This window comes from Ursus arctos, unplaced genomic scaffold (assembly GCF_023065955.2).
Source record: "Ursus arctos isolate Adak ecotype North America unplaced genomic scaffold, UrsArc2.0 scaffold_28, whole genome shotgun sequence".
Lineage (NCBI taxonomy): Eukaryota > Metazoa > Chordata > Mammalia > Carnivora > Ursidae > Ursus > Ursus arctos.
This window is the reverse complement of record NW_026622963.1, coordinates 4,825,540-4,895,984: the sequence shown is the minus strand read 5'-3', so window position 1 is coordinate 4,895,984 and position 70,445 is coordinate 4,825,540. Positions and strand designations below refer to the sequence as shown.

General features: G+C 48.4%; 1 protein-coding gene, 1 long non-coding RNA gene and 1 other non-coding gene across 5 annotated transcripts; 2 read left to right on the top strand and 1 right to left on the bottom strand.

Annotated features, from left to right (window-relative positions):
- Positions 1-9,210: 9,210 nt before the first annotated feature.
- On the top strand, positions 9,211-9,317 carry LOC113241039 (U6 spliceosomal RNA). Its single transcript, XR_003311397.1, has one exon. It is a non-coding gene; the product is annotated as a U6 spliceosomal RNA (small nuclear RNA).
- A 22,189-nt stretch (positions 9,318-31,506) lies between these two features.
- On the top strand, positions 31,507-67,837 carry ANP32A (acidic nuclear phosphoprotein 32 family member A). 3 transcript variants are annotated; one of them, XM_026478396.4, is made up of 7 exons: positions 31,507-31,733; positions 61,157-61,306; positions 61,500-61,622; positions 63,602-63,800; positions 65,066-65,163; positions 67,246-67,309; positions 67,577-67,837. In XM_026478396.4, exons 1-7 carry the CDS (start codon positions 31,680-31,682, stop codon positions 67,636-67,638), a joined length of 750 nt encoding a protein of 249 aa, XP_026334181.1. In that variant the 5' UTR covers positions 31,507-31,679; the 3' UTR covers positions 67,639-67,837. The 3 variants fall into 3 exon arrangements, with proteins under 3 accessions (XP_026334181.1, XP_057159695.1, XP_057159694.1); XM_057303711.1 differs by lacking the exon at positions 31,507-31,733 and adding an exon at positions 32,718-32,870; XM_057303712.1 differs by having other exon boundaries at positions 31,532-31,733; positions 65,066-67,837.
- Positions 56,883-66,237, bottom strand: LOC123002231 (uncharacterized). Its single transcript, XR_006411931.3, has 4 exons — positions 66,113-66,237; positions 65,813-65,935; positions 60,516-65,272; positions 56,883-60,405 (listed from the first exon to the last, which is right to left on the bottom strand). It is a non-coding gene; the product is annotated as an uncharacterized LOC123002231 (long non-coding RNA).
- Positions 67,838-70,445: the final 2,608 nt, after the last annotated feature.

Genomic DNA, 70,445 nt, shown 5'->3' with positions numbered 1-70,445 from the left:
CCCAAAAAACAAATAATCAAGTCAAAAAATGGGCAGAAGATATGAACAGACACTTTTCCAAAGAAGACATACGAATGGCTAACAGACACATGAAAAAATGTTCAACATCTTTAGCCATGAGGGAAATTCAAATCAAAACCACGTTGAGATACCACCTTACACCGGTTAGAATGGCAAAAATTGACAAGGCAAGAAGCAACAAATGTTGGAGAGGATGTGGAGAAAGGGGAACCCTCTTACACTGTTGGTGGGAATGCAAGGTGGTACAGCCACTCTGGAAAACAGTGTGGAGGTTCCTCAAAAAGTTAAAAATAGAGCTACTCTATGACCTAGTAATTGTGCTACTGGGTATTTACCCTGAAGATACAGATGTAGTGAAGAGAAGGGCCATATGCACCCCAATTATCATGGCAGCAATGTCCACAATAGCCAAACTGTGGAAGGAGCCAAGATGCCCTTCAACAGATGACTGGATTAAGAAGATGTGGTCCATATATACAATGGAATATTACTCAGCCATCAGAAAGAACGATTACTCAACATTTGCAGCAACATGGACGGGACTGGAGGAGATTATGCTAAGTGAAATTATCATATAGTTTCACTTATTGTAGAACGTAAGGAATAGCAGGGAGGACATTAGAAGGAGGAAGAGAAAAATGAAGGGGGGGAATCAGAGGGGGAGATAAACCGTGAGAGACTATGGACTCCGGGAAACAAACTGAGGGTTTTAGAGGGGAGGGGGTGGGGGAATGGGTTAGCATGGTGATGGGTATTAAGGAGGGCACATATTGCACGGAGCACTGGGTGTTATACGCAAACAATCATGGAACGCTACATCAAAAACTAATGATGTGCTGTATGGTGACTAACATAACATAGTAAAAAAATTTTTTTAAAGGATGAATAAATCCCAGAGATCTGGTGTATAATATCATGCCTATAACAATACTGTATTATACTCTCAAAAATGTGTTAAGAGAGTAGATCTTATGTTAAATGTTCTCACCGCAATAAAACAAACAAGAAGTCATTACCATCAACAATAACAACATAGCTACAGTAAAAAGGTTGTACTGAGAAGCATGGACTACTAATAATAAAAGAATCTAGTACTCTGGGGAAAGAAAACCACTATAGATAAGAAATTCTAATGTTCCTCAATGCACGAAAATCAATCATACGTTGATATGCTAGCAACAAACATGGGCAAAACAAAATTTAAAACACAATACCATTTATAATCACTCCAAAACAAATGAAATCTAGATTCATACCTAGATAGGACTCAAACAAAATACGTGTAGGATCTGTATCTGGTTATGCATCTTTTTGCAGGAATATCATGTGATGTTGTGCTCTTATTGAATCTTCTTGGGTGTCTTAGGGCTTCAGTCAGTCCCATTATTGATGATTTTCACTTTGATTGATTAAGGTGTTGTCTTTCAGTCTTTTCCACTGTAAAGTTACTCCTTTTGAAATTTTTTAAATTTGAAAAAAAATAAAAATTGTTAAATTGCACACAGTAAAATTCACCTCTTTTTGGTGCACAGTTCCATGAGTTTTGACAAATACATAGAATCATGCAACCACCACCACAGTCTAGATACAGAATAATTCTAACACTCCAGAAAACACTGCTTTATGTTGCCCCTTTTGGGTCTTGCCCTCCCTCCTCTCCGAACACTTGGCAACCACTGATCTGTTCTCTCTCCTGTAGTTTTGCCCTTTCCGTAATGTCAGAAAAATGGAATCATACAGTATGTAGTTAAAGTTACTCTATTGTCCTTTGTAGTTAATATTTGTGGGGAAGTCATTTTAACCTGTATAATATCCTGCTCTTCATCATACTTTCTGTTTCTTTATTTACATATTTATATCAGTATGAACTCATGGTTCCCTGACTGATTAAATGGTCATAATCCATTATTATCACTATATGTTTTGATGCTCAAATTGTTCCTGATTTGACTAATGAGTCCTTTCAAGTTGGCATCTATCTCTCTCTGACATATCTCTATCATTTTTTAGTACCTTCTGGCTTTCCAGCACAAAATATCCCAGGCTTACAGGTGCCCATCACTGGGGATGTGACTTTTTGCAGGTCCTTTCAGTAGAAAGATTAAGAGAATATATACACACGTATGTATGTACATACGTGTGTATATGGTACACACATACACATATATTTCCACCCATATTTATTTTTTAAAGATTTTATTTATTTATTTGAGAGAGAAAGAGCGCGAGTGGGGGAGGAGCAGAGGGACAAGCAGATTCCTTGCCGAGCAGGGAGCTTGATGCGGGGCTCAATCCCAAGACCCTGAGATCATGACCTGAGCCGAAGTCAAACACTTAACCAACTGAATCACCCAGGCACCCCTCCCCATATTTATCTCAATCTGTGTCATATATATATGTAAAGCTATAAGCTCACACCAATACCTTGAATTCCAGTCTAACATTACAGTACAGGGTTCAATCAAGTTTTACCCTGTTCCATATTTGCAACTCTCTTCTCTGATGGTGAGAAACATGGCTCCAATCATCCTTAATGTGTTTAGTTAGTAAGTATATAACCAATTTTGCATCACTGCCACTAACCCCTCACCCATGCAAAATTCCTGTTCAGGTTCCAGCTTCTCACATTGGACCAGCCCACTGCATAAGCACCCCTCCTTACCCTGCTTGGGATCCAACATCCATGCCAGGCTGGCCTTCTAGATGGATGCCCTCTTTTCCCTTGCACAGGCTCTGAAACCCCCTTAGGGCCTCCCCAGCACGTCCATGTGAATGCCTTCTCTATCCTGCTCAGGATCTGACACCCCACAACAGCCCTGGCTGGGATCTTCACTCCCTCTCTACAGGGATATCCTCCTCACCTTGCTTGGACTTTGAGTCCCCAGCATGGGCCACCCCCACTTGTGAATGCACTTCCTATGCCAGCCTGCCCCTCCCCTGCCACATGGATATCCTTCTCACTCTGCGCCGGGCAGCTCTGCTATGCCACACCCTTCTTATGGTGTTCTGGCTCCTACACTGTGCCTTGAGCCACCCTCCTGCATGGATGCCCTCCTCATGCTGGCAGATAGATTAAGACAGATCATCTCGGCTGAATTGAAGCTGGTCTATGTCCAGTTTGCCTTTACCCCTAGAGCAATGCCCATCCACGAGTCTCAGTGGGAGGGCCTGGGTTTTACCTTGGTGGATTTTAAACTCCCACATTTGTCTCTACATACATGCGAGATTGCCAAAATCTCTGCTTAGCTTTTTAGCCCCCTAGCAACTTTCTGTTCATTTTCTTGGAAGCTCATGAGCTCCACTTAGGTGTCAACAAATGTCTTGAGAAGGGATTATAAATAGAATTTCAGGCTCACTTCTTTGTGTTTCCCTTTTTTTTTTTTTTTTTCTGGGATCTCCACTCCTCAAATCCTGGTTATGAAAGGTAGCTCTAAATTCCAATTTCTGCCTCCATAGCCCCATAAGCTTGTGGCAGCTTCTCTGCTCCTGCTTTCCATTCTATTGCCAGGACCGTGAATTGGCAACCACTATGAGGGGGCAAATTACTGAAAATATAATTCATAATCCGTGTGCTTCTCTTGGCTTTAGAAAGCGATATTGGTCCTTCAAGTCCCAGCTGTCTAGCTTACTCTCTAATGCAGTCAAAAAGCAGCTTTTTAATATCTAGTTTTTGGGGTGCCCGGGTGGTTCAGTTGGTTAAGTGTCCGCCTTTGGCTCAGGTCATGATCTCAGGGTCCAGGGATTTAGCCCCGCATCAGGCTCCCTGCTCCCTCTCCTTCCTCCCCTCCCCGTGCTTGTGCGCGCGCTCTCTCTCTCTCTCTCCCCCTTAAATAAATAAAATCTTGAAAAAAATAAAATAAAACCTAGTTTTCATAGTGGTTCTTAGCAGGAGAATAAATCCGATACCACCTACTCTGTCCTAGCTAGAAGCAGACGTCTACCTGTAGTTTTTGTTTTTCCTTTGTGTGAAATGTTGCTTTGAGTTGGGAAGCCAGTAGGTTCCCTGTGCGATTTCAGGGGAAGGGGGAGGATTCGGGTGTGTGCAGACCACCATCCTTCTAGAGTAACTGCCTATTTAGGTGCTAGAGGAAATTAGGTGTATTCTGTTGCTCTCTAGAAAGAACATGAAACCAGCCATCCTATCAGATTAGGGTTCTCTGTACCCTGAAGGGCTCACATGTGACTGGAAACTGCTGTTCTTAGCAGACAGCCCTTTTCTTCCTTTTATCGAGTCTGTATTACAAGATATAGACATTTCAAACCAGAGTTATAAAAATCAAAGCATGTTTTACATGTTCATATGTAATGAACGTGCTCTTGTAAAAATACAAAACATGCGATTGTTTACATTTTGCTAGTTACTAGACATCTAGCAGAATTGTAAGGCTATTAATTAACAATGCACTAGCAGCACCGGTGCCCAGTAAAGGGCCGTAAGTTTAAAATTGTAAGAAAAACAACTTTTCTTCCATTCTTCTGAGTGTACCTTGTAAGTAGAGATATGATCTCAGTGTGACATAACGTCCACGTTCTGAATGTGAATGCTGTTCTGGGAAACGGGAGTCCCTGACCATGACAAGCTCTGACTGGGAGAACTATCCCAGAGAAGGGGACATTAAGCAGAAGGACCTAACTGTGGACTTGCCCCTAGGCAGAAACACTGAAAGAAAAGGATGAAGTATAAACAAACAAACAAATTACCAGCTTTAAAAGTGTTTTACTAGATTAGGGGCAACTGGGTGGACAGTTAAGCATCCAACTCTTGATTTGGGCTCAGGTCGTGATCTGGGGGTGGTGGGATCCAGTTCCCTGCTGGGCCCTGGGCTTAGCTCAGAGTCAGCTTGGTGTTCTCTCTCCCTCTCCCCTTCCCCCCACGCATGCGCACGTGCACACACATGCTCTCTCAAATATATACACACATATATACATAAAATCTTTAAATGCAGTTGAAATAAAAAGTGTTTTATAGATCGTCTTCACACCAGAATGCATGAAGGTAGTTATAGTAGCTTCTGTGTCTCATTTTGAGCCAAGAGAGTGCAGCCTGGTGGGCAGGGCATGGACTCTGGGTTGGGTCTAAATCCCAGCTGCACCCTCCACTAGTTGTTTAACCTCTATGGGGTTGTTTCCCCCAAAGTCACGAGAAATTGATATCCGTCTTACAGGGTTGCAAGAATGAGATGAGACAATGGTACATGAAAGCACTTGGTAAAGAGTAGTGACTAATTTTAGAGACTATTTTCAAAGATGGTTTAAGATGGTTTAGGACTGCCATGATCGCTAAGCTGTGTGAACACAGCCTCTCGATTCTCTGCTCCACGTACAGGATACTCTCCATTTCCACAATGGCTGGCAAAAATTTAAATTTAGTGGTCCCATTGGACAAGAATGGCTGTACATAATATATATATGTGAATATATATATATGTTTTTTTTCACATTTCATGAGTGTGAAATGATAAAGATCTAGAAGATTCTTTAGCATTATCCTGGCTGGAGCTTTTCATTTTGTAGAGGAGGAAACTGAGGCCCAGGAGGTGAAGGGCCTTGCCCTAGGTATCCTCCTTGATGACTGGCAGAGCCAGACTGGCATATGGGAGACCAGACACCTGACTCGTCTCTCCTCCCACTGTGTCCACACTGATCATGGTTACTTGAAGGACTAGGGTCCTCACGGGCACTTTGTCTCTTCTGCCTCATTCTAATGGCCAAGGCGGGTCACCCAGCCAGCCCAGGTTCAAGGCTGGGGAAATGGGGCCTACCTCCTGGTAGGAGGAGCTCCAATGCCACATTGCACCAGGCATGGATACAGAACAGGGAGAAGAACAAAGAAGAACACAAAAGGCAAATGTCTTCCATGGCCCTGATTTTTGCTCTGTTCAAAAGTAGCCAATGAGCGTCACACCTACTTTTCTTAAGTGTGAAATTATGCATGTCTTTGGATTTTGTAGGCATCTGTACACTGTGGAGAAGCCTTGGGAAAGCAGTTCTGTACCTGATTGCCCGCTGCAGCCCCACACAGTGTGTTGAGGCGAGTATGAGGCAGCAATCTGCAGGACTCAGTGATCTGGGCCTATAGGCTCACAAGCAAGGTAAGATACCCACGGGGACAATCACAAGATAGCAAATGGCAGTGGACAGCGACTCAGTGCAGGCACAAGGGGTGAGACTAGCTTGCTGACAGTCAGGACAGCAAAGCTTCCTTGAAAGACATGAAATGTATACAAGGCAGGGAGAGGTGGCTAGCCCTTAACTAGCCAGATAGAGGGAGGGGAGAAGGTCTTACCGGAGGGCAGTAACGTGGTAGAAAGTGCGACATCAGGGGTGAGCCTGCGTCACTGAGGGAAGGTGGATGGCATTCAAGGTGGAAAGACAGGGTTAAGCCAGATAATAGAAACCTTCCATCCAGGATGGCTGGGACCCAATGAGGGGGAGGAGCTGCACCTACAGGTCTGTGAGGCAGGGCAGGAACAACTTCCGGAGAGAGGAAACAGGGAGAAACTTCTATCAGCCCACAAGCTAGTGCTGGTGCCTTAAGGCCTGGGTAGTGGAAACCTAAAAGGAAAAAAGCTAAGGCTGGTCTGAAGGGAGAATTTGGAACATTTATGTCCCTTGCATTCAGACACTCATGGCAAACTGCATTATAAGCTAACTTAGTGTTTAATGATTTTGAATGGCTATGTGTCAAATGGGAGGTTCTTTTTACCCCAATGGTTATTTCCACTCTATTACCCTAAATGCAAACATGTTAGTCACGTGGTAGGGAAGCAATTTTTTTTCAGCTTGTTTTTTTCATCCCTGAAAAAAATTCTAGTGCAAAAGCAACTCAAATGTAGATATTAGGAAAGTTTGTTTTTGAAAACTTTGTATTGGATACCACTCATTTGTAGCACTTAAAACCAATTCTAAATTTACACTCAGTATTTCAGTATTTATTACTTTAGACCTGCACTGTCCAGCATATAAGCCACGAGTAAGTATATGAAATGTGCCCAGGCCAAAGTGAAATGTACTAGAAGTGTAAATTATATTCCAGATTTCAAAAACCGTACAATTAAAGAATGTAAAATGCCTTTTTAATAATTTTTATATTGATGACTTACTGAAATGATGATTTAATATATTGTGTTAAATAAATATATTGTTAAAATTAATTTCACCTATTTCTTTTTACTTTTTTAACATGACTATTAAAAAATGTAAAATTATATATGGGTTCACATGTATGGCTCACATTATATTTCTATTGGGCAGTGCTATTTTAAAAGCTTCATTTGTCTAGAAATATTATGTTATGGAGTGGCCCATACTGCAGTTAATGACATTAACAGGTAGAAGGGGTTTGCATGCCCTGCGAAATGAAAAATTGTTCCATACGTTTCTATTTTCTTCCAGGCTGAATCTGTGATTTAGTGATAAATCATACAACTATCTTGAAGCAATGCCATAGTGCACGCTTTCAAGGATAGCCATTTCTGTGATTATGATTTCTTTTCCCATAGGGAGGGGATACGAAAGAGGTTTGTAATAAAAATTTCCATTCATTAACAAGTTTAAATAATAAATATTTTAGGTTATCACTAAAGCGTGATAAGTAATGTGCCTGCATAATTTTAGCACCAGTTTACGAAATCTACATGCAGCCAGCAGTAGACCCTTACTGAACAGGTGTGATGTTTTGTTCTCGTTGCTGTTGTTTAATTAGGTCTCTCAAGTGTCTTTTAATCTACAGTAGTCCCTTGCTGCTGTTGCTGGTTTCCCTTTTTCTGTGGCCCTGACTTTTTGAAGATTTGAGGTCAAGTGCCTTGTAGAATATTCTCCATGGTATCCTTCAACTTGTCCCACACTCCCCTGAATTCCTGGAAAACGAAGATCGGGTCTAGAGAAGCCCGATTACGTTCAGGCCACACATTTTAGTAAGAATAATAGTTGATATTGTGTACTTACTATTGCATCATATTAGGAAGCACATATGTCAAGTTTTTCTAGGATTCGTGATGTTCAACTGATCACGTGTTTAAAGTAGCAATTGCCAGGGGCACCTGGCTGGCTCAGTCGGTGGAGCGAGCGACTCTTGATCTCGGAGTTGAGTTTGAGCCCTGTGTTGGGTACAGAGATTACTCAAACTAATTAACTAATTAATTTTTAAAAAGTAGTCATTGCCAGATTTCTCCATTGCAAAGGTATATGTTTCCATTTGCAATTAACAGTAATCTGGGAGATGATACCCGTTTCGTAATAACTCTTCACTTAATGGTTGTAGCGTCTATTACCAAATCCTTGCTTGAACCAATTAGTTCATCAGGTGTTGCAAAATGGTGATTTCTAAATTCTTCAGTTCCTTTTACATCTATTAGCTGCAGCTAAAGACAGATTTTCTTTCTCTCCTTTGTATTACCATGAATTCATGGATTGTTATTTATACAATATTTTACAATCAAGTATAGTCATTACTCATTTTGATGCTCAAGTTATCTCAAATTTGGCCAATGTCCTTTAGACATACCCCATCATTGTTTGAGCACTGCCTTGCTTTCTGGTACAATGAAATGTCCCAGGCTCACCTGGTACTTTCTCCACCCCAAATTGGGTTTCTTTTAGGGAAGAAAGCTGTTTTGAAGCCAAGATTTGGACATTAGGTATGCTCAGTACACAAGGGTTTCTCAATGAACAGTTGTTAAAATTGGGGTATAATTCACATACCATAAAATTCACCCTTTTGTGAATAATTAGCGGCGCCTGGACTGCTCAGTCAGTTAAGCGTCTGCCTTCGGCTCAGGTTATGATCTCAGGGTCCTGGGATCAAGCCCTGCATCAGGCTCCCTGCTGGACGGGGAGCCTGCTTCTCCCTCTCCCTCTGCCTACCACTCCCCCTGCTTGTGCTCTCTCCCTCTCTGTCAAATAAATAAATAAAATCTTAAAAAATAATAAAATTTTAAAAAGTGAATAATTCAAAATGCAAACCGAAACCACGATGAGGGGGTGGCTGGGTGGCTCAGTTTGGTTAAGGTTAAGGGTCTGCCTTCGGCTTGGGTCATGATCTCAGGGTCCTGGGATCAAGCCCTGCATCAGGCTTTCTGCTCAGCCGTGAGTGTGCTTCTCCCTCTGCCTCTGTGATCGCTTTCACTCTGTCTCAAATAAATAAGTAAAATATTTTTTAAAAAGAGAAAAAGAAAGAAACCACAATGAGTGCTCCCTTCAGCAGCCTATATACTGCAATTGGAACAATACAGAGAATATTAGTATGGCTTCTGCGCAAGGATGACATGCAAATTTGTGAAGTGTAAAAAAAAAAAATCCACAAGGAGATACCGTTTAACAAACATTAAGATGGCTATCATAAGAAATGTAATTTAAACAGAGAATAACAAATGTAAGTGAGGATGTGGAAAAACTAGAACCTTGTGCATTGCTGGTGAGGACATCAAATGGTGTAGCCAAGATGGAAAACAGCATGGCAGTTCCTCAAAAATTCAAAATAAAATTTCCATATGACCCAGCAATTCCACTCTCACGTATATAGCCCAAAGTACTGAAAGCAGGGTCTCAAAAAAAAAGGTATTTGAACACCCATGTTCATAGCAGCATAATTCACAATAGCCAAAAAGTACAAGAAACCTAAGTGTTTGTCGACAGATGAATGGATAAACAACATGTGATAAATATATAGAATTTATCTGTAAATGTTTATGTATATTGAGTATCTACATCTATAGACTATTATCTTGGCTGGAAATGGAAGGAAATTTTGCACATGCGCCAGCATGGATGAAACCTGAGGACACTTTGCTCAGTGAAATAAACCAGCCACAAAAGGATGAAGACAGTATAAGTCTTCATGAGAAGCCTAGAGAAGTCAAATTCAGAACTGGGAGAGGAGGGAACGGAGAGTTATTATTGAATGGGACATAGAGTTTCGGTTTTGCAAAATGAAGAGTTCTGGAAACGGATGGTAGCGATGGTGGCTCAATAATGGGAATGTACTTAACGCCACCGAACCACACACTGAAATAGTTTTAAAATGATACATTTTATGTTATGTATATTTCACCACAAGTTTTTAAAATTCAATGATTTTTAGTGTGTTCATAGAGTCATACAGCCATTACTACTTCTAATTCTAGAACATTCTCATCACTCCCACAAGAAATCCGGTATTAGCAATTGCTAGCAATTACTGCCAGCAATCACTCCCCAGTCCCCGTTTCTCCTTAGCCCCAAATCTACTTTCTATCTCTATACATTTGCCTGTTCTGGACATTTTATATGCATGAAATAATAAAGTATGTAGCCTTTGTGTCTGTCACTTCGCATAATATTTTCAAAGTCCATTCATGTTTAGCATAATATTTTCAAAGTTCATTCATGTTGTGATATGTATGAGTATTTTCATTTCTTTTCATGGCCAAATAATATTCCATTGTATGGATATCTCACATTTATTTATTCATTGGTTAGTTGGTGGATACTTGGACTGTTTCCATTTTGGGCTTGTAAGAATACTGCTGCCGTGAATATTAGTGTACAAGTTGTTGTGTAAGCATATTTTTCTTGGATATATACCTAGGAGGGGAATTGCTGCATTATATGGTCACTCTATGCTTAGCTTTTCTAAAGCCTTTTTTAAATCTTTATTTTTAAGTAATTGCTACACCAAAAGTGGGACTGAACCTACAACCCTGAGATCATAAGTCATGTGCTCTGCCGACTGAACCAGCCAGGTGCCCCTCTATTTAATAAAAGAAAAAAAATTTTTAAATTTTTAACTAACATGCTTAACTTTTTGAGGAACTGCCAGACTGTTTTCCCCAGCAACTGCAGCATTTTACATTCCTACCAGTTTATGAGTTTCCAATAGTTTTTTTTGAGTATTATTAAAGTCATTTTGTAATCTTTCTAAAAAGGATCTATGAATTGGCTTAAATCATACAGCTCTGTGCTTTGTTTTGTTTTGCAAATTTGAAATAAAATAAGCAGGAAATGCCTCACGTGAAAAAATGAGCTATTTTAATAATAAAATATATACTGCAACATCTGTTATCTCTAATCCAGAATATTTTTCTTTTTCTTTTTTTTCTCAGAATATTTTTCTATTGGGCCCTAACACCTGTGGCCTCCTGACTGCTTGCCGGACCCGGACAGGTAAGTAGAGGGACGAGTCTCCGACTGGGCCAGTCCTGCTGGAGAGGCTTGCTGAGCCCTCAGCATCCCATCTACCCCCTTTTCCGCAATGCAGAGCGGCCCCGAACTACATTTCCCAGAATGCTCCCAAATGGAGGTTGGAGTTTGCATGAAAGCAATTCGGGGGAAATTTGCAAGGTAGACGCGAAAGAAACTCTGTTATTCTCCAGGGGTGGTGACAGCCAGAAGTGAGAGTCGCCCAGGCTGCCCAGCGAGCTCTCCGGAGCCCCGGCTTCAGGCTGAGACCATCAGCGCCCACTCGCGCCTTCGCAGCTGCTGCCCCAGCTCCGCTCCCTACCTGCTCGTCCAACAACCGTGTAAGCTCCTACCGCTGTATTAGACCCTAGACCCAGAAGACGTAGAGTGGCTTGTGTTTTCCTAAGCAAACCCTGAATAATACATGTGTGTATGGGGGAGAGGTACCATTTAACATTTAATATATTCAAAATACAATGGGGGGGGGCGGGGAATGTGGTGTGTCTAGAGACTTTTTGCACCTGTGGGAAATTTCTGTTTCGGAAGCAAACTGGAGTCAGCCTTGCTAGTCTTAATTTACCATGAACATTAAAAAAAAAAAAAAAAAAAGCATTAAAAAAGTCTCGTTAAAAACTCATTGTAAGCTCCATTTAATGGTCGAATAATAATCCATCAAACAGATATCCTATGATTTAATGAACTAATCCCATAATGTTGGCATTTAAACTATTGTTTAAAATTGTTTGGCAATTATGAATAATCCTGAAAAGAGCGGCTCTTATGATTACTTTCTTCAGACAGATTCCAAAAAGTGATTATTTCGGGTTCAAAGAATATAAACATATTAAAGATTTTGAATACACATTGTTAGATTGGTTTCCAGAAATGTAGCAATTTACACTCTTACAAGTAGTGACCAAGAATTTGTCTTGCCTGTCAGGACAGTCTATGACTGCCATCAAATGCTAGAATGTAGCAGTCATGTTTGCTAATTTGCTTGGTAAAATTTCAGGTTTAATTTTTATTCACTTGATTAGCCAAGTTTGTGTTCTCTCTCTCTCCCTTCCCTTCCTAACTTCCGTCCCTCCCCTCCCCCTCTGTTTCCCTTTCTCCTCCCCTGCCTTTTTCCCTTTCCCCTCCCTTCTCTTCCTCCTCCCTCCCTTCTCTCCCCTCTTCTTTCCTTTCCCTCTTTTTTTCTTTCTTTCCTTCTTTTTTCCTCCTTCCCTCGCTCCTTCTTTCCCTGTATTCTTCCTTCCTTTCTAGAATTCACATGCTTCGCCTATAAATCTGTCAAATACCAGGTTTTTAGAAATTCCCCCAACTTCCTGTTGCATTTAATTTTGTTTGCATATAATTTTATTATATATCTTAATATTTTTATGTAGCAAAAATCTATTCCTTTAGAATTCCTAACATTGCTTTCAATATTAGTTTATTTGCCATTTGGAAATCAGATAAATACTAAACTCTATTTTCTGTTATTTATGGCTTGATTTAAAATTATGGCTTGATTTTATACATTACCTCTTCGACTTACCTGAACTTTTTTGGGGGGGAGCATATATTAAAAGAAGATCTAACTTAACTTTCCCCTGAAACAACTAGTTGCTTGAGCACCCTTTGGACAAATCCTACCCTTCTGTAATATTATTTTTAGATTCTAAATGTGGCTCTTTTAAATAATTAAGACATGCATGTTGAAGAAAGTTCAAACACCTCAGAAATACATAATGTGGGAAATGAAAGAATCCCACCCCTTAAAGGTAATCACTGCTGATGATTTAGTGAATTATTTAAATTTTAGCTTTTTATTTAATTTATTTTTTAAAGGTTTATTTATTTATTTATTTATTTATTATTTGAGAGAGAGAGAGCATGTATGTGCTTGCACATCCAAGCATGGTGGAGAGGGGCAGAGGGAGAGGGAGAGAGAGAACCTCAAGCAGACTCCATAGTGTGCACTGAGCTTGGAGCCCCATGCTGGGCTGGATCCTAGGATCCTGAGACCATGACTTGAGCTGAAATCAAGAGTCTGGCACTTAACCGACTGAGCCATCCAAGCGCCCCTAAAATTTAGCTTTTTAAATTGAGGTATAGTTTACAAAAATAACATGCATAGATTTTAAATGTACAGTTTGGTGAGTTTTGACAAATATATATGCCCATATAACCATCAGCCAGTCAAGCTACAAAACATTTCCGCACCTAAAAGTTTCTCTCTTGCCCCTTTTCAGTCAGTCCCCATTTCCAACTATTCCCAAAGCAACAACTATTCCAATTTCAATCTCTTTGGTCTTGTTCTGACTGTTCTTAAACTTCATGTAAATGGAATCATGAGTATAAGCTCATTCATGTCTGGCTTCTTTCACTCAACAGAATTCTCTTGAGAGTCATCCATGTTGTTCTGTGCGTTAGCCCTTCTGCTTTACTGCTGAATAGTTCTCCAGCGCATGGGTAAATCACAGTTTATTTATCTGTTCATGTATTGATGGACATAGGCGTTCTGTCCAGTTTGAGGCTGTGTCAAATAAATCTGCTAAGAACATTCCAGTACAAGACTTTTTGTCAGCATTTCTGAAGTGGAATTACTGGGGCAGAGGGTAGGCGTAACTCTAATTTTATAAGAAACGGACATGTGGTTTTTCAAAGTGGGTATACCATTTAACCCTCCACCAGCAGTGTGGAACAGCTGCTTCACATTCTCACCAAAACTTGATATTATCTTTTGTGTGTGATTCTATTTTTAATATATTTTGTTAACATTTTAGCACAGTCACACAAGATGCAAGTACAATACAAAGAACATTTTCCTTCCCCATTTTATTTTATTTATTTTTTTTAAAGATTTTTATTTATTTAATTGACAGAGATAGAGACAGCCAGCGAGAGAGGGAACACAAGCAGGGGGAGTGGGAGAGGAAGAAGCAGGCTCATAGCAGAGGAGCCTGATGTGGGGCTCGATCCCAGAACGCTGGGATCACGCCCTGAGCCGAAGGCAGACGCTTAACAGCTGTGCCACCCAGGCGCCCAGATTTCCTTCCCCATTTTAGAATAAGTTGCCAACCTAATGCTCCAGCCCCCCTAATTCTTGAGTGTGTATTTTATACAATCAAGGACATTCTCCTACATAACAATCAAAATTAGGAACTTAATCTGGGTGCATGACAAACATCTAATCCTCAGACACTATTTACTATTCAATTTAATGATTGTCCTAATAATGTTCTTTCTAGTAAGAGGATCCTGTTCAAAAAGTCTATGTTGCACTTAGTTGTCAAAGGTCTTTAGTCTCCATCAAACTGGAATTTTCCTCAGGTTGCCTTTTTTATTTCTATTTTTAAAATTTAATTAATTAATTAATTAATTAATTTATATTTCTTGAGAAAGAAAGTGTAAGCAGGAAGGGGCAGAGGGAGAAGGAGAGAGAGAATCCTAAGCAGGCTCCAAGTTGAGTGCAGAGCCCAATGTGGGGCTCGATCTCATGACTCTAAGATTATGACTTGAGCCAAAACCAAGAGTCGGACGCTTACCTGACTGAGCCAGCCAGGTGCCCCAACAGGTTGCCTTTTTTAAAGTTTCCAAGCCAATTATATTGTAGAATGGCCTCAAATTTGGTGCCGTTTGATGTTTCTTCATAATCGTATCCATGTCACACATCTTTGGCAGGATTATCGTAGCAGGTACACGACTTTAATTTGTCCCCTTACTGATCATATTCACTTTGATCATTTGAATAAGGTGGTGTCTGCGTGGTTTCTCCAATGTACTCTTTTCTCTTTGTAGCTAATATTTTTGTAGGGAAGTATTCTGATGTTAGGTAACTAATTGCTTCCAACACTTCTAGTTTGTTCATTTATTAATTTATATCTCTAGGGACTTGTGGTTTCCTATGTTGTTCTGTGGGCAATCATCTATTACTGTCATTTATTTTGATACTCAAATTGTGCCATATTTGGCCCTATAAGCTGGCTTCTCTGTCCTTTTGAAATGTTCCTATCATTCTTAGAATAATTCTCTGCTTTCTGGCACAAGAACATTCATTATTGCCTTGAACTCAGAGTGAGCCATTCTCCAAGGAGACTTAGTTTCTTTTAATGGAGGATGGTATTTAGAAACCAAGATTTAGGCACTTGGTGTGCTCATTGTTATTAGCATAACACTGCTCCTAGTGCCTATCTCAGGAGAAAATTAGGGAATATGTGGATGGATACACACAAATACACATACACACACACACACACACACACACACACACACCCCAAATGCACACATTTACATCTGTTTATTTCTTTCCTTTTTTTGAGAGAGAGAAGGTGCACACGCACACAGGGGTGGGGAGTGAGGGGAGGGGCAGAGGGAAAGGAGAGAGAGAGAATCTTAAGCAGGTTCCACAATCCTGAGATCATGACTTGGGCCAAAATCAAGAGTCAGACTCTCGACAGACTGAGCTACCCAGGCACCCCTATCTATGCTTATTTCTATGCCTCTTTACATTTATTGAAAACCATAAGTCCACACCAATACTTCCAATTCCAACCGAACTCATATGATTCACTTTAGTTTTCCCCCTTTCCATATTTGTAACTCTTTTCTCTGACATGTATTATCCTTATCATATTTATTTGATCAATACACTGAATATATCTAATCTCCCATGTCCACTGCTATCTCCTCCCCAGTGTGGTCACCCTCCTCACTATACTTACTCTCTGATACTCCACTCCAGATTACTCTTCTACCAGGACACCCTTCTCTCCTTGCTCAGGTTCTGAGATCCTGCTTTGGGCCTCCTGTTCAAGCAGATGACTTCCTTAGACCACTTAGGCTCTGACTCTCTAGGCCACCCTCACATGGACACCTTCTCACTCAGCTCAGACTCTAATTCCCCACGTTGGGATATCTCCCATATGGACTCTCTGCTCTTTCTATTCAGGTTCTGACATCTACCACTGGGCTTTCCTCTGTGTGAGCACCTGTCTTACATTGCTTATGCTCTAATATGCCATATTGGACTGTCCCTAAACATGTTTGCTCCCCTCACTCTGCTAGAGTTCTGATACACTGTTCTAACCCATTGTGACTGCCCCTTCCCCCAGATCTCCATCATGTGGCCCCTACTTGGCTCTGCTCCACATAATGGCTTTAGGACTGAATCGTTTGGGAAGCAAAGGGAAAGAGGAAGGGGTATGGGCCTATTGTCATTCCTTTAAATTTTCGTTATTCCAAAGGGTTTGACATAGTGTCTCACTATGTTTTTAGAATGCATATCTTTGATGAATAATGATGTAGAACTTCTTTTATGTGCTTATTGGCCATTTGTACATCTTTTTGTCAAGTGTCTACTTGAGGGTTTTTTTTTCCCCTCTGCCTTATTGATTTCTAAGAATTCTTCACATATTCTGGATTCAAGTCCTTTTTAAATGTGTATATTGAGAATGTATTTAACAACTCTGTGGCTTGCCTTTCTGTTATCTTAATAATGAAATTTTTACTTTTTATGAAGTCCAACTTATGAAATTTGATTTTATGGCTAGTGTTTTTGTGTTCCATCCGAAATATCTACCTACTTCAACTTCATGAAGATCTTCTTCTGTGTCTTCTTTTAAAAGCTTTAAAGTTTAGACTTTATGATTAGGTCTCTGATCCATCTTAAATTAATTTTTGTTTATGCTGTGAGAACAAGGCCAAGGTTATTTTTTTCCATGCAGATATCCAGTCGTACCAATACCTTTTGTTAAAAAAAGATTTTCATTTTCTGATGAATGACCTTGGATCTTTTGTCAAAAATCAAGTATTGTACACATGTGGATTTATTTCTGTATTCTCTCTACTGTTACATTGATCTGTAGTCTACTAATACACCGAAACCCCCAACGTACTTGATTATTGTACCATTATAATCAGGTAGTGTAAGTCCTCCACTTTTTAAAAAAGATTTTATTTATTTATTTGACACAGAGAGAGCACAAGCAGATGGAGCAGCAGGCAGAGGGAGAGGGAGAAGCAGATTCCCAATGAGCAGAGAGCCTGACATGGGGCTCAATCCCAGGACCCTAGGATCGTGATCTGAGCCGAAGGCAGACGCTTAGCCAGCTGAGCCACCCAGGCGCCCCAAAAGTCCTCCACTTTTGTTCCTCTTTTTCAAGATTGTTTCTGCTAGATCCTTTGGGTTTCCTTACAAATTTTAGAATTAGCTTGTTGATTGGCTACAAAAAATGTTGCCTGGGAATTTGATTAGGACGATGTTAAATCTATAGGTCAGACTAGGTAAAGTTGCCATCTTAATAATATTGGGGTTTTTACTAAATGAACATTATATATTTCCATTTGTTTAGGTCTTTCCTAAATTTTTTTCACCATGTTTATCATTTGCAGTATACAGGCATACCAGAGAAGGGATGGGTTTCGTTCCAGACCACCACAATAAAGTGACTAAAACGATAAAGAGTCAAATGAATTTTTTGGTTTCCCAGTGTGTAGAAAAGTGATGCTTACACAATGGTCTATCAAGTGTGCAACAGCGTTATGTCTAAACAACAGTGTACATACCTTAAGTAAAAAATATTTTATTGCTAAAAAATGCTAACCATCATCTGAGCTTTTAGCGAGTCATCTTTTTGCTGGTGGAGGGTGTTGTTTGCTGTCGATGGCTGCCGACAGATCTGGGTGGTGATTGCTGAAGCTTGGGGATGGCTGTGGCAATTTCTTAAAATAAGACAACGATGAACTTTGCTGCACGGACGGACTCTTCCGTTCACGAACTATTTCTCTGTAGCGTGCAGTGCTGCTTGATAGCATTTTCCCCACAGTCCTTCAGAACCGGAGTCAGTCCTCTCAAAGCCTGCTGCTGCACTGTCAACTAACTTCATGTCATATTCTGAATCCTTTGTTGTCACTGCAACAGTCTGCACAGCATCTTCCCCAGAGTAGATTCCATCTCAAGCCACCACCTTCTTTGCTCATCCATTAGAAGCAACTCCTCATCTGTTCAAGTTTGATCCTGAGGTTGTAGCAGTTCAGCCCCATCTGCAGGCTCTCCTTGTGATTCCAGGTCTCTTGCTGTTCCCACCACATCTGCGGTTACTTCCTCCGCTGAAGTCTTGAACCTCTCAGAGTCCTCCATGTGGACTGGAATCTACTTCCTCCAAACTCCCGTTAACGTTGGTATTCCATGGTCCTCAATCCCAGGATGTGAGCTTTCTGGGGTCTCCATTCATGCCTCTGTACCTATGAGAGTTTATACATTCTACATTAGGCTGGGCCCAAGCTCTCCTGTCTTCCACTATTGTGCAGCCTCTGGAATCTGTTCAGCTCTCAGCCTCCCAGAAACTTCCCTATGGGATCTCCTGGAGTCTTGCCCTGCTCATGCACATCTTAACAGTGGGCCAAGTACCCAAGGGAAGTTTTTATGCAATTTTAGAGGGTTCCTTCTCTGCAGCTGCCTCCTCTAAGTCATCTTGCCCTTCAAACCCAGCTGTGTTAGCAGGCCTACGCTCTAAGCTCTGTTTCCTCTGCCCGGAGACATTGCTGCCCTCTGCTTGGGTTCCATAGCCCTGCGATGAATGCAAGGGTGACCTCATGTGCTTCCCTTTTCTGAAGGTTAATAACCCTGCCTTGGTTTCTGTTCAATGCCTGCAATTGTTGTGTGTTCAAATGCCTGTGTCTGTCTAGCTTTTATTGTTGTTTACAGCAGGAAGGTGAGTCCAATGTCAGGCACTCAATCTTAACTAGAGCTGGAAGTCAAGAGGTTCATCTTTTAAAAGGAATTAATTTAAAGAACCATGATGTTTTTCTCATCTCTAGCTGTAGTGCAAGGCTAAATATACAGAGCCTCTTACCAAATACTCTTGGTCATATTCAAATCCCAAATTGAAAGTCCTATATTTTTATAGGGTTCTGTCCTTTCTTTTCACACCTTCCATTAAAACAGTGGAGAGCTTAATAAGATATATTCATCCCAATCTTTGCTAAATTTCCTATTCATGTAATTGGAGGAAGCCTAAAACATGTGCATATTGATTTTTATAGACCATTAGAGGCAAAAGTTAGATTTCTTTGGTCAAAGATAGAACATGGAAGTACAAGTGCTCAGATTTCCTTCAGTTGTTAAAGGAGAGTAAAATAGATGAGCTTTGTCACCTCATTCCTTCTTTATATTTTTATGTATTTTTATTTTTTATTTTATTTTATTTTATTTTTTTTTAAGATTTTATTTATTTATTTGACAGAGAGAGAGAGACAGCCAGTGAGAGAGGGAACACGAGCAGGGGGAGTGGGAGAGGAAGAAGCAGGCTCCCAGTAGAGGAGCCTGATGTGGGGCTTGATCCCAGAACGCTGGGATTACACCCTGAGCCGAAGGCAGATGCTTAACGACTGAGCCGCCCAGGCGCCCCTATGTATTTTTATTTTTTAAAAAGATTTATTTATTTGTTTTAGAGATAGAGAGCACATGAGCAGGGGGAGGGGGAGAGGGAGAGAGAGAATCTCAAGCAGACTCCCCATTGAGTGTGGGAGTTGGGGCTTGATCCCATGACCCCGAAATCATGACCTGAGCTGAAAGCAAGAGTCTCACACTTAACCTACCAAGCCACCCAGGTGCCCCTCATTCCTTATTTTTTAAAAAATTAAAAAAATAGGGGTGCTCAAAGAAAAAGGGGGGCACTCAGTGGGGAGTCTGCTTGAAGATTCCCTCCCTCTGCCCCCTCCCCCCCAGCTCACACTTACACACACACATTCTCTCTCTCTAAAATAAATAAATCTTTTAAAAATCTAAAAAAATAAATAAAATAAGCAATCTAAAACTTTTTCCAGTTGTATTGAGATAGAGTTAACATATAACATTGTATTAGTTTTAGTAACACGATGATTTGATATATGTACATATTGCAAAATGACTACCACAGTTTCGTTAACGTCCATCACCACAAATAGTTATAATTTATGTGTGTGCGTGTGATGAGAACTTTCAAGATCGACTCTCTTAGCAACTTTTAAATATAGGCTACAGTAGTAACGATAGTCACCATGGTGTACATTACACCCCAGAACTTATTTACCTGATAACTGGACGTTTGTACCATATGACCTTCGCACATTTTGTCCAGCCCCCTACTTCCCTGCTTCTGACAACCTCGGTACCTATGAGTTTGGTTTTTTAAGATTCCACATATAAATGAGATCATAGAATATTTCTTTCTCTGTCTGACTTATTTCATTTAGCATAAGTTAGCATATCCTCAAGTTCTGTCCATGTTGTTGCAAACAGCAGAATTTCCTACTTTTTTTTATGACTGAGTCATCGGTACATAAACAGATAGATTGGTCTCACATTTTTCTCTATCTGTTCATCCACTGACATATACTTAGGCTGTTTCCGTGTCTCGGCTATCGTAAATAATGCTGCAATGAACATGGGGGTACAGATATCTTTTCAAGAGAGTGATTTCATTTCGTTCAGACATATTCCCAGAAGTGGAATGGCTCCATTTTTAATTTTTTGAGGAAACTCCATACTGTTTTTCATAGTGGCTGCACCAATTTACATTTCCAACAGTGTGCAAGGGCTCCCCTTCCTCCACATCCTCACCAACACTTGTTATCTCTTGTCTTTTTCTTGACAAGCATTCTAACAGGTGTGAGGTGATATCTCCTTGTTGTTTTGATTTGCATTTCCCTGATGATTAGTGATGTTGAGTACCTTCTCATGTACCTATTGGTCTTTTGTATGTCCTCTTTGGAAAATGTCTATTCAGATCCTCTGCCTATTTTGTTTGTTTTGTTTTAAAGATTTTATTTTTAAGTAATCCCTACACCCAGTGTGGGGCTTGAACCTCCAACCCTGAGATCAAGAGTCACATGCTCCACCAACTGACCCAAGCAGGCAACCCACTCGCCCATTTTGTCATTGGATTGTTTGTTATTGAGTTGTATGCGCTCTTTATATATTTTGGATATTATTCCCTTCTCAGATATAAGATTTACAAATATTTTCTCCTGTTTTGTAGATGGCTTTTCCTTTTGTTGATGGTTTCCTTTGCTGTGCAGAAGCTTTTTAGTTTGATGTAGTCCCACTTGTTTACTTTTGCTTTTGTTACCTTTGCTTTTGGTGTCAAATCCAAAAAATCATTGCCAAGACCAATGTCAAGGAGTTTATGCCCTGTGTTTTCTTCTAGGAGTTTTATGGTTTCAGGTCTTTGAGCTTTGTCATCTCATTTTTTCTTGCTTTTTGATGAATGCAAAACCCAAAGGAACAAAAGTTGTGTACCCTCTCTAAAATTGGCATAGACACAAAATTAGAGTTAGTGAGCTCTGTAATTCCCATGTCTTTTACAAATTGCCTGTAAGACAATTCAATCCTTGGTAGAAACCTAAAAGAAAAGACAAGACAATTCTGGGGTAGAAGTCTAAAATAAAATTTTTATAGTAGGAAAGCTTCTATGTTATGGTCATAGAAACAAGGATTTATTTTTGTTTCCCTCATGCTGGAAAGAACAAAGAAGTTACTTAGCAATCCCTGTCTCCCCAATATCCTATTGCTATTTACTTGACACTGAAGATTTAAGTTATTTAAATGTGTCAAAGGGACTTTTTAAAAATAGGGTGCCCACTATGTTCAAAACATTTATTTAGTCATTAAATATATATTGAATATTTAATGTTCAAACAAGGCAGGGGTAACAAAAACATGTTATATATTATTCCTATCTTCAAGGATTTATTATGGGAGGGGTAAAAAAACAGCACCTGGAAACATTGGCCCCTTGTTGCCCTTTATAGTGTTACGGAAGTTCAAGGAGAGGTAAGATCTTGTTTGGGTGGGTGGGTCATAAAAGTTTTCATGAAAGCAGTGCCATCAAGTTTGGTCTTTAATTTTAGGTAGAATTTTTGGGGGGGAAAAAAGAAAAGAACACATAACATATAGTCAAAGGTAGAAAAGAAGGGAAGAGCGGAAGATCCAATTTCTGGAAAGTAGAGATAGCAATGGGAAGGTAGTGTGGGGTCTCCTTGCTGGGAGTTTAAATGCCAGGCTGGGGGGTGTAGGCCACCAGGAACTGAGAGGCTGTTATTGATCATAGGAGCACTGTGACTGGAGCTCAGAAGCATTCATCTGGCCAGAAAAGGATATCAGGACCTCTAGGCAAGTGCTGGTTCACAGAAGAGTTTCCAACTACTTGAGTAGAAAGTCTTGGACACTGTAGTGAGTTTGCATAAAATTAAATATACGTAATATAAATGACTCCCCTGTATTCTGAATTTGAGTCCTCCCTACATTACCATTTTTTAAAAGATTCTATTTATTTATTTGAGAGAGAGAGCAAGCGAGCCTGAGCAGGGAGAGGGGCAGAGGGAGAAGGACAAGCAGACTCTGCTGAGCGGGGAGCCTGACATGGGGCTCAATCCCAGGACCCTGAGATCATGACCTGAGCCGAAGGTCCATTTCATTGCATCATTATTTACATTAGCTGAGACATGGAAACAACTTAAGTGTCCATCAATGGTGAATGGATAAAGAAAATGTGATCTCTCTCTCTATATATATATATATAAATACACACACACACACACACACACACACACACATATATATATATAATCTGGCAAAAGTAAAAACTGGTGATCCTACATTGGTCCTTAAAACATTTTTTTTTTAATGTTATTGGTGAAAAAACCAGAAGCCTAAGGACTGCTGTCACATTGGGTCAATGTGGACATGAGGGAGATTGGAGCAGAGGAAGTGGGCTGGAAGGAGCAGAGACATTTGGGAAATAAAACTTAGAAGATGAGGCAACTGTTTGGCTATGTGAGTCAACAGAGGACAATTCCAAGGGTGCCACTGATAAAAACAGGAGGGTGGGGAGCACGATGGTATTTTGGTGGAGGCAGGGCAGGCAGAGGCTGACAGGGAAGATTAGTTTGGGGAATGTTCTGTGCAGGTTCCTGAGGAGAGCTGTTTGGAACTGTCTCATGGGCAGTGGAAATGTCAGTCTGGAGCTTGGGAGGGAGGCTCATTTATTGATGAGATGATAGACATTTATTATGCACCTACTATGAACCAAGCACTAAATGTGGGGGAAAGAGATATATTTGTGGGTCATTTATACAGACTCTCTTACAATTATCTTTTCTTCATTAAGTCCTTGTTACTTAATATAATTCTTTTATGTCTGTCTTATGGTGCTTCTTTTTTTTTTTTAATAATGATTTTTTATTATATTATGTTAGTCACCATACAGTACATCCCCGGTTTTCGATGTAAGGCTCGATGTGTCTTATGGTGCTTCTGAGAACCCGCCATTCAAAGATATACTGCAAATACAATAATAAATATTTGAAATTTACAAGTCATCTACAAAATCATAAATGGATAGAAAACTAAGACTTAAAAAACAACTTTATTAGTGTATTCGTTGGCACAGGCTGCGGTAATAAATAGATCAGAAAGGTAATGGCACAGCACCGTCGAAGTTTTTATCTTGGTCCCTGTTTATCTCTTGATTAGCAAGCGAATAGCTTGGTAGCCAGGTTCTCCTTAGAGACCCAAGCGGAGGCGGGTTCCACCCTGAGAACAGCACGTGGCTTCTAGGTACTCTGTCGCCTTCATCGCAGTCCGCGGATGCACTGGAGACTTAAGGCCTCACAAACGTCACTTCTAGGAGCACTTCAAGGCCTAAAACTCTGGCAGATGGCTGGAACTAACTACAGGGGCAGGTGGGAAGCACAGTCCAGTTTTGTGTCCAGCAAGAAGAGGAAATAGATTTTGTTGAGTAATTAGTATTCTGCCACGATTTGCATTAAATCACCTGAGCAAAAGTTAATTTAAACAACTAAAACAGGGGCACCTGGGTGGCTCAGTTGGTTGGGCATCTGCCTTCCGCCCGGGTTGTGGGCCCAAGGTCCTGGGATCGACCCCTGTGTCAGGCTCCCTGCTTGGTGGGGAGTCTGCTTCTCCCTCTGCCCCACCCCCTGCTTGTGCTCTCTCTCCCTCTTTCTCTCTCAAATAAATAAATAAATAAAAATATTTTAAATAAATTAATATATTAATAAATTAAAAAAACAGTTGGTCATGAAGAGCCTGCAGAATGTGTCAATGAACAGAATCCTTAGCACCGCATCTCTGGAGAGAAGTTATTGCCATTTGTAAGGAACTTCTATTCATGTAACAGTTAAGCTAGGCTTCAATAGTTATAAAAATCAAACTTGGAAACAGTTGAATTCCTATTAACATTGTTCAGAGTGCCCGCAAGGATATCATTTGCTTTTTCTAGCTGAAAAGCAATCTGAGCTAAGTGACCTGAGATGATGGGGGGCAAGAGGAAAGAGGACAGTACCCCAGGATTAATATGTTTTCTATAAGCAGATCCTTTACGACCTTCCTCTCTGTTCCCAGGAATATGGGCCTCTTTGATGTGTTTGTGGTGTTGACATTTCTTTCACCATCAGCATTTTTTCTCCAAAATTGTCCTTAAAGTGACTGCATCCTTTTATGATCCCATACTTAGTCTGTGACCACTTGCCTACTCCCAATCAATTTTTACAACAAATCTCAGCCTCCAGCTTCGTCCTGCACTGGAGCCTGAACGTGTGCTCAGAGTGGCAGGTGGAAACCCATCAGCAGTAGTAACTACATCACTACTCAAGATCTTCCATCACTTGATATCCAGAGATCGCTGCATTTATTCATGAAATATAAGATTATTAGATAATAGGTTATTCCTATCTCTAGTGTATTCCTCAGGACTAAATTCCTTGTGACTTAAAGTCAAATATCTCTACTGGAGATCCTTCTTCTTAGTCTTAAAGTTATTATCTGTTCTGTTTTATTAAACATTTCATTGACATGAACAATAATATGTTGTTTACTATGGCCTAGGATTTGGAGAGGGAAGCGTTTGAAAGGGAATTAAGGAAATTAAGGGTTTCAGGTATCAGCTGTGTTTTAGGTCGATCCTAGGTAGATAATGCAGTCTTGCTGATTGGACTGCTGTGACAAAATACCAGATTGGGTGGTTTATAAACAAAACCAAACTGAACATTTACTTGTCACAGTTCTGGAAGCTAAAAGTCTGAGATCAGGTGGTGTTCTCTTCTGAGTTGTACTTTTGCTCTATCCTCACATGGTAAAACGAGGGAGCTCTGAGGGTCCTCTTTAATAAAGGCACGGATCTCCATCCTGAGGACCCAACCTCATGATCTAGTAACCTCCTATTAGGAGGCCCTTCCTCCTAGTACCATGACTTTGGGGATCAGAATTTCAACATGTGAATTTGAGGGGGGGTTGCAAACATTCAGACCATAGGGAGTCTCTTCCTGGTAAGTAGTAGGGAGCCAGAGAGGGACTGAGATGGGGGTAATTTGGATCATTAGGAAACCTTCACAGTACTGTTCGATCAGAACACTAGTGGATTTTACTTTTGGTCCTCTAGCATCAGAATACTCTTTGGGCAGGGGCGCCTGGGTGACACAGCGGTTAAGCGTCTGCCTTCGGCTCAGGGCGTGATCCCAGCGTTCTGGGATCGAGCCCCACACAGGCTCCTCCACTATGAGCCTGCTTCTTCCTCTCCCACTCCCCCTGCTTGTGTTCCCTCTCTCGCTGGCTGTCTCTATCTCTGTCGAATAAATAAATAAAAATATTAAAAAAAAAAAAGAATACTCTTTGGGCAGAATCCTAAAATAGGTAGGAGGCAGGGTCACACATCCCACTGTAGAAACTAAAGAGGGCAGATAATCTTTTTCCTTGACAGCTGGGGCATCTGCAAATGTTCCTGCCAAGGGCTTTGAACCTTGAAGGAGTGACACAAAAATGGAGGCTCCTGAGAGATCACTTGCAGGAATGGAGGGGTGCAGTCCACATTTAGAGATGACTTTAGCGGGGGTTCCTCTGTAGACTATACCAGGAATACTGCCCAGCTTCCCCTGTTCCCAATGCTTTTCCTGGACCTTATTCTTCTTAGGTTCTGTGATAGCCTTCTATGAAATTGCTTTCTGCTTACGTTGGTCAGGGAAAATTTCTGTTGTCTGCAACCAAGAATTCCAGCTAGCACAAAGAGCCCCCAAATCTGCTATACTTATATTTCCATTAAAGATAACTTTATCTTACTGCAGAAATTATCAACTGAAAAACTTAGAAAATATAAACAAAAAACACTGTAACCCCATCACCCACAGAGCAACTTTGTAAAAAGTTTTTTTAAACATTTTCTGGTGCAGGGACACCTGGGTGGCTCAGTTGGTTAAGCGTCTGCCTTCCACTCTGGTTATGATCCCAGGGTCCTGGGATCGAGTCGCACGTCGGACTCTTTGCTCATCGGGGAGACTGCTTCTCCCTCTGCCTGCCGCTCCCCCTGCTTGTGTGAGCTCTCTGACAAATAAATAAAATCATAAAAAAAAAACAAAAACAGAAAGAAACATTTTCTGGTGCATAGTCTCCCCAACTTTTTCCTGAGCATATGAATATATTCTTTCTTTAGCTATTATAAAAAGTGCTCCCATATTGCAATCAACATGCTTGTTACTTGCTATTTGGCCTCACCTGTAGCACTGCTTCTCCATATGAACATAAACACAGACACGATGAGTTGGTCCAGCCTAGTAAAAAATATGTTACACTTACTCAAGTTTCCTTTGAGTAAATATATATAAAAGTGAAGGCATATAAAATGATTTCAGGGACATCCTTGGGGCAGAACTCATCCGGCAGAGGAAAGCCAGTGTTCCTCTCCTGGGTAAAAGTCCTCAAACACCTAACACGGCCACCTGGGTTTGGTCATGTGCAAACGAAGGCATCATTTTTATAATTCAAGTTGCTAGGATTCAGGATTTCCAGAGAAAACTTGGGACATAGGTATACTCTCCCGAGGACCACTGTTACAACTAGAAATTCACTTAAAAATTGCTGATCTCTCAAAATGCCTGAAATTGATCTCTAATTCAAGAAGAGTTGTAGGATTTATATTTTAAAATCATTACTTATATGTACAAATAATAAGTGCTGCCACAAAGTAGATAATCAGAGAGGACAGTTTTGCTGTGTATGCTTAGAATTAGAAATACTACTTGCAAATAGTAAATATATTAAAAGTTCTTAGAAAGTCTGTTCTCTACCTCTTATATCTTAATAGGCTTTAGTACCTTTTTCTTCAGAGGCAAACTTCAACTGCAGGTAGTTTAAAAAAAATGAGTAGGTTCTAAATGAATTGCATTTACATTTTTTCAACCTAGCTTGCCTTTAGCCACAGTCTTGTTCTCATGGCTCCTCATTCCATTATTTGCCTTTAAGGCATCTGTTTTTTTCCTTTATAGTCATATTTTAATTCAAGAAATAAGAGCTTCTAGCTCTGGTTTTCTTCTTGGTGGATGGTAATTAAACTTTCTCTTATTGGTACCTTCAAATTATCTTTAATAAATATATTTAAGAATTGGATTAAATTTCCAGTGCAGGTGATAGTTGTTGGGTTCCCCCCCCCTTTTCAAAATAAACCACTTTTTAAAAAGATTTTATTTATTTATTTGACAGAGAGAGAGACAGCCAGTGAGGGAGGGAACACAAGCAGAGGGAGTGGGAGAGGAAGAAGCAGGTTCCCAGCGGAGGAGCCTGATGTGGGGCTCGATCCCAGAATGCCAGGATCACGCTCTGAGCCGAAGGCAGACGCTTAATGACTGAGCCACCCAGGCACCCGGAAAATAAACCACCTTTAAAGCTCATTTTAAGATTTTTACCATTAGTTTTAAAAAATCACATAAAATGACTGCTTTCATCTAACAGTGCTTTTTCTCCATGTCCAACCGATTGAAAAGGCAACATCAATAACTTAAATAATAAATAAATAAAACCACTCAATGCTTTATTAAGCAAACGAATTAATAGTTAACTTTTTAGATCCTGGACCTCGACATTTCTTTGCTATTCAAATCAAAATGCAGTAGTCTTCACATTTGTTACCATGGATTTCAAAAGAATAATCTACATTTCTAAAGCTATTTATATAGAAAGACAAAAGAGAACATAATTAAGCTGGAGTCTTTCCATAGCATTGTCTTTTGGGGTCCAGGCAGCAGAACCATGATATAGGTGAAAAAGTACTATGGCCAGGTTCCAATGTATGTGATTCAAGCTGAAGAACAAAGTTGAACTGTGAATACATTAGCTCAATTCAAAAAGTGAATGCTAACCAGAGGGTCTCCATCTTTGGAGACCAAACAAGGACAAAGAGCTTAAATGGTAGCAGTATCACTGAGGGTTATTTATAAAACAGCACTTTGCAACACATATCAAGAAGCTAAGACACCCATTGCTCATACTTCTCAGAGAACAGAATAGGATGCTCATTTGTTTGGAATGGGTCTTGAAGGAAAATATTCTGGAATACCCTGGAAGGCAGGAAGAGAGCCTTCCTTACTTGAAGACCATCTTTCTCCCTATGGGCTCAAGCCTTTGAATTGTATCTCATTTATCTTCTCAGTGTGAATCCACCCCAGCTCTAGAAGTTAGTCTGCAAACTTTCATAGCCTAACTCCCATTGTCAAATGGGCTTCTTTTCTTACTCTATCTTCTGATACTCAGAACCATTCAGAACATGTATTTACTACTATAGTCTGCAATGAAATGTGATTTAAGAAACAACTCTCCAAAATAAGGAATATAAGAGCAGTTTGGTCTCTCTTTTTTTTTAAACGTTTGGTCAAGTAGCATGGGACAAATGGCTCAGCTCTAGCTGAGTTAAATTCCCACTTCTTTTGATAAGAAAAAGTCAAAATCAATAAACTTTTCTTAGAAATAAATTACAAACAAATCTATTTGTAAGAGGAAATCTATTCTTCTCAAGCGTTTTGGAAAGATGGAAAGTTAAGTATTCAATTGGTTATACGTACTTTTTGGATATTTCAACTTCTGTAAGATTGGAATCTAGTGAAGCCTTCCTTCAATTTTCTAACACCAATACAAAGTCTGTTATCAAAATGTATAAAAGATGCTTCTAAAAACAACTGTTACGTTTAGTGTTTTTGACTTAGTGATCGAGCCATAATTTTTTCAATTCCAACTTTCATTTGTTGCTGTACCCTCTCCCTAATGGGGGTTTGGGCCTCCGAGTCATCTTCTTCAATCTTTGTGTGATAAGGTGAGCTACTGGCTTCTGTTTAGCAGAGCTGGATCAGGAACATCTCTGCGTTTGATTGGCTGGCTTTGAAAGGATTACTCCTCTGGAAAGCCACTGTTCTGTATCACATTGCTAGCCGGGTGGACTTAATTGTGGTTAAAAAATTCAAATTGAAGATGAGTATTTACATCAAAGAGAACATTACCTTCAGTACTCCTAGGTTACATAGCTTCTATGTGTGTAATGAAGAGCTCTATTTCAAAACAACCTTAAATGCTATAGCCAGAAATAACGGACTCTGGCAAAGAGAGGTAATTTGGGGTCCCTGTATGTTCTTTAACAAAGTCAGTACGATTTAAAAATAAATGAATTCCAACTACACAAATTGAGTTCAATAAGATTAACAAAACTGAGGGAGACCAATATCTCAGCTATGTCAACAAGTCAAATACATTATACTATTTATACCCAGATGACATAGAACAATGACTTTCCATTTTTATTTTGCATTACCCAGTTACTCAGAGTAAACATTATTACTTTTCAGATGCCACTTATCATTTTATCTGAAAGAAAAATTTACTGAGCAAAATGCTTAGCTGTAGGATTTTACGTTTACAATCCATCAGGTTATAATATTAAAGTTACTACAGTTTCTTCCCCACTGTGAGCATTCTGTATGTGCGTTTTATTTACATTCTGTCACTTTCTATTTCCTCCTAAACTTTATACGCTCAAGAAAGAAACTGTATTGGTGTTATGTAACAATACTTCAAATTTGCAACATACATACTGGTTTCTCTCTCCCTTGAACCCATGTGCCTGGAAAATAAACACAATGTATCCCCCCCAAAACCACCTTGGAGTGTATAAAGAAGAGTGTAGACCTGTAGCAGTATAAGCACTGGAAAACAGTTGTGTGGAAGGGTAAAGATGTATCTGTCCTTGTTGACAACAATCCCCACGATTTAATAAGAGCCACAGGCAGCCAACTTGGTAAATGACAAGGTTCAAGGCCTGGCCATAAGAAGTGGGTAACCCAGTGGGAGTTAAGGCTTTTAGGTCTTACAACTAATGTGATTCAAAAAACAAAACAAAACAAAAAAAACCCAAAAACCCCAAAGCAAGCAAACCGTAAAACCTGGAGAAAGTGCTCCAAATAGAGCCTCTTTGGCAACCCAAATTCAACCAAATGATTCAGGTGGACGGTTAGAATAAACTGTGCGCCGTTTCCTTTCACTAGGTCTACAAGCCCATAAATTTGTTTGGTCCAGAACACCAGGAGTTATTAGCACCTTCCTTTTCCACTTTTTAATATTCAATATATTCAGCAACAATCCTTAATCCATGGTCTTCATTCATTTATTGACTGAACAAGATCCTGGGTGCCTCCTGGTGATCGCTCCTTCCAGATTGACCTTATATGACAGCAAACTGAAATGCCCCTCCGTGGAAAGGGTCAAGACCGTGAGGAAAGTCATCCAAAGGTGGACGCATCTTGCTTTCATTTACTTGTTTATTAGAGGGGCGGCGATGGCCGTGGCTGGACGAGGACAAGGCGCGAGGCGAAGGGGCGCGCGGGCCGTGAGCCGCAGCCCCGGGTGGGCACCCGCGGAGGAAGTGGAGGGCAGTAGCCACGCTCTACCAGCTCGGCCCGCCGGACCCAGAAAATGACCAGCCCCTCCCCCTCCACTGCACCCTTGACCCCTCCCCCTCTTTCCAGGCCTTTCATCCGCCCGCTCGCCCGCCGGGCAGCCCCGCGGGCCCCGGACCTCGCGCCGCCCGCCTCTTTCGCCAACCCGGTCCAGCGACGCGGGCAGGCCCAGGGCGGCCCCGCGAAGCCCTCGGCCGGGCGAGGACCCCGACCCCGACCCCTCCGGCCGCGCCCCTCCCCCTCGAGTAACGCACCTGCGGCCCCGCCCCCGGCCAAACGCTGAGGCGGCGGCGGGCTGGCGAGGCCGAGCGGCTCGGCCCTCCAGGCGCAGTCACCTTCCCTTCCCCCGCCATTCTGCCCACCCCCCTAGCTCAGCCACCAAGCAGCCGCCGCGCTCCTCAGCCGCCCCGAAATCTAAAGGGGTCCGTCTCCGGCACCACAACCAAATGGCTGAGCCTCCCTGGCCGGCTGCGCAGCCCGCCCATTGGTCCCTTCCCCCCCGCCGCCGCCACCATTGGCTGTTGCCCGGAGACCCTCGGCAGCGATTGGCTCCAGCTGTTGCCGCTCATCCGCCGGACCGCAGGTCCCGCCTCCACCGTGATCAGGTTAGTGTGCGCCGCGGGTGCTGGGGGCTCGAGAACCGAGCGGAGCTGGTTGAGCCTTCAAAGTCCTAAAACGCGCGGCCGTGGGTTCGGGGTTTATTGATTGAATTCCGCCGGCGCGGGAGCCTCTGCAGAGAGAGAGCGCGAGAGATGGACATGGACAAACGGATTCATTTAGAGCTGCGGAACAGGACGCCCTCTGATGTGAGCATTTGCCAAAAATATCTCTGTCGGTCCATTCTCCTACTTTGTGTGTGTGTGTGCGTTGGGGGGAGGCACTTTTTTTTGAGGGGGGGCGCCCGGGAGGTGTGGGTTTGGGGGTCGGACTGCAAATGAATTGCAAGGTTGGGGGGTTGCAATGCCATCCGAGCATGTTCCGGCTGCCGCCGCCGCTGCCCTTGGTGTGTGACTACCTGTGCGTGTGCTCCCGCGTGTGCGAGTGTGGGTGCGAGAGTGTGCGTGCGAGTGTGCACCCACCGGGGGCCAGCGGGCGCACGCGTTTGGGTCGGAGAGAATGAGGCAAAATAACCCTCTGAGCTCGCTGCTCCCTTGACTCCGTCTGGGGGGAAGATTAACGAGGGAGGAGGAGGAGGGGGGCTGCCTCCTGGATTTAACAACAAAAAAAAGGGGGTTTTATATTTTATAAATGAATCCCCCCTTCCGCCCCCCTCCCGCGCCTTCCCCCTCCCTTTCTCTCTCTCTCTCTCTCTCTCTCTCTCTCTCTCTCTCTCACACACACACAATAAGTTTTGGGCTTCGCGAGTCCGGTTTAGTTTCTGATAAATGTGGGCCGAGGCCCCCGGGGAGAGCGCGTGGGGAGGGGGCTGCAGTGGAGTTGGGAATGGCTCGAGTTTAAAGTGCGTCTTCATTTCTTTGCAGTGATGAGGCGAGAGACGGGGGAGCCATATTTGTAACTTTGTAGTGTTCGTGAACGCGCCCTTTCTCTCCCTCCCTCCCTTTCTCTGCCTCCCTTCCTCTCCTCCTCTTTCTCCCTCACTCTTTCCACCCCACCTTCGGGCCAGATGCTGATGTTTCTTCCTTTCCTTCCGAAGGGAGGATAAATTGGAAGGGGGGAGGGATTTTCGAATGTGCAAAGGCACAGATAATCCCCGCGCCTCCCCACCTCGAGCGATCGCTATTGCAAGTTACCCAAAGGCTACGTCCCGGTCCCCCCTCGCCCCTGCTCCTTCCGGCCTCGCTAAGATGCCAGCCTTTGAGCCCTCGCGTCCCCCGGCCAGTCTTTCTCCAGGGTGGGCTCTTCGGCAGCCATTCGGCGCCTCGTTAATACATGGGCACGGGAAACTTTGTCAGGACGCGAGCTGCCCAGACCTGGTGCCCGTGGTGGGTATTGGCTGGGTCCAGATTTATGCGGGCATAGGAAACACGCAGCTCCGGGATGGGAGTTTGCCTTCTGGTCGCCGTTATTGATTGGGCAGCGGCGGGAGTACGGCCGGAGGAAACTTACACGGATGGGAACTGGGAGGCTCGGGCGAAAGCCCACCCCCAAGGAGGGGGAAGGTGAGGGTGGGTTACTCGAACGCTCGTTTGTATTTCTGCCTCCCTCTCGCTTTCTAACAGTGTTTTATGTGAGTTGGCGGCTCAGCGGAGGAGACCCCGGCTCTGGGGCGGAGACCCTGGCCGGCTCCCCTCCCGACCCCTCCGGAGACCAGGGCGGCGCGGGCGGGAGGACCCCTCCTCCAGCCTCGGTGGCCAGGGTTCCACAGAGTTGGGAGTTTGGGTAGTGCTGTGCGCTGACCTGTCGCCCCTCCAGCCCGTTAAAAGCCGAATCCCTGGCCAAGGCAGGCCTTGCTTCCTCTTTTCTCTAGTTCCTCCCCCAAACCTGAGTGAGACTTTTGAAAACAAGATCCTTTTTGTGCCCCCCCATCATAACGCAGCTGTGGACTGTAGACGTGCAGTGCCTTATGGCGCGCAGGGCGGGGAGGGGGTGGCGGAGGGAGGGGAGGGGGTGCCCGCCGAGAAGGCAGGAGTTTCCGCGAACAATTTGCCGGCGGTTTGCCTTTCTCTGGCCGGTTTCATCCCGGCTTAGACCCCGAGCCGGAGGATTTGGGGGCTGGGTGTGGTGATGGGGGAGGGGGCCGGAGCCGCGGTCTTCCCGCGTACTTTCCGGAAGCCCCCCGTGCGGAGGGGGAAGGGCTCACAGTAGGGGGCCGGGGTCGTGGCGGGTGGGTGTGGAGGCGCGGTTCGCCCGGCCAACCCCAGCCACACGGCTGGCCAACTGGGAGCGAGATCGAAAGCGGGTCGAACCGGCTCTTTAAACTTCCCCGAGTGTGTGCTGGGGGAGGGGAGCGCGCCGCGCCGAACTGGGAGCGATTTCTCACGCTTCGCCCCCTCGCCTCCGAGTCTCCCAGCCCACTCGCCTGCCCCCTGCCTCGAGGCGGGGTGGGGCGCGGGAGGGGTTGGAGGGGGCACTTTCTGCACATTTGGGGAGGAGGGGGAGAGAGAAAGCTAGCTAATGAGGGACAAAAGGGGTGGGGGAGGAGGAACTATTTTTTTTAACCGTTCTTAAGACAAACAGCTCTCGGAGAGCGCCCCCTGCGCCCCTCCCCGCCGCGCTCCCCCCCGGGGCCCCCACACACCCACCTTCGGAGCCTCTCCCAACTCGGATCCGGGGGCTGGTGGCCACGCCGCGACGCCGAAATAGGACGAGCAGCCATGTTTCCCGGGTCTCGCGCGGCCCGCCCCGCCCCTCCCCCATGGCGCGGCCGGCGCCGAGCGCGGGGCTGCGAGTGCGGGCGCCGGGTTCCATCCGGCGCGGGGCGCGGGCCGGCGGGCGGGCTGGCGCCTGGGCGGCCGGGCCTCGTGCGCGCGGGTCGGCGCGGGCGCGGCGGGCCGGCCCCGGGCGGGCCTCCTGGCTTCCCCAGCTGCTGCGGAGCTCGCGGTGTGTTGTTATTATTATTTTCGTGAAGGCCAGGCCCGCCGGAGGCCGAGCCCGAAGGGCGCCGAGGCGTTATTGGGGGGCAGGGGCGGCCGCCGGGGCCCTGCTCGCCTGTGGCACGACTGCCGGGCGCCGGGCTGCCATTTTGTCACCGTGGCTGTTGTCGCTGTGGGGGGGCGGGGTGCAGAGCCTTGCGCCATCGCCCCGACGGCCCCGGACGTGGAGGCAGCAGGGGAAGCCGGCTCCGGGGACCCCCGGTGGTGCTCTGGGCCCCTAGGGGGGTTCCCTCCCCGCGACAACGGCCTGAGGCTCTGCTGGAGCGTCGCGGCGGCGGTCGCCCTGGGAGGGCGACGATCCTCCCTCCGAGTGCTCCCCCCCCATCGCGCTCCCTACCTCCCCCGCCCCTCTTCTCGCCAGTGTTTCGCCCTTCCTCCCGCTGGCGTTTTAGACGTAGTTAAATGTGGCCCTAAAGACGTACTGGTCGCCCCGGTGTTTGCTCTTTCGGAGGAACTGATAGGAGGGCTGGGGGAGAAATTAAACATGAGGTTTCTTTTTCGGGAGGGGGGGCGCGCGCGCGACTCTAGCGGCCCTGAGTGGAGCCAAGGACAGCAGCCGCTTACCCGGGAGGGACGAGTTGTCGATGTGTTGGGGAAACGCCCTCCGGGGCTGGGCTCTCCGGGAAGGTAGGTCGCGCTCCGGGTTTCAGGTGGGTGTTGCAGCGCCCTGCCTTCGCTAGGGGAGCCCCCCCCCCCCAGTCTTCTGCCCCTCCCCCTTTCATTTTTTGCCTTGGGGAAGGCAGTTTACGGTAGTAAATGTAACCCTAAACCGAAAAGAGAAGGGAATAAGGTTTGCTTTTTTAAAAAGTAAGTGATGTCTTTCTGCCGACCGCCTTTCTGCGTCACGTCTCTGGCTTCTCTCCGGGACTTTTTAAAAGCCGATGTCAGTGCTGGTTAAGCACCTGACTGGTTAAACTCTGGTGTCTGCATGAGACTAGCTTTGATGGCAGAGGCTGCCCAGGAAGCCAGGTTTTAACTCTGACCTTTGGAATACGTCGCATGATGTTTTTCAGACTGACTTACTGCCTAATTGGGTTCATGTAGCCTGATATTAACTACAGTTTATGCCAGCCAACCAGGGATCCACAGGCAGAAAACTGAGCTCCAGCTCGGTATGGTCATGGTCGGTTATGTTTTGTTAATGCATTGCCGCTGCTGGTAGTTTTGAGTCTGGGGGCTCCATGGTGAAGCTGAGTTTTGGAGCCCCCACGGACCTGAGTTTGAATTCTAACTACTACGAAGAGGTAGGATAAGTTAACCTCCTCTTTGAACTTTAGTTTCCTCACCTGTAAGAGGGGAATGGTGATCTGGTTTAATGTGTAAATGACCAAAGTGGCTCAATCTGGCCCTCGGTTGCTCAGTATGTGATAGTGTTATTGGAGAAAGAACTGGGGTGCCACGAGGCACAACTTTGAGTGGCTCTCTGGTTCTGGACAACAACAGCAATAATAATAGTGAATGCTCACACAGCCCTATGCTGTGCCTGGCACAGTTCTAAGTGGATTAGACAGATCAATTAACCTAGTCCCCACAGCTGCACTGTGAGGTGTAGGCACTGTTATCCTCCTGTTACACACAGGGAAACTGAGGCATAGAGAACTTATCACAGCCAGTCTGCGTACTCAGCCTCTTAGTCTCTGTGCCCTCCCCTGAAGCACCCTTTTCTGTCAGACACTGAGGGGAAGAGCATTTTCTTCTCTGGTTTTTAAACAGTGCCACCTTACGAGAGATTGGGTTTCCTGTCATCGAAGGTACTGACGAGAACCCGGGATGGCCCCCAGGTTGAAGATACTGAGGTGGATAGTCGGGACCAGGGGCTCTGATACGGGGGAAGCCGTACACTTTCTGAGTTCGGTTTAGAACATCCCATCTGTTTAGGCTGAAATAAGTCTGTCCTTTTAGGTGTTGGGGTATACATTTTGGGTGATGAGAAGATCTCAGGCAGTGATTTGTATGGGATTTTGCATGTAATGCATTTTCCGTTTTTGCCTGTCACCATCTACAGCCAGAAAACTGAAGAGAATTGGCGTGGCCTCTGTACCTAAGATGTGGTGTACTAATAACTCACGGATCATCTCCCTTAATTCTCCTTAACAACTCGTTAGGGGTAGGCAAAGCAGTGTGACCTCCTCCATGTTGCGAGGGTCACAGCAGGCAACAGAGTTGAGTTCTTGTCCCACTGTTAAGCCAGGGGCCCCTTAAGTTGGACTGTAGGGACTCTGAGGGTTGTATAGTCCATTAGGTCCCAAACGTGGCCCCTCCTCAGAATCACCCGGGGAGCGTGTGAAATGCAGACTCCGCAGGGGTCGTCAATTTCAGGTTCAGCTGCCTGTTTGGTGTCCTGAGCTAAGAATAATCTGTAGCAGAAACATTGCAGTCAGTTTGAGGATTTGGAACACTTTAACTTTGAATCTCAGTGAAGTGAAATGTTATCCCCCCAAAAGAATTCCACTTGTCTCTTAGATGGTTATAACCCTTCCACCCCCCCAAACTGTATATATTATAGTTGAATTTTGTCAATAAAAGAATTGTGGAAATTTGTTTTCTTTCATTATAAAAGTGCCTGTGTAGTATTGTTACTTTTCTCTCTAGATACAGTTTATTGTCTGGCCTTTTACAGAGAAAGCTTGGTGACCCTTGGGTGGGAGGCAGTGGGATCGAGATCTGGGGTGTTTTTGTTTGTGTGTGTGTGTGTGTGTTTAATTTTTTATTAAACATGGGCAAGCCATTCATTTGGGTGGTGCTTTAGGAGTCTTTCCAAGTTCCTTTTTGTGTTGCCCTTTAACTAGTTGATGCCTGGTGGAAATCGGCCTTGCTCAGAACCCCCGTCAGAAGTGAAATTGTCCTTGTTATCAGTTTAGAATTGAGCACCCCTTCTATCTAGAAGTTCTGTGCAACCAGCTAAAATTCCTACGCTTGCGTACTCCGAGTATTTTAAAAGGTTTTTGCATCTCTTGTAGTTAAACGGTTACTCTTAAATTTCAGATGTCTTAGGGCTCTGGGGCCTGCAGAAGGTGTAGCAGCTGTGTCCTCCATGGCTGACATCAGACCCTCAGCACAGATCGTTGAAAGCCACAGATAATCCTGCAATCTCTAGTTCTGCCCTGCTGCTCTCCCACCATGCGTGTTTCCTGGGGAACATACCAGCAACAAAGTGGCTTTGAGTTTCAGAGCCCTTCTTTCTACCTCTAACCTCTCCTGCCTGAGCTCCTGAGCCGAGGGAACAGATATAAGATTGGCCAGGCCGAGGGGAGGAGATAAATCCAAGGGGAGGAATCCCAGTTCCCGTACATTTGGCCTGTCCTTTAAGGACAGCAGACCGCAGACCCAGTTCCCTGTCTGGGCTGCTCGCGCACCCCCAGCCTTTCAAGGTGACTGCCTCTAGACTTCTACAGTCCTTTTTATTTGTACAGGCACCTACCTGAGCTTTGGGTGGTCATCCCAGAGCTTCAGTCCAATTTAATGACAGCACGTTGAAGTAAGAAACTTAGGGCTGTGGGTGACCCTTTATAGGTATTGTAAATAGGGTACTCCTCAGAGGTCTCACCACTGTACCTGCCCTCTCTACCTTGGGAGAGGAGCTCAGAGCTTGTTGCTGAGTGGTGATGAGCCCTGGTCGAATGAACTTGGCCCAATTGTTTGGCCTGAATTCTGACATGAAGAGGAGGCTCATTACTCTGGTGTCCAGAAGGGGCTACTCCCTTACAGATGGGTGCTGCCGTGCCTCCCCACCCCATTTTGACCCGCCCACCCCCTGCTCTCGCTAGATGTCTCCCAGGAAGTACACCCCACCAGTCCCCCATCACCACTACCTTCTTCCCACAAATACAGAGAAACAGGGACCTGACTTTGAATCTTATAATCTTATGTTACATTGAAATACAATTGTACAAATGATAAATACCCAACAATGATGTTTTCATTAAAGAGATGGAGTCTGGCAGGGATGGAGAATTGCGAAGGCATCTGTTATTCAGAACTTGTCATTTAATAAAATTTGTTGAAACAAGATGAGCAAAGCACCCATGGCCCTGGGCCACCTGCCCGGACATGGAAACAGCCTCCTCATATAGAACCAGTAGTCCTGATGATATTTGTTAATACAAAGTCTGTAAACAAGATAAAATATCTTTGTTCTGCCACGCCAGGCCCTGTCTTGTGCCCACTGGGCCACACCCTGCAACCCCCACGTTTGCACCCAGATTGATTTTGCTGTAGCCGCACAGCTGCCCTGGTGCGCTCCTCTGTCTTCTTTACCAGAACTTGCTCCAGGCAGCAGATCTGAAAGATCAGCTTGCTTCCTCCTATCACTTACCCTAATGTGGATTAAAGTGAAGCCTGTCTTTCCCAGAGATGTTTGTGTTTGGGGATTCCGGTTTGGTGAGGAAATCAGCAGAGGACTATTAGAGACTTGGGTGGTGTTCTCAGTTTTGCTATTAACTAACTTGGACGAGCTGCGGGGCTCCTGGGGCCTCCGTTTCCTCCGCTCTAAAATGGGAGTATTGCATTAGCTTGGTGGCTTTCAGACTTTCTGATCCTAACATAAAAATACGTTTCACACCACTATCCAGTGTGTATATACTTACATGTTACACAGAACAAAGACAAGATGCTTCCTTACTCCATGGAAAACACTTCTGTTCATTTAAAAAAAAAAAAAAGTTTACTGGCTTTGACCTACAAATTGATCGCATTGCTTGTGATTATTTGAGGGACATTAAAAGATGAATATTAAGCTTCCTTCGCACTCAAACATCTTGTGGTTTGATTTGGGAGAATGAGAGAATGCCGATTGTAGCTTTGTAAGCTCCCTTCACTGAAGGTCAATAGCGATTTCTCCTGCTTGTAAGCCAGGGGTCCCCGTGTTCTCAAATGGTACCCCTTTGGTGTTGTTCCACCTCTTTCCCACCCCAAACCTTCTCATGGCATTAAGGAATCCTTATCCTAAGTTCCTACCCCAGGTGGATGCCTTCCAAGGTTCCTGGTTATGCCAGGGGCCCCCAGCCAAACACGCCCCTCCTTCTCTGCACACTCATCGCCCGGCGCCCTCCATCTTCGCTGTGCCACACACTGTGCAGGTTGCCCGCCGGCTCCCACATTTCCCAGCACAGAGGAGAGACCGCTGGGGAGAGAGGAGAGTGCCTTTGGCTCCCGCTTCCACCCAGACTACCTGGGTGGTGCATCCCGCCTCCCCCACTTCAGCCACGGCCCCTCTTGTCTCTGCAAAGTGATGATAGAACAGTACCTACCGGACAGGAAGCGCTCAGTGAATGATAACCGGTATTGGTGTTCTGGTCCGTTCCGCTGGAGCACCATCGTGGGCATTCACTTAAACACACACACACACACACACACACACACAGACCTATGTTAACAACGGACACATTATATAAAAAAGTCACATTTGTTTCAATGAGAAAAGAGGTTAGAAGCTAGAGATTCTAACTTGGCAGAAGTCTTTTTCCCCACAAGCAATTCAATAGTAAATGTGTTGGGGCGCCTGGGTGGTGCAGTCGTTAAGCGTCTGCCTTCAGCTCAGGGCGTGATCCCGGCGTTCTGGGATTGAGCCCCACATCAGGCTCCTCCGCTGGGAGCCTGCTTCTTCCTCTCCCGCTCCCCCTGCTGTGTTCCCTCTCTCGCTGGCTGTCTCTCTCTCTGTCAAATAAATAAAATCTTTAAAAAAAAAATAGTAAATGTGTTGTTTCTAGATGTGAGTGGAGCAGTGGCATCTCTGCCCCCCAGAGCAGCCCCAGCCCTGGACCCCAGGCAGTTTCTAGAGGGTAAGGTCACCGCCCGCCCTCTCCCCAGCTGTGCCTTTGCTCACTGCGCAGGGGGCTGCGTCGGACCCCCTCCCCCGACTGCCCTCCGACCCTGCCCCCTTGCCTTCCCAGCCACCCTCTCCCCTCTCCCAGAAAATCCACACCTTTCTTCTGAAGAAATGCCTGGACAGAATCCGTGCCCAGCTCTGCCATCCTTGGGGTCTGGTCCACTCCTGCCGCTCAGTTCCCTTTCGCCCCCTGGGCCCCTGAGCCCCGCTCCGCTTCTTTGGTCCCTCTCAAGCTTGGGATGTTTCTCCCATCTCAAAGCAAACAGAAAGCCTGGCTTGATTCTTCCTTGTCACCGTAGCTGCTGCCTAGCTCTGTCCCTTTTTATAGTCAGACTTGCCGAATTGTCTAGAACCACCTTCTCCATGCCCTCACTTCTCTCACACCTTAGCCCTACCCCTCTGGTTGGCTTCCTGAACAACTCCAGAAAGACACACTCACTGTCTTCCCTTACGGTGTCTGCACCCTTGACCTTCCTGAGAGCCGTTCCCTCTTGCTCTCCCTTTCTCCTGTACGTCTCTTATAGCTTTGGCCACTCCTTGTTTCTGGGGTCCTTTGTCCTCCTCTGTGTGGCCATGAAGTATTGTGCCCAGGCAGGGCTGGGCCTTGGGCCCTCTCAGTCTGCGTTCTCCCTCACTGACAGCAGAAGGGACTGTGCTCTGTGTGTGATCTGATGTGGGCCTTCCATCCCCGAATCCCTGGCTCAGCTCAGGACCCACCCGATGTCTCTACCTGAGTGTCCAGAAAGAAGCCCTGGCCTCTGTCACCTCCATCCGCCCGCAGATGGACCCAGCTGATGTCCCTGCATCAAGGCCCCCTTGAGCCATGCTTCAGACTTCAGCCAGCATGCTCTCACTGAAACACAGGGTTAGCTGGGTTGCTGTGCTTCAGATCCATAGTGTTCTTAGGAGGTGGTCCGAGAGCCTTGTGAGACCTTACTCAGGTCCTGCGTGGACTGGCCACGGCGTGCTCACATCCCCCGCCCCTCCGTGCGCTGGCCTCACCACCTTTATTCCCACAAAACTACTCGAGGCCCTAACTGCCACCGCTGTCACCCACTTAGCATCTAAGTGTCTCCACCAGCTCCCTCAGCTTCCACCCTCCTCTGCTCTGGGTCTGGTTCTTTTGTTAGGAAACTCTTACAGAAATGGCCTTCACAGTGCTTCAGTTGGTAATTATACACTCTTGAATGTGTTTCCATGAGCATTTCTGTCCCCCTGTGTAGCCATACGATTTAAAGGCTCCGTTTTTGGTACACGTCACCGTGTCACCTCGGCGCAGCACTGGCCGTGGCACATGGTGGCCATTCTAGAAATGTTGGTTGAATGAAGAGACCAGGGTGCTCCTGTGTTCTTGTTATTGTCATCACCCTCTGTCTGGAAAGCCAAGCACAAGCCCCTTAAACAAAGCATCGGAAACAGTGTAGGGTTCATTGCGCCCCCTGCCCCAGCTCTCCCCTGGGTGAGGGAGCTTCTGCCTCTGGGTTGGTGATGCACACTGTCTTAGTGCCCTGGGCTCCTCGGATGTTTCTGGTTTTCACAGCCCTAGTGTAAAGAATTTGAACCGCAGCCCTGGCTTGTCTAGCTTTCAGATGATGGTTTGTTCACATGCACCACGTATACGTGTGCACCTGATAAGACAACACCAAAAAAAGTCGAACCTCAGAAATATTTAAACCATTCAGAAATATTTAAAAGTCCTGATATTTTCTTCCTGTGCGTCACTGGACTGTGTTGGCCGATGCACTCGGGAGACTACTGCTCTCATCTGTGGCTTATGTTATTTTTAATTTGGTCATGAAGGTCCGTGCTGTGTAAGACGTGCCTGTACTTTACCCAGCACCCTGTCCTTACTCAGAACTTCCAGCTCTGGTGTGTGATGGGTTAGGGGTGGAGAGCATTCTTAACCATTCTTTGCCCAGCAGGGGAGACGCAGCGGTCTGCGGAGAGCCCCAGCAAGGGGAGTGTCCAGGCTCTGCAGCAGGAGCTGCTGTCTGCTTAGGCTCTGCACAGACCCCCCCACCCCCGGCCATCCCTGAGGGTCCAGCAAACCCCCGTGCTGGTCTGCAGATGTCTTGTGAGGCTCACAAGCGTCTGAGGTGAGAAGATTCCAGGAGCAGCAGATGGAGGCCGGCCAGGGTGGGGAGAGGAGGTTTTCTCCTCCTTGTCCTCAGGCCGGGAATAAGGGAAAGGCAGAGGGTCAGCTGCAGGCTGGAAGAACAGGAATGGAGGGTCCATGAAGTCTGGAGGAGGAGGGCCTGTGCTCTTTCTGTGTGCACCGCGTCGTGCTGGGACTCTGCAGTCAGAAGTGTCCAGAAGGTCTCGCTCACTGGATTCTGCTGCCTCCCTCAGAAGTCATGAGAGAAAGAGAGAGTGTGTGTGTGTGTGTGGGGAGGGTGCTGGGGTTGAGGCAAGAACCTGTTATAGTAAATTTAAAGGGATTCCTTACAGATTTCTTCAGGGACATGTATCCCAGGGAGGCACGCATCCCCCATTATGTAACCAACTTTCTCTGTAGCCGCTGGCCTCCCCAGCGGGCCCGAACGGTGTGGCAGTGAAGGGAGGGAGGGTGCGGGGAGCCCACTTTCGCTGACCCGGCCTGTGCGCCCAGCACCCGGAATAATGCAGGGGGTTCCGTGAACGCTGCGTAGGCATCTGGGTAGCAGCTTGAATGTGCTGAGCCCGGTCCCCGTGTGCTGGCTGGGGAGCGGGTGACAGACGGATGCCATGAGGTCTCTGTGCTGGGGTTGGGGAGATGGAGCACGGACCGGAGAAAGAAGGAATGAGGCCCGAAAGGCAGACTTCAACCCCAGCTGCGTATCAGAGCCACCAGGGGAGCATGTTAAGAAATCCCCAGGCTCTACCCAGCTACAGAATCAGCTTCCGAGGGTGGGGCGCGGTCGGTGTATTTTTAGACTGCTCTAAAGGGGGCTCTAACGCGCAGTCAGGAGCCGCCACATTCAGGCGGGGTGCAGAACTTCGCAGCAGGTAGGAAGAAGTAAACTGAGCGGGTGTCCAAGGAGAGGACGATGGAAGAAGGGAAAGAGGAAAGGGGTGTGGCATTCCAGCCGCTGGGGTGCCCGACTCTGGTCCTTGGCCTGGCCCCCTCACGCCCCCGCATTCCAGCTCTGCACACTGGTACCCATACTGGTGTCTCACGGGGCTGTTCCTGGGGCTCCCAGTGGTATGTCTTGAGCAAGCCCAGAGTTGGCCCTTCCTCCATCCCCAGGGGCCTGAAAGGCCAGGGGGCCTTTTGTAAGGAGGAGGGGAGCCCAGAGCCAAGGAGGCAGGCGTCGCGGGCAGTGCCCGAGCTACGGTGCTCCGCTGTTTGAGGACACCCAGCAGGTTTTCCACGAGCCTCGGCTGCCTGGTCTGTCAAATGGTGACTCACAAAAATACCTGCTTCCCAGGGGTTGTGGTCAGGACTGAAAGAAATGTTTGTGCCAGGTGTGTGTCGTGGATAGCCCCTGGAGGCTGGGAGACTTTAACCAGCCCGGGCTTGAAGGAGCTGTTGGAACAGGGTTGGGGAGGGGGCGGCCTGTCTGAAGAAGGCCCTCGCTCGGTGGCTGAGCCTGAGTGTGGTGGGAGCAGTTCTGCGGAGAGCTGTCTTTGCCTGCCCCAGAAGGAGGCCTCCCTTGGAGCTGCTCTCGCAGGTGGGAGGGGGCCGGAGGAGCCCCAGGCAGGAGACAGCCCCAGGTTTCTGTGGAGGTGGGGCTGCAGACATCCCCTGCCCCAGGGCCTCCCTCTCCTGTCGTTAGGGGGAAGCTGCTCTCTGCCTGGCTGGTCTTTTCTGGGGCAGTAGTTCTGCCCGCAGACCCTCCTGTGTCTCAGAACTCTGGGTCTGCCCTGCTCGGGCCTGCCTCTTCCATTCAGATAGCTCCCGAGAGGTCTCCTCCAGGAAGTCTTCCTCCACGCACTGGAAGAAAGGGTGTGATTTGCACCCCTCCCAGATGATGCCAGGAGGTAGAGGTCCCCAGGACTCGCAGCCGTGCTGTCCCCTGAGCGCATCCCCATACCACCTCCCTAGGGCGTGCATCGTGGCTCAGCTCTCCGTGGGGTCAGGTCAGTGTTCTGACATCCCCCCTGCCGGAGGGCGCTGTTGAGGGCTCGCAGAGACAGGCACGGCTCCCCTGCAGCTGGGTGCACCAGGACGGCTGTGTGATGACGTCATGCGTCTCCAGCCTCCCGCCTAGCTGCCTGTGGGAAGGATCTGTCTGTTCTGGCACAGGGGCCTCCTCCATATGGACGGCCAGGAATTGGCCATCACAGTCACCCAGGGCGTTCCTGCCACTTCTGCGTGTCTCCGTTTCCCCATGGAGATTTGGGGGCACCGCGGGCATGGCCGAGGGAGGGTGAGCAGGCATGCACGCTGGTACAGCTCCCCAGCTGTGTCTGCGAGGCTTGAAGAATCCTATCTGCAGAGGTTGGCCTGCTGCCATCATGAGTGGTTCTGCTCCTTCTAGCCCCCGTTTGCGGCTGTGTTGCAGATAGGCCTCTGTGTGTCTTGGTCAAGAGTGCTGGTGTGTCTTTACAGTTAGGTGTGGTCTCTGAGTCTGGGGAGGCCTGTCCTAGAGTAGGGCTCTCCACGGCTGCTGTTTTGGGTGAAGGTAGAGGCGCTGTGGTCACAGGAGCAGAAGTGGAATGCTGTCCTCCTAAAGTGAAGGAGTACGTGGTTCAGGGCAGGCATTTGGCCTCTGGAGGCACTTGGGAGCCTTCCCTCGGTTCCAGTGGCCAGTGTGGTCACTGCCAGGAGCGGCCACAGGGGAGGATCTGATGTGGAAGGGAAAACACACGTCTGCATTTGACCAGTGGCCATAGACTCAAGCGAGGTATGATCCTGGTCTGCAAGGTGCCCACTGTCCTGGGAAACCAGACTTGTGTCGGGCAAATGTTCTGCTAGCCCTGGGAGGCCTGTGACGGCCACAGATGTCTCCAGTGGGAAGCAGCACTTGGCCGGCTAGCATCTGATGTTAACCAGTTAGGAGGGTGATTTTTGCAGATAGAAAACGCTGTGATGGGGTCATTCATCTTCCCATGTGGATTGAATGACCATTGCACTCTGGGTCTTCTCTAGGCATTCTGGATACAGCAGTGGACTAGACAAGCTCATCCTCTGTGCTGCCCACATGGGGCTCCTGTTCTGCTGAGAGATGGTCAGTAAGCTAAAGGCAAGACTGCTGCTGTGCTAGGTCCCAAGAAGACAAAGCTGTGTTAAAGGGAAGGTGTGATCCAGGAAGGCCTCTCCGAGGAGGTGGCATTTGAGCAGTCACTCGAATAACTACACTGGACATCTGGTCCCGGCAAGCCAGAACCTTAGAATATCTGACCTCGAAGTACCTACGAATCATCTTGCTGATGGGCGAGCCGAGGCCCAGAGAGGTTAAGATGCAGATTCATGACGCGATAAGTAGGAAAGATGTGGTAGAAGAGGGAGACAGCACATAACTGGCCAGTACTCTGCTCACACCAATGTTAGGCATTTCCCCGGGACACCTGACCCTCTGCGGTTTCGTCCCAGAGCGTCTTTCCTTAGCCTGTCAAGACTCAAGCTTTGGAAGATCGGTACTTGCAAATTTGCATTTGATAACAATAGCAGACTTATTTTCTCATTTATGGCTTTGTGAGTTGGGGGGTGGGGGCAGAAAGTTGCAACGCATCTTGTGTCCACCAGTCAGCCCTCCAGGCAAGGGCTGACCCCTGGTGTTGGTCTTTCCCTCCCGAGGCAGAGATGTGGCCCAGTTTGGGTGACCGCAGGCTCCTGCTGCCGTGGGATTTCCATGGTTCTTTTTGCAAGAGCCGAATTTCTCTGAGGATCCCATTGCAATTTGGGGGGTTTCATCTGGCCCTCCCAGCCTAGTTCGAGGGTCCAGGTGCCTCTAGGTGGTCTAGGGAGACCCTACCGATGCCTCTGACCAAAGCCTGTGAGGTAGGACTCAGAGGGCCCCCAGGGCTTATTTTCAGGGAGAAACACACAGTAAAATCGGGTCACAGAACCAGCCCTGACCCACCTCTTCTCCCAAGGACCAGTAAGAGCCTTAATTGGCTGATAGTTTTCATCTAGAAGAAGGTGTCCTGCGTGAAGTTGAAAGGAGCTTCTGGTGAAGTAAGACTTCATTAATTAGCCTGTTAGGGAAATTATTATGGGGGCTGGATAAATTTGATGACCACTGTTGTCCTTTGGGCTTCTGAAAGGAAGGCACTAGATTTTCATCGTTTCACTAAATTTTGAGAAAAATGTAATATCTTTTGCAAATATCTTGTTTGTTTCCAAGTGTTGAGTATCTGTGTGCCAGATACCATATTTATTCTTCTTTAATCTGTACAGAAATGCGATAAGTGGGATTATTCCCACTTTAACAGCTGAAGGAACTGAGGTTCAGACAGCTCGTTAAGGAGCTAGTTCAAGGTCACATCCTACTGAGGCGCTGTGCTTGGGTGCCAAGCCAGGCCCTTGACTTCAGAGCTACCCTGGATCTTTACTGTCACTTCCCGCATCTTCCCAACCACTTTGGGGCTGCCAGTAATACGAAAATGCTCTAGATTCCTGACTTTCTTTCTCTTCTCTCTAAAATCTGCTGCCTTTGTTTTTGCCCAGGAGGGTGAACATAGGATACCAGCATTTCTGATTTTAAAAACTTTAATTGTGACACAGAACACATTAAAGGAAATAAACGTGAAGTTCCATGATTTTTCTCCTTTGGATTTCCCCCCCCAAATGATCATTTTACATTGTCAGGGAAACCCAGCAAAGTCAACCCTCCGTGTACCTTCCATTGGCTTTCTGTGCCAGGGTCTTACTTGTCTGCGCTTCCCCTCGCGGCTCCGACATAACTTCTAACACGAGGGCTTAGGCACACAGAGGAGAAGCAGACCTGGGGGGCCTCAGGACTACAGAGGGTCTGAAAAGTGGGAGAAGACCAAATCCTTTTCCAGTAAAATAGGCTAAGACAATTAGGGGCTTAGGTGCTGCCCCCAAAACGTAAGTAGCAGTGCATTCCAGCTTTAGTAAGAAGACCATCATGCTGGTTGTGGGAGGGGTGTGGCAGCGCGTTTTGCCTGCCTTGCCTTCGGCAGGTCCCACGCAGGACCCCTCCTGGGACGGGAGTCAGGCCTCCCCCTTCCTGAGCACCTGCTGCAAGCCTTGGATTATGTTAGGTATTTGGCAAATGATACTTTTTTTGATCCTCTAGAATACCCCTAGAGTATACATAAGTTCATCTATTACCAGATAGGGAGGCTGTCCCTTGGGGTGCACAGAACTGCCCCTGTGCGTTCCTTCTGCTTATCTGTCCAGACTGGACCGTCCGGGGGGTAGAAGGCAAGATGCCTTTATCATTGGGTCCCCGGTGCCTGGCATTTGGTAGATTCTAAGCATTAACTGAAGGAATGAAGGTGAAGTGACTTGTCCATGTAGGTGCAGTGGTGAATCCATTAAATTGTAGGACCCCGAGGCTTGGGGACAGCTGCTCTGCGGGTCAGAAGTAGGATCTGATTCCAGCTCTTAGTGGCTGATAAGTTGGGTGAGCACAAAATGAAGTATGCGGCCACTTATCTAAATTGCGACATTATTGTAGCGAAAGACTGGAAGCAACCCAAATCGTCATCAATAAGGGACTGGTTAAGAAACATGATGGTGCATCCACACATGGGACACGATGGAAATGAGAACGATACACGAGCTTCACGATAAAAGCAAAGATCAGTATATAATATGCGAGTTTGGGGTAAAAAGGGAAAAAATAAGATTTTGAATTTGCTCGTATATGTGTCAGCAAACTCTGGAAGGATACTGAATGGGTGGGACAGTTAGCTGGGCAGGATGGGGGGAGAATTAACTGTGTATCTTATGCTTTCTGGTTTCAAAGCGATGAGACTGAATGTTACTCAAAAAATTAAAAAGAAAAAAAATAGTGGAAGTGACTTTGGCCCCGCTATTCTATTTATCTGGGCTTCAATCTCCCCATCTGAACAATGAAGTGATTGGGTTAGAACAAGTCTTCGCGTGGAGGGAAATGTTGTATATATTCGGTGTATCTCTGGCTTTTGTGGGCATTTCCAGGAGATGCTGACCCTTTCCGAGGCTGGTATGCAGTCCCTTCTGTTGCTGGCCTGGACCTGGATGGGCTCAGGCTGTCCGAGAAAGGCTGGGGTGATGCCGAGAGCAAGCGGCCTTCCGCAGAGGTGTGGGCCTTGTTCCTGTCCCCATTCCTTGGTAGTTTGTCCTCTGAACACCCTGCCCTGGTGTGACTCAGGTGGTTCTTCCCCCAGACCGGAGGATTACAGTGAAGAGAGACTGTTCTGGAGCGTTCTGGCAAAGTGCTGCAGTTTAATAGGAAGAAAAATGGCAGAATGTTTTCCCAGGTTATTTTTAATGCTTTTCAGTTCAGCAAACATTAATTGAGAGCTTAAGTGCGAGGCAGTGTGGGGGAGTCAGAGCTACATAGCACCTCGTCTCTGCTCTCTGGGGTGCGAAGTCTTGGGTGAGAAACCTGAGTGTAAAATCCCTCCTCGTACCCTCCAGGACTGCACGGTTCACCTCATCTGGTCCCGCAGAGACTTGTGGGATTGGTAGGAATTCTCCCCATTTCACAGATGAGGAAATGGAGTCTCAGTGAAGTGTTGCCCAAAGCCACACAGTTTCCTAAGTGGTAAGCCTGGCACCAACCAGAATTTCTCTGCTTCTCATGAGCCCAAACCCTTCTAGTCAGAACATTCTGCCACAGGATGTTTCCCGGAGGTGTGTGGCTTAGGCCCCTTTCTACCTGGAAATTCCGGGTGAGCACAGCCTTAAATACGCCTCCTTCACCAGTTTCCTTTATGGAAGGGCAGTGGAAATCTCAGGCTTCTGGTCGCATGTTGAGTCTTATCCCCCTTTCCTGTGGTCCCAACAGTTGTGCCCTCCAGTGCCTGGGAAGCTCACCACCTTACCACCAGTTACGTGCAGAATGTCCCATCTGTGTGTAAGGGTGGATGTGACAGACAGCAGCTTTCTTCCCACCCCATCCTCATGCCACCACTTCCCTTCCTTCCCTTCCCTTCTTCCACGAATTCTGCTGCTGCCACCTGTCATCCTAGCTATTTCCCAGAAGAGCCGCACATGCTCCCTGCTCGGGGTCTCTGCCCTCCCTGGCTGTTCCCTCTATCTGAAAAGTTCTTCCCTGGGACTTCACTTGGCCTCAAGTCCCTGCTGGAAACTGACCTTGGGTAGCTCTTCCCTGGCCTCCCTTTCTTAGAGTGGTATCCCGGCCCACTGTTGCCGTTTCCTGGCTGGTTTTTTCCTGTGTGGTGTTTGTACGTCTTCCATGCAGCTCACATGTATTGTATTGTATCTCACTCCCTGCTAGGATGTAAGCCCATGACGCCTGGCTAGTTTCGCTTAGCGCTGTATGTATCGCTCACTGTATCTCTAACGCCGTATGTATCGCTTACTGTATCTCTAACGCTGTATGTATCGCTCACTGTATCTCTAACGCTGTATGTATCGCTCACTGTATCTCTAACGCCGTATGTATCGCTCACTGTATCTCTAACGCCAGCCTAGCCCAGCATCTAACAGATACTCTGTAAATATTGTGGAATGAGTAAATCGCCCTGTGGCCTAAACCAGTAACACTTCTTTAAAGAGGAAAGAAGCAAATCATAGCCTTTTTTTTAAGAGGTGAAAAAGACCCAAGGCTTCTGTCTTGGCAGAGCTTCGCCATATAATATTAATTCCTTTAGTCATCGTTCGGCACCGGGTCTGGGTAGAGGCCTCTGCAGACGGTCACTTAGCAGCCTCTGATTTGTACGCTCAGGGAGACCGCTCGCGGACTTTCCAGAGCCGCCCGTTCTTTGTGGGGTGGTCATAACGATTCAAACACTCTCTCGTAGTTTACATGTGGCCGAAAACGGCCTCGTTGTAATTCCTGCATGCTGATCTCGGTTCTCAAAGTGCTGGAGAACACGGAAGAAGTGGACTTCTGCGTGCGTATGACACGACTTCAAATGGTTGGAGAAAGATGGCTTGTGGCGAGGCTCCCCCACCCCCTGGCCCGAACATCCCTGGTTCCCTGACGGTCCTTCCAGTGCTGCCACTGTCAAGAGTCTTCCCACCCTCGGTGCCTTCCTCAGCTTCATTCAGCTTCGAGGTTCAGAACTTATGGTTTAGTCCCGTGGGGGGAGAGTGCTTTGGGACCCTGGCCCAGGAGGGGCGGGGGAGGAACCTTGGCCCTTGCTGACTTGTCTCTGTCCACACAGCCTGGGATGGCCTCGGTTGGTGAAGACAGAATTCAGTACGTTCTTCTTCACGCCGTCTCCTCAGTGCTGGGGCCCCTCCCTAGCTCTTCCAGAATCATAAAGGTTGTAAGGTCTTTGGTTCTGGCTTTTAGCATTCTGAGATTATAGCAGCTAGAGTAGATCTGCGAAGAACAAGGAACCTGACCCAGACCCTATTTTAAAAGACAGTAAATACTGTCAAATACAGGGTCAAGTTCTGTCTTCAGAATCCCCGTGAAGAGGGGAAACTCTGGAAGTCAAGCAAAACGTGCCGAGCCTTTAGCTGTATCGTTTCTTCCCTCTTTCTCACTGCCTGTGGCTTTTTTAACGGTCCGTCTGTCTGTCCCTCTGCCTTCTGTGTTCCTTCCTCCCGGCAGCCCCTCGCTTCCCCGTTCCTCCCTGGCCTTCCTGCCACTGCCCCCCTCCATGCCCGGCCAGTGGGCAGACATAGGGAGCCCACGTTTGCCCGCGGCCTCTCCTGTGCATCCCTCACTAATACTTTGACCATAAGCCTTTCGTTTACAGACTTAGGCACATGTCGCATCTCTCTCGAGGAGAAAGAACTGACATTAAATTGCTTCGTATGTGTGACCCTTGGCTGATTTGTTTTGTGGCCTTGGAGAGAAGAAACGTCCACCCCCAGCTTTAGGCTCTGGTGCGAGATTGGTTCCCGCGTCTGCCCACCTCGGCGGCTTCCAGTGGGTGGTTGGACGGGAGGGCTTCAGTGCCACGCTGTTTGCTTGCTTCTGTCATTGCCGCTGCCACTGTCATCTTGGGTAGAGGTGGCAGGGAAGTTGGCCACTGAGCCTTTCTCTGCCCCTTCTGCACCTCCGGCCCTGCTGGGGTGTGTGCGGACGCAGGAGGGAGGGGGTTGGGCCGGGATCAGGAGTGGGGCTGTTTTCCTTGTCCTCCTTTGTTTCCTCTGGCTTCAAGGAGTTCACCCCGGAGAGGCCTGTGACTTTGGGATGTGGGCCCTAAATTGGGAGAATGGAGAACAGCCCAAGGACTGATTCCATAATGGGCTAACTGTGTGACCTTGGGTGAGTCACTGGGCTGGTTTCCACCGAGCTTCATCAGTTGCCCGAGGAGCTGGATTGGATCCAGTGGTTCCCTAGAGGTGGTGATGGGGTCCTTTGCTTCTCTGAAGTGTTGTGGAACAGCCAGCTGTAAATTCCAGCAGAGGCACATGCAGGGGCTGTGTGAAGCGGCCCAGCGTCTGAGTTTGGGTAGTGTGGAGTCTTCTCAGAGGGGTTATGCTGCTGGGCCGGGCTGGGCAGAGGCTTGACCTGCCAGCTCATAGATCCCCGAGGAGTGAAACTGAGCAAGCCAATGAATTAACGTTTGTTTTGTGGATTGTTCTGCCACGTCGGGGGTTAGGGGGACAGGGTAGCTGTCAAGGTCCACATGGGACCCGTGGCAGAGACCCCGCGCCATCTTTTCAGACCCTGCTGACCTGAGAAGACTCCAGAGGCATTTCCACAGCAGACAGCCCCTGCTGTCCACAGGTGATCCCAGCGGGGCTAAAGATCTCCGGATCTGATGTCAGGAGTCCAAATCAAGCACATCAGGCAGCTGGGACAGAGAGTCCAGGAAGCCATGTTTGTTGATTTGCCTAAGAGTGGAATTACTGGGATGCTTTGCTTCGGAAAGTGAATAAGGGGTTGGTTAACCTTTTCGAATCTAGAAGATTCTTCAGAGCCATTGCCCACCCCCACTCCATTTTTTGCTCTGGCTTGAGTGACCCGGTCCAGTTTGACCACTTAGCAAGTGTTTACTGAAGGCCAGCCCCTCTGGGCAGGGCACCAGTGGGGAACACTGAGACCTCAGACCTTGGTAAGGCAGTGTGTGGAGGAGAGACCGCAAGAGGAAGGACTGCCAGGTGCCCTGTGGCCAAGCGGCGGCTCTCGGAGGGCCCTGGTGGACAGGGCCCGTTTCCCCGGGAGAGGGATAGGATGGGTAGAATTCCAGTCGTCTGTGGATTCAACGAGGTGATGTCTGGGGAAGCACTTCGTCACCTGTCATGTGGGGAGGAAATGCCAGGTGGTGTCACCGCGTTGGCTGCAGGGCGGGGAGGCTGGCAGAGAGGTGAGGTGGGGACAAACTGCCTTGGGAAGAGGCGCAGGGCATTTGGTCTGGGAGCACTGGTGTCTGGGAGGCTGGGAATCCTCCTCTGGCTTTGCAGTCCCCGTGGCTGTTAAAGGCTGTGGCCCAGGAGCCACGAGACATGACAGGACATGATCAAAGCAGTGTTTTAGGGAGATGGGCCAGGATTTGCCCCTCTGCTCTCCGGGCCTTCCTTTTCCGTCTCCTCGCGGCTCTTCTGTTGCGCGGGGCCAGTGCTATGGTGCTTTAATGAGATCATTGCGGACGGTGGGGTTTTCATGAACCACAGCATTGTCGGACCGGGAATTGGACCCCAGGAGCTGAGCTGCCTGCTCCCCGCTGCCCTGGGAGATGGCAGACATCAGATGGGACGACGCCAGCCTCCTGCATTTGGAACCCAACGCCCTCGGCCTCTGGGGGCTGTTTTTGTGATCCTGGTGTGTTTTAAGATACTACACGATTGATTTTTGTGTTTCATTAATTGCCTGGGGCCCCAAATTTCCTTTCTGGCATCCCTCAGTGATGAATCCTGGGCTTTTTTTGGTCCATGAAATCTCCCACTTCCTTTTGGGGAATAGAGGCTGAGTTTGGATGATAGGTGGGACTAAAAGTATATGGACCCACAGAAAGGGGGCCTCCTGTCCGTGCTCAGGCTCCATTGTCCAGTGTGTGAAGTAGGGGACTGGCAAAAACCCAGAAAGGGCTGTGACTTCCCCCAAGACTCACAGCAAGTTACTGGCAAAGTAACCAGGGTCCATCCAGGTCATCAGACTGCCTCATGAGGATCCTAGACACTGTCCCTCCACGCGTCTTGTCCCCCTTTCCTTCTGGTCCCCATTTAGATACCACTGCTGGGACCAGTGCCTTCACTGGACTCTGCTTCAGACTCCTGCTTCATCACACCCTCCAGGTCTAAAGGTGGGAAGGGGCAGCCGCAGAGAAGAGGTAGCCTGCTAGACTGCTGGTTCCAAAACCCCATCTCTCCCTGTTCCCACTACACCCCCTTCCCCTAGCAGAGTCAGACCAAGACAACTCCTCCCCACTTCCTGGGCGCAGACAGCCTTCTGGACCTATTTTCTGTTGCTCTGGGAATACTTTCTTCACGTACACTTAAAGCAGGCAGGGAGGGCCCGGCCAGGGGCTAGGTAATCAAGGAAGCCTTCCTCCAAGAGGCGGAATGGACAAGGTCTGGAAGTGGAGTAGAGTCTAGACTGGTCCAGAAGGGAGGAATGAGGTGTCAGGGGAGGAAAGCAAGGGCGGAACATCAGGGAGGGGCCCCCGCTCTGCTGGGGGTTCACTCGCTAAACAGGCCCATTGGACAAGCCCGGGTTCTCCAGCCACCCGGCACCCTCCAGGCCTCCAGTGACGGCCCAGTCTGTCCTTCTGGCCGGAGAAAGCATCTGCAGCAGAACCAGCGCCTCTGTCTTGGCCAGGCAGAAAGCAAGACCTCCCCACACCCGTTGGAGGAGGTAGGGAGCCGGTTCCAGGCAGCGCGGGAGCCAGTCACAGGGTTTATGTTAATGCGGGCCCTCCCCCAGCCGGCGCTTAGCCTATTACCCGGGCCCTGGCCGACAGCTTAATTACGCTGCAGCGCGCCTCGGCTTGCGTTCCACGGTTCCCTAAAATAATAAGGATGGCGTCACCGACTTCCCGCAGCCATGTGCTCCCACCCGTGCCTTCCGAGCTCTATTGTAGGAAACAAACAAAATCCAGACACTCAGATGCTTTTTTCTTGGAGAGATTTTTTTTGGTTTTAAGGTAACGTGGGGACCCTGCCCCTTAGTTAAGATTTTTAAAAAAGATCTTTAAGGTGCAGGGACCAGAGTCTTAGCTACCAGGCGGCTGCAGAATATCCTCCCATTAGCAGAAATTCGAGAGCTATGTGGATGATGCCACAGTCTTCCACCGGGGACGGTGGTTCTGATCAGAGCGATGGGGTAAGGTGCTGTGGCAGAAGAATCACGCCGCGCGGGGTTCCTGGGCTCTGGGCCAGCTCTGGACCTTGCTTTTTCCTCTGCAGAAAGAGGGCTAAACTGGATCAGCGTTTTACAAGCTGTGGGTCACATTTAAAAAAAAATACATTTTTTTTAATGTAATAGAAAAGAGTGATTGTAATTGGGTATGTTTTGTTTCGGTGGGTGTGCCTGTGTACACAACATGTGCCCACTGAGCCACGGCATAAATATATTCTTTACTGTGGACTGTGGTCAGAAAGCCACTGACCTACATGTTCCCGAAGGCCTGTCTAGCTTTCGAAATGTCCGACTTTTCTCCCAGAGCCTGACTTTCCCCCTCATGGAACCTGCCTGGTTTTTGCACGTTTTGCCCCACAGACTGTTAAGCAGAAGTAGAGATTTTAGGGTCAAAACAACAAAATCACAAGCATCCGTCACTCCTGTTGAACGCCTTTGGGAAGACGCTCATTTTCCCTCAGCCTTGGTGACTCAAACAGTTTGGCCTTCTAGCTAGAAATGGGATCTGCAACAGGGGATGGCCCATTTAAAAGCTGACCTATTTAAAACCCACGAGCACCAAAAAAACACGGGGTCAATTTGATTTGAGTCTCCTCTTCTGTACAAGACTGGAACCTGAAAACTAAATTGGTCAGGGACTGACGGGGTTGAAACCAACACTACAAATATTTATTGAGTTCTCATCCAGTGAATGAAAAGAAAATCAAGGCTTGAGGTTAGTGGGGGACAAAGAAACAAACCAAGGTGTAGATAGAGTCAAGAGGGCTATGTTTTGGGCGTAACATCTCAGCTCTCCAAAATGCTAAGAGGCATCATGCGTCCCATGAGAGACAGCTCTGGGGGCGCAGGTGTGCCGGCCCCCCTTTGTTCCCGTTCGTGTGCCGTGGCTGCGGACACGGTGGTGAAGGTAGCTGGGGATCGGGGAGAAGGCAAGTGGCTTTTGCCAGGCTGGGGATGCTCTGAGTGCATGAGTTCACTTAACCCAGCCCTAGATGATGGGCACTGTTGTCATTGGAGGAAACGGAAGCTCAGGAGAGGTGAGATGAGCTAGCGAGTGGAGAATGTGGACTTGAGCCAAGGCTGTCTGACTCCGGAGCCTGCCTTCTGTCCCCCTCTCCACGTTGCCTCCGGAAGTGCTGGAAAAAGAAAAAGCTGTTCTCAATCGAGCTTCCTTCTCTCTGGTTCTGGCCTTCCGAGGGCTCTGTTTTAGGCCCAAGCTGTCCCTTGAAATCAGGGCCCCCGATCATGGGCATGTGACCCGTGCGGTCACACAGGGCCCTGGGCTTCGAAGGGCCCTCCCTTGGGTTTAATGCGCTGCTGTCTCTGTTTGCGGAATTCTTAACAAGTTTTGAGCAGTGGGTCTCCCATTTTCATTTTCAGCTAAGCCTTGCCAATTACATAGCCAGTCCTGGCTTTGATGTAGCGCATCCCCTTTCTCGGTGTTTCTGGGTCCCTCCTGTCTTCCTTGAGCGTGCCTGTCCTCTCTGGGGTGGAGGCATTTGAAGAATGCACTCTGTCCCCCCCTCTGGCCTGCTACCTGGCACACTGCTCCAGTAGCTGTTTACCAGCCGGCGGCCTCCTCCCAGCCGCCACCACACCTCTTCCTGGCAAGGACCCCAACCGTGGCTCACCGCAGCCTCCGAGTCCCCAGCACGTTACCCTATAACAATGTCATAGGTACACCCTTTACGGAGGGAGGGGCTGCTGCTAGGCGAGAGGTCCGTGTACAGAGTACTGGGTCAGGTCAGGAGGAGTGTGTGCAGTCGGCCTGCTTCCTGGGGGACACATTGTTTATAAGAGGTCAGGTTCATTCTCGTCTGTATGGGACCAGTTACACCGTACGTTTCACGGTGGTTGGACTCCCTCTGTATGCCCGGCACCTAGTGCTGGGCCTGGCACGATAACCAGGACATTTGTCAAGCAGTTGCTCTGGTGTCCGCGCCCCGCTAGGCTGATTATGGGGAAGGACAGTCCCTGACCTCTAGGAGGATCGGATGCTTAATACACGATTAAATGATTCATGTGGCAGCTGCCCTCGGTGCCCTGGGATGCTTGGAGCTGAGTGGGGGAAGGCTTCCTGGGGAGGGGTGCCTGAACACCATTTGTGGTGCAGGGGTGAGACGTGGGGAGCCCTGCGACTGGGAAAAGTGGGGAGAGGTGGGAGCCTCCTTAGGTCAGTTTAGGGACTTGGAATGCCCTGCCTTCCCCCACCCCAACTCCCCAGGCGGCAGGAAGCCAGGAGGACCGTTTTCTAGGCTGGAGTTTGCACTTTATAGGTTAAACGGATACATTCTCCCGTTTCCACAGAGGCAGAGCCTCAGACCTCGGGGACAGAGTCAGGGTCACCAGCCAGCCGGCTCCTTGAATAGTCCAGTAGTCCGGTTGTCCCTGCTCTCACAGAGATCCCATTTGGAGGCAGGAACAGACTTGGAGTGACTTAGATGACCGTGACTAGGACTGCAGTGTAGAGAATAGAGAGGAAATGATCAAATTTGAGAGAGCTGCGAAGACCAGATTTCACGGTTTTGAAACAAGCAACGGGTAGTTCCTTAGAGTAATCGTGTGTGTGTTTATCACGACGTTTCAGCTCCCGTTGGTGAGAAATGATTGCTGTGTCCTTGCTTTGGGGACACGTTTTTCAGGAAATGCCGGAGCCGGACAGTCTGATTGCTTGGGAAGCTTCCGTGCCTCCCCACTGACCTCTCGTGGGGGCCGAGGGTGAACATGCAGACTCCTCCTGGGGCTGACACCTGAGGAGTGAAGCAGAGTCTCGCGCAGTTCTGTCCATGGGTGTTTGCAAAGCTTCTGACACCAACAGAGTAAGCCAGTTGTCGGGCCAGGGAGAGAGTAACCACACGCAGATATTTTTAAAGGGCCAGTGGAGTTGGGAGAGAATCTCAGCCCAAAGTACAAATTTTCAGTTTAATTTTAACTTTGCACTTAGCTCACACCCAGGATTTGGCAGGGGGACGTGGACCTTAATTTTTTTTTTCTTTTTTAAGCAGAACACACCCAGGATGTAAAAGGGATACACGCTCTTCGCCTGGAAGGGCTTGGAGTGGCGGCCACCACACAGACGGGAGGCAGTGGGTTGGGATTGGAGCAGGAGGCCCAAGTGGATTTGAGGGGTGTTGGGGCTGGTTGGAGGCTTGGAAACATGTGAGCCTGTCTCGGAACTCTAGGAAACGGCGGCCCTCCACCAAGTCCGGGGGACCCAGGGGGACACAAGAGGGTGCATGGGAAGACTCCAGGCCGCCTGTTGGGCTGGTGTTCGTGTTTTTTCCTGTTTGGTCCATTTCAGACACTTCACAGGCAGCTCACCTGCCATCTCCAAAGTGACAGTCACTCCCCAAAGCAGCAATGGGTTTCCCCCTCGCGGTTTGGGCTTTTTGGTGATATCAGCAGCCTCCAGGTCTAAGCCTTGCCCCTCTCTCACCTCTTTGATCTTGCCCCAAACACTGCTGCAACCCCCTGCCAGGAAGGAAATGCAAAAACCGGTGGGGGTCCCAGAGGCCCCACAGACCTGACCTGTAAGGGCCACCTGCTGGCACTCCAGACAGCACGGGCTTCCCCCAGCGGCAGGCGGGGCCTCTTCCTACTCGGGCAGGAGCAGGGTCCCCGGTCCCCAGCCCTTCTCCACATCCTTGCTCCCTCATCGCAGCCTCATCTGAGTGAGGGCTGGCTTGGGCTTTGTTTTGGTTACCGAGGAAGTGTAACTAGGGCGGGGACCGCTGGGAGTGGCCCCCATCCTGCTGGTGGAACTGTTAGAAGAAGAGGGGCGTCAGGGGAGCTCAGAGGGTTGAGTTGGGTCTGGGAGAGCTTGAGCCTCACATCTGGGAACGTCGGAGAAACCGTCAGGAGCCAACACAGAGCAGCTTGGTGCAGTCCATTCCTGGGACTTGAGGGTCAGTGGTTCTGAGGTGGCTGGGAAATGGGAGCCTCCCCCCAGGGAGCAGTGCTGAGGATTAGGCGAGCTGGTGCAGGCGAAGCACATCGGCGAGGGTACCTGGTGAGGGCTCAGGGAGGATCCGACTGTTACTATTAATAAACACGTCGGTGGTAGCGGCTTAGGTATTGTCCCCGAGAGGACTGGTCCCCCATTGGCGGTGGCGCTGGGAGTTGGGACTGGGTCCCTGGGTCTGTCCGTAGAATTCCCAGGCGGCATCGTGCCTCTCTGGAAGAGGCCAGCTTCCGGGAAGAATTCCCCCGACTCCCAGCACCACCTCCCCCATCTCTTAGACCTTCTTTTCCTTGGCTTACGGCCGTAAGAAGAGAAGCCCTTGACCCGTCTGGAAAAACCGCATGTCTGAAATCTTTGAGGCTGGGCTGGAATCCCTTCTCATAATTTGTCTTTCTCCAGTGGAGCGTCAAGAATCCCCAGCACCCTCTGAAGACTGGGCCCCGTGGCTCCAGTGTTCAGTGCAGGCAGAGGAGGTGGTCTTCCCTCCCCCCAGCACAGTGGATCTCCCTCCATTTGCCCTGCTCCCCTAAGGCCTGCAGGGCTTCCTGGATCTACACTGATTTCCTGCCCTGGGGTAGAAGGCCTCATAGGATTTATTCCCAGGCACTCTTGCCAGTGACCTTGAGAAGGTGGCCTGACCTGGACATCTGGCCTCTCCTGGGGACTGAAGGAGTGGAGGATTTAACTTCTCCCATCCCAGATCCCAAGGAAAGGCGGGCCTCGGCCGGCCAGTCCTAGGCCCAGAATGGGTCCGCTCTGGGAAGGAGCTCCTGCGCCTGGCTTGGCCCCTTCTGGCACACTGCTGCTGTCCTGGGCTGAGCGTGCCACCTCTCTCCACCAGGGAGGCAGGAAGCAGGGCAGCTGTGGGGCTCTGCAGCCCACATGTGCCAGCGTAGACGTGCCCCCAAGCTCCCCTGGTCTGCCGCTGGTGAGGGTGGGCTGAGAGGGAGCATGGCAGGCCCACTGTGGACTCTGTTCCCCCAAGCTTCCCCCTGGCCCCAAGAGGCCTGAGCAGGAGGAAGGACTGGGGACTATAGCTAGCGAGTCATCCTGGGTCCAGCAGGGAGGTCTAAGCAAATCAGTCTGCTTGTCCAGGAGAAGAAAGGGCTCCGAGGGGCTGAAGTGACCCTTTGGACAATGTGGGACTGCTGTTGAGAAAACTAGACCATACTGTCCGATACCGTCTGACCCATCCGTGCCGAGGAACATGTGGGTGGACGTCCCGGGCTGGCAGTATACCAGCGACCTCGATGCCTGCTCCCTTGAGGCCGCAGGGAGCAGGCGGGTGGGGATGTCGTGTCAGCACTAGGTGCAGCCGGGAGGAGTCACCTTTACGCTGCCCGCCAGCCCCAGGTGGCCGGGAGCAGCCGGACTGCCGGGGCAGGAGTGGGTGACCACGGGCATCTGCCTGGAGGCAGGACACCCTGGCCTCCCTTGCTGACTCCCCAGGGTCATTCAGGCCGAGACTTGATTACTCCCTCAGCCGGTCCCCCTCCTCTCTGCACTGGAGCCTGGAATCACCTTCAGCCCTGTCTAGCTTTCCCAGTGAGAAGTGGCTTTTTATCCGTCTTTCTATATTCTTAGAAAGAAAAGATTTGGACTCAAATTTGGGTAAGAAGAGAAACGAGGAAAATCTAAGAACTCTAGTGGCACAATTGCCTCCCGGGAGTTTTACAGGAGGGACAGACAGGGTCCCAGACGTGCTTCCAGAGACCAGCTTTGGCTCTTTGACGACCTCAGCATGTCACTGTGGGGCCGTCCTCGGTTTGTGGGGTTTCATTTCTTCCTTTCACGTGTGCTCTGAGGACCCTGTGAAGAGCAGGGTCCAGAGAAGCTCTGTCCAATATGGTAACTGTAAGTACTAAGTATCTTTTTACACTTAAATTAAGGAAAATGAAAACTCAGTCCCTCGTTCTTACCAGCCACGTTGCAGGTGCTCAGTGGCCACACTTGGCCAGTGGCTCCTCTCGTGGCTTGAGCAGGAGGTGTCCATCGTTGCAGGAAGTTCTGTGGCACAGGGCTGGTCTAGAGAATGGAGAGTGGGGGGGCTCCCTAGTCTGCCGTCCCTACCTGCGCCAGGGCACGGCGGTGACCTGGTGACAAGCACCAGACCTGGTGGGCAGGCTCTGGCGGGCAGGCCGGTGAGAGCAAGCGTCCACATGTGTCTTGGGACCCATCCGCACGTGGAGGGCCACAGGTGCACAGAGGCAGAGGGAAGGTGGGGCCTGAGGAGGGGAAGTAAGGTAGCTGGCCCTGGGAGGTGGTCAGGCTGAGGCCTCGGGGGGCTGGGGCCGGAAGGATCTGACGGCGTGCCTCGTGCTGACGGGAAGCTGGGGACTCTGGTGGCTTATTTTTTAACAGGGGTTTTGGAGGAGTGTGGCAGTGGGGTTGGGACGGGACCACCAGGGAGTGTTGAGTGTGTCACCTGCGGTCCGGCCCAGGCTCCTGTCGGGAGCGTGTTCCCGCCGCAGTGCTCCCCGTCCTCCCGAGGAGGCCCGACCCCCTCCCCAGCCTCAGCCCCCAGTCCGCACCTCCGTTCACGCTGGCCTTGCCTTCGCAGGTGAAAGAGCTCGTCCTGGACAACTGCCGGTCGATTGAAGGCAAAATCGAGGGCCTCACAGATGAGTTTGAGGAGCTGGAGTTCTTAAGTACAATCAACGTAGGCCTCACCTCAGTCGCAAACCTACCAAAGTTAAACAAACTTAAGAAGGTAAGTAGGGTGTAGGAGTCTGTGTGGGCGGGGGGAGGGGTCGCCCCTCCGTGTTCGGGGAGCGGGTCTGAGGGTGAAGCCGGGTGCCTGCGCCGACTTGCCCCTCGCCTGTCTGTCTGCCGAGGGCCGGGCGCCCTGGGCCCTCGGCCTTCGTTTTAACAGCTCTCTCTGCTCCCCCTCCCTGCCTGTGTAGCTTGAACTAAGCGATAACAGAATCTCAGGGGGCCTGGAAGTATTGGCAGAAAAGTGTCCGAACCTCACGCATCTAAATTTAAGTGGCAACAAAATTAAAGACCTCAGCACAATAGAGCCACTGGTGAGTCATTTGGGTCCTTCCCTCTGCGCGGGGCGGAAGGCGGGGGGGCTCGGTACCAGGGAATATTACTTCTACCTCTGTAGAGTGTGGGGTTTGGGGGTTTTGGTTTTTCCCTCCACTCCTCTTACTTTATTTGACTCTCGTTATGGGCCATGAGGTAAGTTGGAGCTACTATTTCTGCTTGGTCCGGAGAGAAAACAGAAGCCTGGAGACGTTCGGTGGCGAGCAAGGGCACACAGCCCAAGTGGGCAGTCAGGGGCAAGGGAGGGGTCGGACCGTCGCCACGGCTTCCGGTCGAGTGCTTTTCTTCGTACAGCTTCTGCTCAGCTCTGGAAACCCGAGTTGTCATTTCTTAGAGCGTGCTTTCCTTGTCCCTCGTTGGGGTGAGAGGAGCCATCCGGGACTTAGCTGCCCCTGGAGTTGGCCGCTTGTTTTCTCCATGGATGGCCGGCCCGAGGCCGGTACCTCCGAATGGTGGGATGGCCCCCTGGATGGCACGGAATGGTATGGGACGGGAGCCTCGGTGCTGGCCTTCCTCTAAGGGGCACGGAGGAGAGCGACTGACCCCCTGGTCTCCAGTCGTTGGTGTGATGGTGACCAGGGCCTCATCTTCATCCAGCCGAACACACCCCACACTTCATGGATTTACTCGCCAGGAAAGGGCAAGGCCTGGTCAGAACAGCAGTTTGGGTTTTTGGGGTTTTTTTTCCTGAAGGATTGAGCTCCCTTGATTTCAGCCGTGTCATGATTCACAGCGTTCTGGAGATGCAGAATTGCTATCGCCTTCAATGAGCACATTTTCTATAAACATACACCCAGCGCACACCCAGTGCACACCCACTGCACACCCAGTGCACACCCAGCGCACACCCAGCAACCCGCCCACAAGCCACGCACCTTAGACTCAGGGGAGGGTCGTGAGGATGTGTGCCAGCTTTGCCACGTCTCCCTTGTCTAGGTTTATAGAGGTGAGGTTGGGGTATCCCTCAGTTTGGGTTGGTAGGTTCTTGTCCACAAAGCACCCCTCGCCCTGTCTGGACGCCCGAGGGGTGGCTTGACGGGCCAGGACGGCAGAAGTCAAAGCTGGCCCTTCGTCGTTAAGCTCACACTTCTCCCGTCTGGGGCGTGGAGTCGACTACGAGATATGCTTCCCATTGACCTTCTTTTCAGGTCTAACCCTGACCTCCGAGAGCAAAAGCAAAACTATTTTGACCTACCTGGAAGCCTTGCTTTCATGATTTCACAGGAAAATCTTTGAAGTTCTGTATATGTGTATTTTGGGAGACAGGGATGGAGACCAAGTGTGTGTGTATATAAATCGTTGTGATTCGGTTACCATTAAAGGTCAGACCTAGACACACGTGCGCACACGCACGCCCTGTTCTCCCTGCACACACCACATGCGTTTTCGCAGCTCCTCCTTGGTGACCAGTGTGATCTGATGCGCTGTGCTCACCTCCGCAGGGTGGGGGTTGCTGGGCTCGCCCACCCAGACCACAGCCCAGACACCCTCCCTGCCGGTGACCTGCGGAGACTGACTTGTCACTGCTGAGATCGCGAGAGCAGCGGGACTAGTAATCCCCTCTGGTTCTCAGGCTTGTGAGGAGAAACCGAGTTACTACCTGGTGTGCTGCGTAGTGGCCGTCCTCCTCACCCTCCTGACCGGTAGACTTTGTGAGTCCGGGCCGCCTTTTCCCTCTGGCTCCCCAGTCACAGGGGCCGGAGCCCCAGGGGAGCCCCAGCTTAATTTGAAGGGCCAAGGCTGTACTTGCAGGCTAAGTGCGTTGGTGTGGATGAGGCTGTAAAGGCCCTCGGGTCCATCCTCTATTTTCCAGGTGGGGGAACCGAGGCCCACCCCCCAGGGATGGGGCTGCACAGAGCAAAGCCGTTTCCTCCACCTGTTTCCCCGGGGTGGTCGCCCCGTCCCCTCCCGTCCTCCCACAGATGGCTCACTGTTGACTTCATCTCTCTGCTTGCAGAAGAAGTTAGAAAACCTCAAGAGCTTAGACCTTTTCAATTGTGAGGTAACCAACCTGAACGACTACCGAGAAAACGTGTTCAAGCTCCTCCCGCAGCTCACGTATCTCGATGGCTACGACCGGGACGACAAGGAGGCCCCCGACTCGGACGCCGAGGGCTACGTGGAGGGCCTGGATGACGACGAGGAGGACGAGGATGGTGAGTGTGGGGGTCAGCGGCGGGCTGGGCCGTCTCCTCGTTCCGCAGTAGCGCAGGGGAGGGGCTGCTTTGTTAACCACGGTCCCTGGTCTTTCTCATGGGGCTCGAACCCCAGAGAAGCATCCTGAGGCTTCCTGATGTCATGGTAACTCCTTGAAAAGCATCTAACTGAACCCTCCCATCAGGTGTTCCTCTTTTTCCAGAGGCCCCCCGGAATGAGATGCTATGTGCCTCTGTCGTAGGGCCCTGGACTCAGTTCCCCACCCCTGCCACGCGGAACAGGGCGTGTGGCCTGAGGGTCCCATTCATCTGGGTCTCCAGGAGTGGAGAGGAGGGCAGGAGCTGGAGAGGTTGTGGAGCCCCCTGGTGGCTGCAGACCACAGGACCACGGGACCTGCAGGGTGTGGGCGTAGGAGCCCCCTGGACCCCCGGGGAAGAGGAAGAGGCTTGCAGGCAGCGGGCTGGGCACCCTGGTAGTGCAGTGAGGGTGAGCTGGCAAGGCCTACAGGGAGGAAGGGAGAAAAGGAGGAAGGAAGGAAGGGAGAGAGGGAGGGAGGGAGGGAGGAAGGAAGGAAGGAAGGAAAGAAAAGAAAAGAAAGAGCCACTTCCCGCTGTCCCCTTCCCGTGTGCCAGCACAGTGTGGCTTCCCTGCAGGGCTTCATGGCCACAGTAATGGTGAGAATGGAGACATGTGGCCCATTAATTCAGACACAAGATTTTTTGTTTTTCCTCGTTAGGTCGGAGTGTTTTGCAACTTACTCAACACACACGTTCGCCCTAGCTTGTTCCATCTTGGGGTGCAACAGGAAGGGCCCAGGACCGGCGTCCTGAGCCTTGGTCTCTAGGCCCACCTCCGTGGCTAACTTGATGTGTGACCTTGAACAAGTCACTTCTCCCCCCAGGGACCCAGGTTTTCACCTTGAAAGCCAGGAGTTTGGCTAGATGCTCTTTCCAAGTGAATCACATCTCGGCTTTTGTAAGCCCTGTGATTTGTTCCTTGGATCCGGCAGCTTCTCTGCGGTCTCAGCCTCCACACGGGATCTCTGTTTTTGTAGCACTTGGGAGGAGGGCGTGTCTTTTGGATGACCTCAGGACGCATCAGGTCACATTGGAGCATCCAGGTTGTGGCCTGGGGGCGGGGGGCGGTGGAAGGGTCCTGGGCCCCATTGAAGACCGCACCGCCTGTGCCAGGTCCATGAGCCTGGGTTTGTGCCGTGAGGGAGGCCAGCTCACCTCAGTCCCTTGTCCCCGTTTCTGCGGCACAGAGGAAGAGTATGACGAGGACGCTCAGGTCGTGGAAGACGAGGAGGATGAAGAGGAGGAGGAGGAAGGAGAAGAGGAGGACGTGAGTGGAGAAGAGGAGGTAAGGGGCCGGGCTGGGCAGGGGCACCATCTCCCGGGGTCCCCCTTACTTGCCCGTGACTCAGTCCCACGAGGTACCTCGGCGACCAGCCTGTGGCAGCCCAGAAGCCCTGGGAGGGGAAGAGGGAGAGGATTCTGGAAGCAGGTGAGGAGGGGACTAGCCCTTGTTTCTATGTGAAAATTAGGTCACAGGGAATCCACATCCTTATTTTCTGCGTCTTCGCATTCATATGTTAATTCAGATATTTACTGAGCACTTAGCCTCTGCTGGGGAAAACCAAAGACTTGCTTTGAACCAATGGGTGGTAGGATAAGACACCGCTGGGTACCAAATCAGAGTGAGCAGGTCCCTAGCACACGCACGGAAGTAATGCTATCACCCTAACACCCTGGCTTGCTCCCAGTTTCTAACAAGGCCTGTGCATGTCTGGGAGGGTTAATACGGCACGGTCTGTGAGCGGTGGAGCCCAGCTCTGCCCCTGGCTGGCTGTGTGTCCCTGGATAAGTCCCTTAACCTTTCTGAGCCTATTTCTGCATCTGTAAAATAGGTCTTGTTTTACAGCTGGGTTGTTAATAGGGATCAGCTCAGTGAATTCTTAAGAGAATATAATGATTTGTAAGTAATTCGAGGACAGTGTTTGACCACTTACTGTTTCAGGCTTTTACACCTTCAGGGTTCTCGGCTCTGTGTGCTAGGGTTCGCGCTTGGATGTTTGGAGTCTTTCTGCAGGAGTCGTGTTCATGACTTGTTCGGAATTCTAAGTCAGCTCTTCCTAATTACAAAAGTTAGATCTGGAGAGGCTTAAAATGACAACAGCATAGGGTACCTGCTGGTTCCCCTCCCCGCCCCCCATTTCCTGTCTCCATTCATTATGGGTTCAGACACCTGCCTGCCACACGGACCCGCTTGGGCAGGATCTCCGCCCCCCCCCCCCCACACACACACACACCTGGGAGAGTCAGGTCAAGGCGAACAGAAAAAGTCAGTGCGATCAGCCTGGTTCCTGTCTCGTTCAGCTGCTTGGTTTCCCTTCTCTCTAGGTGTGGGCCACTAGGCTCAGCTCTGAAGAATATTGCGAGTAATTTAAAAACAAAGACTTAGAAAAACAGTCGTGTCTCCCCCCCCCCCCCCCCCCGCCCCTGCCAGGACAGGGCAGTAGGTCTGGTTGGCTAATGGATTTTTCATCTTGCACTTCCTGTCACAGGAGCCACAGCGTGCAGGGGTTTTTTTGTTTTGTTTTGTTTTGTTTGCCTTTTTTTTTTTTTGTAATCTCATTGACCATCTGCAGAGTTCCAGCTTCCAGAGAAGGACAGCTTATACACAGACACAAAAAAAAAAAAACCCTCTTAGCAAACAGGCTGATTAAAGAACTATTTGGTGACATTATAAAAGGATATTTCCCTTGACAAAAAGAAGTCTATCACCAAGTTCTTTTTAAACAGTGGGTTGCCTGCTGCCTTAGGAACAGTGTTCAGCGGGCAGAGATCCGACTAGCGGGGACTTCAGAACAGCCTCAGTGGCGGCCCTGCGTTGAGAGTGAATTCACACACCTTGCTGAATCTCAGGGAGCTGGGAATGATGTCCTCAGGGGGCCTTTAGCCTCCCCTGCAAGGGATCCCAGTGTGCAAAGTGGGAGACGGGCTGGGGAGGCTGAGGTTGGACTTGCCCACAGAATCTGGATTTGCTAAAACTGGGGTCTTCCCTTGAAGCCAAAACCATTTTGAAGCCAAATGAAAGGCTGGCTGGCTTGGCACGACAGAGTCGGCTTGGGGAGTTTCTCCCTGGAGAGCACAGGGACGGGAAAGCTTGCCTGGGTTTGAGCCCGCCATCCCCCCCGACACTGTTTGCGGATACTGTGTGTGATGCGGGAATTTTCTGGGGAAGGGGTTCGAGGCTTTCTCAGATTCTTAATGGGATCCTTGATGGGAAAGACCCTCTGCTTTGGATCCGTCCTGAGGTGGCAGGTTCTTGGGCTCTTAGAGGCTGGGGCGGCCCCGCTTTTTTGATCCCGCTCTCTAGGGAGGTGCCTCCCTCACGTATCCCCGGATGGGAAGCATCGCTAACGTCCGTCTTCTCTCCTAGGAGGATGAAGAGGGTTATAACGACGGGGAAGTAGACGATGAGGAAGATGAAGAAGATGTTGGTGGTATGGCAGCATTTTTACTCTCAGCTGGTAGCGGCCTGGCCCCCTCGGTTGGCAGTAGACCGCACAGGCCCTGGGGACCCGACTGAGGGCAGAACACGCCCATCCGAGGCCCCCGGGGCCTCCCTGGCTCTGCGGATCCCCCGGCCCCGATTTGCCAGGGGTTGGCAGAGCCTCCCAGACGGGCGGTCCCCTGGGTTCCCAGCAGGGGGGTGGAGTTAGAGGCAAGACCCATGTTTTAACCGAAATGCCTTGTCCTTGCTCTTCCAGAGGAAGAAAGGGGTCAGAAGCGAAAACGAGAACCTGAAGATGAGGGAGAAGACGATGACTAAGTGGAATAACCTATTTTGAAAAATTCCTATTGTGATTTGACTGTTTTTACCCATATCCCCCCCCCGAAATCCCGCCCCCCGAAACTTATTTTTTTCTGATTGTAACGTTGCTGTGGGAACGAGAGGGGAAAAGTGTACTGGGGGTTGTGGGGGGAGGGAGGGCGGGAGGGGGTGGAATAAAATACTATTTTTACTGCCACTCTTTATTTTTTTCCCCTACTTTTTCTTTGTGTCTGGTTTGGTCCCTGTAAGTGTGATAGCTGAGTACACACCGAATGAGCGTTTGTCCCTGACGCTCACAAGAGGACGGCTTGGAGGGCTCTCACGTTTCCTGGTATTTCCGAGTCTCTGGAATGGGTTGGAAGGTCATGGCTGGCCTCCATTTGGTTTCTCAAAAGCCCTGGAGGGGCTGAGCACCAGCCCACATCTTACCTCTTGTTCTGGTTCTCGTGATTCCCGCATTTCTTAGGCCGGCTAGAGGCATCCAAGGCCCTGGTTTGTAAATAGTAACCTAAAGGCGGATTTTGGCACTGGTTGGGGGACATTCCCCGTCTCTCATTTCTTTCCTCCTTCACAGATGGTGGTGGGCTTTGCTCCCCGAAGAAGACTCTGATGTCACTGTTCAGAGCTATGAGCCAGAGAGCCGAAAACAGCAGGCTTAGGAGTCAGGAGTAAAATGGAGTTGGGAATTATAATTAAAAGAGAAGCAGCAAACCCTCCAACTTCAACCTCTTTAAAAGATTTAAAAAAAAAACAAAAAACAAAAAAAAAACCTGTCCTATCTTGTTCTGTAAAATATTAGAACGCTTTGTTTTACAAAAATGACCAGAGAATTCCTCCACGTGTACTTCTGTGCTTAGACCGTTTTTTACAGACCTGAGCGCGGGAGACGCTGCTGCATGTCGGCTGGGTTTCTTTTCGTACACCCGAGCACGGAAAAAACTAACGCAAAATTGTATTTTCTTACCTAGTGGAAATCTGAAATGACTGCAAATTCCTAGTGAACGTACAGGTTTGCTCCCCTGTCCCTCTTCTGGATTGCTTTAGAAGTGACGTGTGACTTCCTAGCCCATGTTTCATCTGTATGAAAGAACATCTGCACCAGTTTCTCTCCTCCCCCTCAGAAGAGCCAAACTTTTGAGTTTTATGTCTGTTTGTCATTGATAAATTTCAATAAATCTTTTTATACAATTTTTTTGGGGGTGGCTTCTTTGAGTCCAGCCGGGCCATCAGTCTTGTTGCTAAGATGCATTCCTGATAAGCGGCTAGCTGACGGGGTGGGGGAGGGAAGCTTAGCATTGGTTATCTGATAAAAGAGCTGCTTTTCAGGGCAGGTAACCTGAGGCTGGGTTTTGGATGCTCTGGGCCTCCAAGCAGGGCCCGCTGGTGTGCCGTCTTCATTGAAAGCTTTGTCGTCCGCGTACAAACCCAAAACGATGTAAAGACGTAAAAAGTTATTCAGTCACCAAAAATTTTGTTAGGCCAACTTGGGACCTTATTTTGAATTCTCTTTTCACGGTTTTGTTCAGATTCTGGAGAAAGAACACGTGCTCGAAGATCCCAGGAACGTGTAAAACAAATTTATTCCTTTTTTGACTTCCCACGATGATGGTAATTTCTCTTACCTCTGAAGAGTTCAAAAGCACATCCCTCCAATGGCGATGGGGCAGTCTGTTAACTGTCCTGACTTGCTGAATGCTGACCGTGTGGTTAGTTAGACACACATTCGGCTTATTTCCCACTTCTCACCATAGTGGGTGTTGTGTTGTTGGACATTTTGTGGATTTTTTTTGTACAGATGCTTCCAAGTAGGGTCATTGAACCAAAAGTTGACATTTCTAAGGCTTACGTGGAAGGTTCTATGTTTTCCAAAAGGGTTATACCAATGTACTGTGGTAGTGAATGCAGATACACATATGTACTTTTTCAGCCCTACAGCCTTGAACCCCACGGTGAGGGCTAGTTCTGTGCAGTTCCCACAGAATGAGGTGCTTGGGGAGAGACTGACGCTCCCCATTTCCTGGGTGGTGCCCTAGTATCTGCTGTCTTTTTTTTTTTTTGGCACAGACATCCTCTGGCTCCAGGTGTCGGATGAGCTGAAGGCATCCCAGAGCCAGGGGCTGTGCTACACTGGGGCGGTGAGGGAGAACCAGGTGGGCATGCTCTTGCCTTCCAGAGCTGGGGAAAGAACATAGCAATGGGGTGAAATCGAGAGACACTCAGACCTGGCCCTGGGTTTTCCGGCCCTGACTCCCTCCATGGAGGCTTTAGGGGTTAGCTGACTCACATAAATCTGGACATGAATGCTATAAAATGTAAGGTAAAATGGATCGTGACGGACAGGTTAGTGCTGATGGGATTAATGGAAGAACAGGTTATCTGTATCGATCATACCAAGCATTCACAGCAACCCTCAAAGGGTTTACTGTGCCCATTTTACAGATGAGGGAAACTGACGTCAAGTGATGGGGAGGTAAGAAGCAATGGAGCCAGCATGAAACCCGGTCCGTGGGGACTATTTCCACTTCGCTGAACTCAGTTGTGAATGGCAAGGAAGAAGAGGAAGCCCAGCCCAAGGGGGAGAGGCAGTATAAGCCTGTCTGTCGAACTGGCTGTGTGCCTGATACAGGCTTGCTTTGCGGCATCTTGTTCATCTTAGTGAATCCTCACGGCCACCCTAGGGAAGCGCCATTCTCCTTGTCGACAGGTGGCTCAGACGGTCGGCCCAAGGTCACGCAGCCGGAAAAGAGCAGCAGCACCAGTGATAAGCCAGGGGAGTGTGGTTCCAGAGCCAGCCCGCTCTCCTT

Bases quoted from the DNA above. Each gene is read 5' to 3' on its own strand.
- ANP32A (XM_057303711.1), top strand. From the start codon at position 32,733: ATGCCAGCCTTTGAGCCCTCGCGTCCCCCGGCCAGTCTTTCTCCAGGG. The intron at 32,871-61,156 runs GTGGGTATTGGC...TTGCCTTCGCAG, and splicing joins GCCCAGACCTGGTGCCCGTG to GTGAAAGAGCTCGTCCTGGA. The intron at 61,623-63,601 runs GTGAGTCATTTG...CTCTGCTTGCAG, and splicing joins TCAGCACAATAGAGCCACTG to AAGAAGTTAGAAAACCTCAA.